General features: G+C 38.1%; 4 protein-coding genes across 6 annotated transcripts; 3 read left to right on the forward strand and 1 right to left on the reverse strand.

The window, feature by feature from the left end:
- Positions 1 to 10,731: 10,731 nt before the first annotated feature.
- On the forward strand, positions 10,732 to 20,463 carry LOC135744055 (tripartite motif-containing protein 16-like). The gene is made up of 6 exons (XM_065262011.2): positions 10,732 to 12,647; positions 12,762 to 12,857; positions 17,931 to 18,164; positions 18,298 to 18,457; positions 18,562 to 18,600; positions 19,103 to 20,463. The coding sequence occupies exons 1-6, from the start codon at positions 12,057 to 12,059 to the stop codon at positions 19,630 to 19,632; spliced, it is 1,650 nt and encodes a 549-aa protein (XP_065118083.1). The 5' UTR covers positions 10,732 to 12,056; the 3' UTR covers positions 19,633 to 20,463.
- Positions 19,595 to 29,358, reverse strand: LOC135744047 (tripartite motif-containing protein 16-like protein). 3 transcript variants are annotated; one of them, XM_073814898.1, is made up of 7 exons: positions 27,635 to 29,358; positions 27,395 to 27,490; positions 27,076 to 27,309; positions 26,813 to 26,966; positions 26,599 to 26,658; positions 23,625 to 23,825; positions 23,348 to 23,515 (listed from the first exon to the last, which is right to left on the reverse strand). In XM_073814898.1, the coding sequence occupies exons 1-7, from the start codon at positions 28,220 to 28,222 to the stop codon at positions 23,490 to 23,492; spliced, it is 1,359 nt and encodes a 452-aa protein (XP_073670999.1). In that variant the 5' UTR covers positions 28,223 to 29,358; the 3' UTR covers positions 23,348 to 23,489. The 3 variants fall into 3 exon arrangements, with proteins under 3 accessions (XP_065118071.1, XP_065118072.1, XP_073670999.1); XM_065261999.2 differs by having other exon boundaries at positions 19,595 to 23,825; XM_065262000.2 differs by lacking the exon at positions 27,395 to 27,490 and having other exon boundaries at positions 19,595 to 23,825.
- A 23,804-nt stretch (positions 29,359 to 53,162) lies between these two features.
- LOC135744057 (E3 ubiquitin-protein ligase TRIM65-like) lies at positions 53,163 to 60,648 on the forward strand. Its single transcript, XM_073815043.1, has 8 exons — positions 53,163 to 54,590; positions 54,776 to 54,871; positions 55,081 to 55,311; positions 57,212 to 57,345; positions 57,494 to 57,679; positions 58,274 to 58,418; positions 58,912 to 59,089; positions 59,582 to 60,648. The coding sequence occupies exons 1-8, from the start codon at positions 54,054 to 54,056 to the stop codon at positions 60,106 to 60,108; spliced, it is 2,034 nt and encodes a 677-aa protein (XP_073671144.1). The 5' UTR covers positions 53,163 to 54,053; the 3' UTR covers positions 60,109 to 60,648.
- A 5,165-nt stretch (positions 60,649 to 65,813) lies between these two features.
- Positions 65,814 to 69,762, forward strand: LOC135744051 (tripartite motif-containing protein 16-like). The gene is made up of 5 exons (XM_065262006.2): positions 65,814 to 67,295; positions 67,407 to 67,502; positions 67,712 to 67,945; positions 68,079 to 68,280; positions 68,816 to 69,762. The coding sequence occupies exons 1-5, from the start codon at positions 66,714 to 66,716 to the stop codon at positions 69,340 to 69,342; spliced, it is 1,641 nt and encodes a 546-aa protein (XP_065118078.1). The 5' UTR covers positions 65,814 to 66,713; the 3' UTR covers positions 69,343 to 69,762.
- The last annotated feature ends 2,327 nt before the right edge of the window (positions 69,763 to 72,089 follow it).

Below are 72,089 nucleotides of genomic sequence, written 5' to 3' on the forward strand. Positions count from 1 at the left end.
AATTTTGCAACAGTTTTTGTGCAACATTTGTTAAAACAACCATGTAAAAATTATGTTTAACTGCATTGTTTAAAATCATACTTTTTAATTTTAAGTGTTTGTAATGTGTGACAAATACTGATACTAAAATTGTCCTGTTCATACCTAATTCCTTCTTATTTTCATAATGTGATATTTAAGGAATTGCATTGAATCCAATGCGAGTCAATTTGACCCACTCCTAGTGCCCTATAAAATCCGTTTTATTTTTTCTCAAATTCCGTTTAATTTTTTCCCAAATTCCGTTTTCTCCATTTTAATGTTTGCAAATTCCGTTTTATCCGTTTTAATTTTTGCCAATTATATTTTTTACCCTTTACTGTTATTTTAGTCATAAAAAGTGTGTGCCTTTAATGTTAATGATTAAAATGTAAATGATTTGGGGAAAAACTGGATAACAGGATAACTGGATAACAGGATTACTTAATGACTATAAAAGATGCATTTACACACGCACATACACACACATACACACGCGCGCGCGGGCGCACACACACACAACTCAATTCAATGCATTGTTTAGTGTTGTTGCAGGAGGCTACAACAAGGTGTCAAAGCAGTGGTGCCTTCAGAAGTGCCTTAAACACATCAATCCAGCGGAACGCGATCCATATTTTATACACAATCGCTTGAAATGCATATAACTTTACAAACATACACAGGATAGTGATCTGACTTAGCACAGCATGAGCACGCAGCTCTTTGCACGTGCGAGCGAAAGAGAGACAGAGAGCGGCGCCATGATGCAGATGATTATATTTAAAATGTGAGGGATAGTTAGTTTGCCTCAGCTCGCTTGAAATGCATAAAACTGAACAAATACATGAGGATTTGTGTTCGCACTTCGGACAGATGCGTGAGCGCGTGCACGTGTGAGAGATGCAGTGAGACAGACGTGGATGAGAGAGTGCATGTATCTTTGCGCTCACTGTGAACAGAGTGTTGACAAAACTTACAAAACAACAGTTCTCCGGTCACATAAAAGTCATGTGAGACCTGCTCGGAACTAAGTGCTTAGCGTCGAATTTCTTAATTTTTTCGCTGACGAAAGCAGAGTCGTGGAGAGCCGCTTCCACATGGTTTCAGTGTTTTGGAGGGGGTCTGAAACGACGGGAGATTTACTTCCCCCGGTCTGAATTTCCCAAGACATACGTTCGTCTCCCACACAAAAACATAATTTTATTCAAAATATGTAAAATTCCGCAAAATTCCGCGTTAATACTAGATTCCGTGTTAATTAGCCAATTCCGCGATCCCGTCCGCGATTCCATGATCGCGGAAATTATTGGGCCCTACACTCCCTCAAAATCGTCACAAAAATCGAACACAATACAAGGGTTAAATATCCAGAGGGAACAAAGCATTGAAATAATGATATGAATATGGTGGTGATTGGGTCTTGTGAACTCAGGGGCTGTACGTCATGGGTGATTGGTTTACTTGTCTAACCCCTCGTTCAGACAGCCAGCAACGTTATCGCTGTGTGTCGCTTGTCTCTTTCAATGAGGCGTTTCTAAATCTGCTTGTCATAAACAAATGAGTACCATCCACGCCAGTAACTGACGAGAGAAGGGTGACGTGAACTCCACTGCTTTGTTCTCATTGGTAGTCGCTCCCGAAAGTCACTCGACATTTGCATAAAGTTAAACTTTTCTTAACTTTCTTGCGTCGCTGGACACGCCCATACGGTCGCCAACGGTCACTGTCGCTCGTGTCGCCGGAAGTCGCCAGGTTTCCATTGAAATGAATGAGATCGCGTCGCTCTGCTACTGCTTGTCGTTGGCTGTCTGAACGAGGGGTAAGGTGGGAGGTGTCTCTCAACACTGAGTGATCTTTGCTTAATTTATTGTTACACTTTTTCATTGAGTTTTGTTGTTATAGGAGTGAGACCATTGCACCACTTGCAATGATATCAAACATAAGAACCTAAACCCTTTGTGCATGTGAAACGTAACATTTTATACACAGTTTATAAGTGACATTTAATTGGAGACAATGAGAAGAGAGGGAAACGAGAAACAGATTTGAGGTATCTTGAGCCCTTTTCACACAGAAATTCCGTAAAATACACGTAAAATGCATCCTGGATTTTCCGGAATAGTTAAGAGTTTTTGTTCGTTCACACTGCCAAGATTACACGGCATCTGATGGTCCCGGAAAGACACGTGACATGTTGAAAGTCCCGCCCTCTCACTACGCAGCGTCTGAAGTTTGCATATTATATATTATTTCTCTCTCCAGAAACAACTCGCGTGCGTTTTTGTTTATAATAAGACTACAAAGGAGTGCGTGAATGCACAGTTCTATGCTGGTGAATGATCTCAGCTTCAGAGTGGATATTTGACAAGCTCCCTGATTTCTGCTTTGATACAGTTTTCAGACATTTCTCATCGTGATTGTTTATATGCATTTAAAACCCGCATTTTGAGGAGCTGAACAATATATCTCGTTGGGATGACATGCGGGTATTTTCGTTTATTATAGCTCAAATGAGCACGTGACGCGATATTCTTTTATGCTGCTGAATGATCTCCGTTTCAACGCAGTAAGTAACAAGCTAACTTACCTTATATCTGCTTCAGTCCAGTTTGCTGACATTTCTCGTAGTGAATGTTGTAAATCCCTCATTTTAAAGAGTTGAACCAACTTCATGTTGCCATGACACGCGCGTCCTCACTACAGCACGTGCGTCATTGTTTATGCGTCTCATATATAATTTCCTGATAACTGCTTCAATCTAGTTTGCAACATTTCTCGTGGTGAATGTTTATATGCATGTTATCTGTCATTGTAAGGAGCTGAACCATAACTTGTGTTGTGATGATGACGCGCGCGTCCTCACTTCGACACGCCCTTTACGGCATTCTTGTTCACACAGAGGGTTACCCGCGTATCTTACTAGGTCCTCTTTCCGGCAACGATCCCAGAAGATTAACGGAACGAGTTTTTGTTCACACAGACGCTTGTCTGGCAATTTTACGGGTATTTTCTGGGACCAGAGGTCTGTGTGAATGGGGTTTTGGTAAGTTGTGACTCTTCTGTCTCCACACAGTGAGGTTGTTGTATTGGAGCTAGATGTGAACTCTTTGAGAAAGATTTCAGATGTTGATTCAACACGACTTAAATGTTTTCATAAAATGGTTCCCTCTGGATTCTGCCATTTGGAGGCTGTTTACAGCTATCTTTGGTTAGGATTTGACATCATCCTTACAGTGCTATCAATATAATGATCATGGCTTTGATTAAAGGAAATTCTTGAACTGAAGATAAATACTGTGATATACAATCAAGGTATGGTGATGAAGGCTCTTCATCCGCTGTTGCTGTGTTGCCCTCTTTTGACAATTTACAAATATCTCACCTATGACACTTTGACCTGGTTTCACACAGAAGGCTTCAGCAAACTCCAGACTAAAATACATGTTTGTGCTGTCTTAACTGAAAACAACTTACACTGACTGATCTTAAAATACTTCAGTGCCATTGTTTTGTTTAACTAAAGCTTAATCTATGTCCGTAAAACCAGGCCATACTTTTTAAACATTATATGAGCCTATGTTTGTTTTAATGCATTCATTTGAAATTTTGTATAATCAATTATCTATTGTTTAAACTTCTATTTACATTTTCTATTTCAAATGCGAATTGTAATATCTCACCACTAGAAGACACTTATACTGGCTTGGATGTTAAATCAATTTAATGACACACATCAGAGGGATTAATCTGTTATTCACTTAAGGAATTATTACACCTAAATATAATTCATAAATCAAGGCAGAGCATTTTCACACTGTTATTCCAAACCTGACAGATCCTTTAATGATTTGAACAGAAATATGTCATACACTTTATTCTACTAAAATTATATTTAACGTGTTCACTTCTAATCATGTTCAAACTTTCCTTTCATGATCATCAAATCTAAAATCACCTCACCCTTCATATAACACCTACCTGGTGCTCAGTGCTAGCTCTCCCTGCATCACCAGTCTCACCACTTTTAGTTTCCAGCTGAACTTCATCTGATCTCTAATACGAAAGTAGTGGAAATGGAGAAGGTATAGAAAAATACTGATGGGAATGTCATGAACAAGCGAAAAACACACAGACAGACTAACTCATCATGTTATATATGCAATATTGAAGTCTCCGGTGGCATATATAGGGTTGCCAACTGTCACTATAAAAGACAGGACCATGGGCTAGCAGCAGTGCGAGTATGGTTTTGTGTGAATATACATTGTATTGTTTTTATGCCTACAACATATGGTAGGTTTATTAATAGTTTGTTAATTTACAGCTTTACTTTTAACACAGTCCTTTAATTGAACCATTATCTTTACTATATGTCTAAAACAAACTTGTGACTCCTGCACTAAGGGTTAAAAAACCTTATCCCCTTCATGTTAATTTATGTGACAAACTAAAAAAACATCTTACATAGATTTTGCTATTTAAAACACGCGTTCAGGCTGTGACTCACGCACGAGAATGTCCAAGCAAAGTTGGAAATGCTTTGGGGCATTTCAGATTGATGCGAAACAGCTACAGTAAATTACCCACTTTATAAAAAGAGAATATGAAATCGTATTATATCACCCCCATGTACACTCGACAGGGTCTGTGATTGGATGACAGGTGTCGGTGATGATCATTATCATGTGCCGTGATCAGTAGCACTGCTGCTTATGCTGCGGGTTCGACTTCGGGCAGCGGTGCTGGAACCGACAGGCGGATGACATCAAAGTACCGTGAGAGCTTTTCGATAGCATTCTCCTCGTATGTTTTCTTGAATCCCTCTCACAGGATTTTGATGTCATCTGCCTCTAGGTTCTTGTGACGCCACATGAAGTTTAACAAACATGTATCAGTCACTGATAAGACCAGCGTATCAGTTTAAAAACGGGACGCGAGTGGTCATGTAACGGGACAAATAGTGCAAAGAGACACCAGTTTTACCAGTTTAACACAAGCGTGCCGCACAAGCCCTGAAAAGTGAAGCCAAAACGTCTCGATCACCCCCCAGTGACTGGTCCCAGTATAGGTCATAAACCCCGCCTCCCCATGTTATTCAATGGGACTTGAGACCAACTAAAAAAATTAATTACACTTCAATTATCTTTTTTCCGAAGCTGGTTTCTGTCATTTACTGTAGTTTTTATCACGCTGATGTAAATTCAAATGTTTGTTTTTAAAATAGGTTTGTGTTTAGTTAGTTATTTAATGATATAAAAACGGTGGTGTCACGTCATGATTGACAGCTGTGATATCGTGTGATATGCGCATTCTACGAGAGCGAGGGCGGGGTTTTGACTTCGCGGCTTCCCTACCTGCTCACTACTGTGCATGACTGGTCCCGAAATCGCTATTGCGCAGACTCAAGACCCAAGATGTCAGCGCCATATCGGGACCCTGGCGGCTTCACTTTTCACCAATGGAAGAGAGCGAACAGGCGTCGTCCATCTTTTTTTACAGTCTATGGTTTAACACACTACAGTCTGAAAACCCGGAGTGGATCCGGAGCGAAGTGATTACAGAATGCTTACAGTCGAGAGAAGAATGCGTGCTTTCGCTCCACTCCAGGCTTTGATCAAATCCCACTTAGCAAGGGGAATACACGTCGTCTTTATGAAAAGTGAATTTAGGAATTTTGTAATTGACGGAGAACTTTAATCCATGGCTAACGTTAGACATAAAATATAATGGTAACACTTTATTTTACGACCCGCAAAGTACCGCGTAATTAAACCGAATTTACAGCGTACCTATTTGTAACAACAGAGTACCTCTACAGTACGTACTTGTAGGTATAAGGGAACAATATTTTAAGTTTGGGGTAATAAGGGGGTAAGAATAAATGGAAAATTATTCTCTAAGTATTTCATAACTACAGGGTACCTATTGTAATATTACGTGGTATGTATGACTTACGTCTATGGGTAATATGGTCTATGTGTAATATGTTTTTTTCATATATGCTACTTACCTGATGAAGTGTATTGTTTAGCCTACAGTTGATGTCTACATACAAGCCACGTCGGCAAATAAAATATAACACACAATAAAAATAATAGCAACTTGTAACTCTTTGATCTGTATGTATACATGAGTTACCAGGTAACTCTTATATTTGCGGGCTGTAAATTAAAGTGGGTCTTATTCCCCACTTGTTCTGTGTATTTACCGGGTAACTCACATATTTGCGGGCTGTAAATTAAAGTGGTGCTTTGTTCACCTCTTGTTATAAATGTTATAGGGTAAATACCATAAACATACAGAATGTTATTTTTATTTTAAAACAATTATTTCAAAACATCTTTAAAACACTATAATTAAGCCAACACTTAATGTTTATTATCACATAACTTTTATTTCAAATAAAGTCATGACAATTATTCGTTGTTTTTGCGGCTTGGCTTCCTCTGTTGGTGTTCTTGTCCACTCGGATGTTGAGTTGATGTCGTCTCACAAATGCTGTTCTGCATTACATATAAAAAACATAAATGAAAGCCTTCAGTAAATGTTTCTTCACTGTGACTTGACAAAAAACTGAGTTTTCTGAGCCAGTTATGAACTTTAGGCTAATTTATGTGCTAGCTAGCTGCTACTGTTAAACTGTCTTGAAAAACATTTTGAAATGCGTGAGTCATGTATTAACAAAACAAGTCACCTTATCCAGCATGCGGATCCTGCTCACATCACTTGCAGCCGTACTCCACAGTGTAGAACGTTTTTAAAACCTCTTAAAGAAATTTCACCTCAGGATCGCGTTCCAGCAAACCTCCTGCAGACGGCCGCGCGCTCTACACCTGCGCAGTAGCCTACGCATGTAGTCATCTTTTGCGGGAGCTGATATCTGCTGTTGTTTCATTCTGGTTTGCTATTGCATAAATTATATTTGGCTAAAATACTTGTGTTTACACATGTTGCAAAGTTTTATTCTACCAATGATAACACCCCATACGGAAATGTAATATATGACATATATGTCCCTATATCAAAACCGATCTTGGCATATATGTTACATATATATGCAATATATTAATATCACATATATAGATTCTCTGGATATATGAATATATAGGTTTAAAACATATATGAAATACTTATATTAAAATGTATATAAATACATATATTAATGTCACATATATAAATACTCTTGATATATGAAGAAATATGTTTTAAACCTATATGAAATACTCATATTAAATTGTATATAAATACATATATGAATATCACATATATAAATACTTTTGATATATGAGATATATGTTTTAAACCTATATGAAATACTCATATTAAAATGTATATAAATACATATAATAATATAACATATATAGATACTCTTGATATATGAAGATATATGTTTTAAACCTATATGGAATACTCATATTAAAATGTATTTAAATACATATATTTAAAATATGTATATGTATGAATTCTTATATGGGTTTGTATTTTACAACCATATAAGATGGATTTTTACATGATACTGTATGCACCAACCATATGATATCAATGTGTTTTATGTCTAGATTTCTAAAACAACATAGCCTATATAGGTCTGTAAATATATTGTTTAAAAATTATTAGGGTCATAACATTATGGGGTGGTTTCCCGGACCAGGATTAGCTTAATCCAAGACTAGGCCTTAGTTTAATTAGGAAATATAACTAGTTTTAACAAACATGCCTTACTAAAAACATTACTTGTGTGCATTTTGAGGTAAAACAAGGGGCACTGATGTATTTTAAGATATGTCAGAGCAAGTTGTTTTCAGTTTGGACAGCTTTTAAAAGTGTTTAAGTCTAGGACTAGTCTAATCCCTGTCCGGGAAACCGCCCCTATAACCCTGCCTAGTTTCAAACTGCATGCATTTGGCACTGCAATGCGGGGTTAATCCCACAAAAACAGGGCTAACCGTGCTTCCGAGCAGTGTTTCATAACCCTGGGTTAATTTCAGGGATAACCCTGCTTCTAAATTACAAGTGTGAAATGCTCCTTAACCTAGGGTTAAAAGTGGGGTTTAGAGAGAACCATGGTTTTAATACAGGAACCATGGTTTTTTGGTTTTAACTGTAGTAAAACCATGGTTAGTGATCGTAGGGGTAGGGTTTAGGAATGCACAGTGTGAAATGTCAGATTATGAATACACAGGGTTTTGTAGTTAAACCATATTAACCACAAATGTATCATTGTCTCACTATAATCAAAATATAATAAACCATGTGAAAAAATACTATTTAGTAAACTGCAGTCTCAGAAGAAAAGCTGTCACTAGGTACAGATATGAATACATGTTGGTTCATGTGGTATAGTACTAATATGTACATTTAATTATACTAATACCACGCACAAATAGGGTGTAAGTTACTTTTTTAAAAACCACCTCAGTGGCATTTGTACTTTTTTCTGAGTGTGTATACATTCCACTGACAATCCCCACTATATGCTTTATACTATAGTATGCTAAACTTTTCAAACTTATTTTTAACCATACTATACTACATTGGCCTACTATTGTACACTATAGTTTTAGTTATAATAGGCTAAATCAACCTGCAGAAAACATGGTTATTATATGGTTATATTCATTAGAGATGAAAGCAGTCTCTTTTCTGTCTTAATATGCGATAAACACTGCAAAAATTCATGTGATTGTGTCAATTTACCAGATCATAAAGTCATAAAGTAGCCTATTACTGGATCAGGATGATTTTAAAACACACTCACATGCACGTATGTACACAAATACACACACAATACTATACTTTTATTATGGAGTTATACTCCATGGGGCGGTTTCCTGGACAGGGATTAGACTAGTCCTAGACTAAAACATTTTTAAGAAACATTTTAACTGAAAACAACTTGCACTGACATATCTTACATCAGGGCCCTTTGTTTTGCCTCAAAATGCATACAGGTAATGTTTTTAGTATGGCATGTTTGTTAAAACTAGTTATATTTCCTAATTAAACTAAGGCCTAGTCCTGGATTAAGATAATCCCTGTCCGGGAAACCGCCCCCCATATTACTCAATGTACAAGCTAGAAATTAAGCTCTGCACAGCACAGGTCTACTAAAGGGTTAATGGTGCCACATGGTGATCAACAGTAAAAATGACAAATTTGACCTCTTTGCAAAAGTAAAAACCACCAACATTCAAAAATGCATGATAACAAGGTGTCATTGCTCTGCAATCAAAAAATGTGGTTATAATGGAAGTCAATGGGGCAAAAACAGCCACTAACAATAAATGAGAAAGAAAACAATAATCAAAATGTTTATACTTTATATTTGACATGCCCAAGACTGCGAAAAAGGTTAAAAAATCCAGTCTACAATCACTTTTTGTATTGAAAATTTGTCATTTAGATTTTCCCCAAATCCACTTATGAACTTGGCAATTAAAGAGTTAAAATCATGTAAAATTTGTAAAAATTTGATAGTTTTGATCAGTACTGACTAACAAATGTATGCAAAAAAAGTGAAAAAATAATCTGATACATTTTTACAGATGTTTAATTTAGTGGATGTATTAAATTTGAACAATGCACAAAGGGTTAAATTTGCACTGTGTACCCCTGCATAAAATAAAAACAGGAGGAATAAAAAACGAACACTGTAAAATACAAGCTAAACAGCGCCTACTTCAGTAACACACAAATAGCTTAAGTTGTTAGCCCCTCCCATCCAACTGCCGGGTGGATCAGTGGATAGTGGAGGCGACTTTCAACGGGAGGACCCGGGTTCGAGGCCCGACTGGACTCATCAGGTACATTACAAATAATAAATTGTGTTTGTGTGTTAAGTTGTGTGAATGGGTTGTATGTCCTACCTGTGGTCTGAAACATGCAAAAAGTAAATAAAAACCACAGTTCAAATTTAATTATTTTATGATATATGATAAGTATATGTATGCAACATATATTAGCCATATATGTGAAGTCATGTATGTCACATATATAAATAATTATATAGATGACATATATGTCTATGTATGTTTTTTGCACACATAGACATATATTTGTATGGGATAGACATATATGTCAATATATGAAATTGTTCCATTTTCGAATAGGTGTCATATATGGTTGTACATATATGTACATATATGTTTCTACTTTATATTACCATATATTTCATATAGGGATATTTCATATATTCACATATATTACATTTCCGTATGGGACCTATTAAAAATAAACAAATAGCGTGCTGCTTTGTGGTCATTATTGTGTAATTTGAAATAAAAGTAAATAAATTGCAAAGCACCACTTCAAATATGTCCGCAAATGTAAGAGTTTCCTGGTAAATAGGGAATAAGTTGCTATTTTTATTGTACTTACCTTAAAAGAAAGATAACCACATTAAATCAGTTGGACTTTTGTTATTAAAAGCAAGTAATATAGGCTACTAAAATAAAAGTGAGGTGCTGTTGTATTTATTTGCCGATGTGACTCGTAGACATCGACTGTATCAACATTCAGTAGTCAAAATGAAAAATTCACAATAAAATAAAATAAAGAAATAAAACATAATTTCCCCATAGACTTGACTAAGTCATACATACCACGTAATATTACAATAGGTACCATGTAGTTATAAAATACTTTGAGTATAAATCATTTATAATTCTTCATATTCTTACCCCCTTATTACCCCAAACTTAAAATATTATTCCCTTATACCTACAAGTACGTACTGTAGAGGTACCCTGTTGTTACAAATAGGTACGCTGTAAATTCGGTTTAATTACCCGGTACTTTGCGGGTCGTAAAATAAAGTGTTACCAAGAAATCATTTAAACTGAGCTGCTGCTGTCTCTTCATATTAACCTCAGACGACCTGATGCCAGCTTCAGACCCCACTGTTTTTCTATGGCTGACCCCACCAGCCGTTGAGGGGGTGGGGCGGGCCGGTGAAAATTGCGCTTTCAAAATAAAAGCACGCGAGTTAAAGATTTCAAAATCAAATATTTTTCAAATCCCCCCGGTTCCTACGCCCTTGCATTTGAGTCAAATGAACCCCAATAGAATTTACCAGAAGTAATTTACCTTATCAATTAAAAGACTCTAATTTATCTATTGTTACATTTCCAGTCTAAAAGGTTGATTTCATCCAGACATAAGGTGGGTTAACCACTATTACCTGTATTAAATTTTAAATGATTACTAACTAATTGTACTAATCCTGTTGGGATAGCTTTAATCAAAGATTTATATTCATTTAATAAGACTGGAAAGATATGTTAAAATATTACTAAAATCATCAAACAAAGATAAAATACAATTGAACTTATTATTAAACCATCTAGAAAAGAAAAGAGATTTGCTCTTTATAGTTATAGTAAAGTTATGTACATAGCACAATTTCCTTGAAAGAAGGCAATGTTGATGAAAGTTAGATGGGGGATAGGTAGTTTACTAGGCAGATAATTACATTTCAATAAGAAAGACAAGACACAAAGTTTGTTAAAATGCTATTTGTAAAAAAACATTGGGACAAAGACATATTTTTAGTTAGTTTACTTTAAATGTATTTACTGTATCTGCAAAATCTAAAAAGTCAAGGCCACCTTGGGATTAGAAAGTAAATGTTTTTATTTTATTTGTGAGGCCTATATCTCCAGATAAAATCCAGAAATATATTATTGATGACTTTTATTGCTTTATCATGAATTAATAAAGAAAAAGTAGGGTATACAAAACGAGAAAGTCCTTACACCTTAGGATCTCTACCGTATAATGAAAGGTTTCTTATAGCACAAAAATGACAAATCTGTCATCATGTCTTTATATTCATACATCAAGGCAGATCATTTTCACTGTTATTCAGACTGTGACTTTCTGTATGAGACTGACATCTAGTGGACTTGTTTATTATATGCCTGACACACCTGTTTGCACACGTGTTATAAACACAACCAGGAAGTTCATGAGTTCAGGGAAACTGAAACTGTTGGGCTGTTCTGTGTGTCGTCTTTCTTTCTGTGAGTACATACAGTAAAATGGCAGAAGCCAGTATTTCAGTGGTTCAGGATCAGTTCATCTGTTCAATCTGTCTGGATCTACTGAAGGATCCAGTGACCATTCCCTGTGGACACAGTTACTGTATGAGCTGTATTACAGACTGCTGGGATCAAGATGATCAGAAGAGAGACTACAGCTGCCCTCAGTGCAGACAGACCTTCACTACAAGACCTGTTTTAGGTAAAAACACCATGCTGGCTGAAGTTGTGGAGAAACTGAAGAAGACAAAATTACAAGCTGCTCGTCCTGATCACTGTTATGCTGAAGCTGGAGATGTGAAGTGTGACGTCTGTACTGAGAGAAAACACAAAGCTGTCAAGTCCTGTCTGGTGTGTCTGAACTCTTACTGTCAAAATCATCTTGAACAACATGAGAAATTCTTCAAAGGGAAAAGACACAACCTGATAGACGCCACTGGACGACTTCAGCAGATGATCTGCCCTCAACATGAGAAACTTTTAGAGATTTACTGTAAAACTGATCAGCTCTGTATATGTTATCTGTGTATGGTGGATGAACACAATGAACATAAGACTGTATCAGCTGCAGCAGAGAGGACTGAGAAACAGGTAAGAGATGAAAACACTGAGTGATGTGTTAATGTGATCAGATCTGAGTTAAACTGGTAAAAAATCACTCTAATGTACATTTTATCTCTTAATTATTATTCCCACATTCAACAGAAAGAACTGAAGGAGACGCAGAGAAAATACCAGCAGAGAATCCAGGAGAGCCAGAAGAAGCTTCAGGAGCTGAGAGATGCTGTGGAGACTCATAAGGTGAGTTTTGATCAGAAGAACAACTGCTGTCTGCTGTTTCAGATCTGTTTCAGACTCTAACAGACTGTGTGATGTACCAGTAAGAGCTGAGTGAATGCTGCTGATTCCTATAGTAGCTGTTCAAGAGATCAGCATTGGGTTTGCTTGTGGAGATACTCATAAAGCAATACAATCCCCAGGTGGTGCTAATAACCAGGACTCAACCTCTCTGTCTTCCTCTCCCAAATTCCAGTTCACTAAAGGTCTATTGAATCTATGTAATGTCATATTCATTCTATGTTGTGATGCTACAAAGGTTTCATCTTCATGTTTGGTGTCGTTTTAAAGGTGATGGTGCGATGGTTAAAAAGGTCTAATTTCTATAATTCTAAGAGAAAGTGTATCAAAATTTAGAATTTAACACATCTGTACTCCTTTGATGGGTATCACCTCATGAGGAGATCTAGATTACAGATGGTTAACAGTCCCATTTGGTGCTCCTCTTCAGGTCACGAGAACCGACCAACCAAATTCTGCTTTGAGATTTTATTATTCTTTGTCTCATTCTGTGTATATAAGGTGGCTTGGCAAGAGAATCTGGGAAGTATTCTTTAGCAAGAATCTTCCCCACACTTTGGGTGTGTGTATTCAAACATTATGGAGGCATTCTGTTCAAAAGCTCCCACACTATGTGTGTCTTAAAACAACATGGAAGAAATCTTTAACAAGAATCTTCCTACACCATTTTGGGTGTATTATATTCATGATGGAAGTACTCTGTAGCGAGAGTGCCTATTGTCAGGTATGACTTTGTAACTTTTGCAACTGTTGATCATTTTAATTAATTGGAATTGAATCATATTCTGTATGATATTCTTTAATTTATGTTTGAAGCTGAAACCTGCCTGGTATAATAAATTGTTACATTTGATTCATCTAAGTTCTTCAGAAATTGTATTGATTTATTTTAATTCTTTCACTAATTGTTATGACCAGTAGATTAGAAGGAGTCTGGTATTACCGCAAGATTATTCTGTCAGAATATGTTCACACTGGTGTTTTGATGTTGAATGGAGCATGGGGCACATTCATCAAGACTTTCAGATTTATGTCTATCACCTGCCTTAGCAAGTTGCATGAGAGTGACTAAAGTAACTATTTTTATGATCGGAGCAAGCATGGAGCGGCCAGACGTAAAAGTATTAGTTTGCCCGGCAATATGTGGGTAATATGATGCCAATATTATTGAAAATGGACAGAGTAAAAGTCACAAATAGATATTACAACTTGTAAACACAAAACGCAATCTACAAATAGATTAAAATTCCACAAACACAGTCCTCGTGATCCGCAAATGTAAAACAAGATCTACGAATCGACTTTGTGATCCACAAATATAAAGCATGATTTACAAAAAGAAATCAGTGACTTGTACTTGAAAACCAGAATTTGAATGAATGTAAAGTGACTTCTTTGCAGATGAATATCATTTTCTATTTGTAGATTGTGTCACATTTGTTTTCAGAATTCTGACACTATTGTTTCGCTTTTGTGACAAAATAATGCCATAATCGTTGAAAATGAAGAGACTTCAATTTGTAAACACGAAACAAATCTGCAAATAGGTTCCAAATCTGCAAACAAACTCCTCATGATCCGCAAATGTAAAACGAGATCTACAAATATATAAAAATCCACGAACAGACTCTTCATGACATACAAATATAAAATGCGATTTACAAATAGATTTAAAATCCGCAAACCAACTCTTTCTGATTCACAAATAGAAATCATCGACTTGTACTTGACAAACAGAATTTAAATGAATGCAAAGCGATTTGTCTGCGCATGAGGGTCATTATTTGTTTGTAGATTGTGTTGCATTTGTTTTCAGAATTTTGGCACAACTGTTTCGCTGTTTTCCATTAAAAAAATCTACAAATGCCCTCCTCACAATTTGCAAACAAACACAGTCTAACTTGTATTTTCCAACCATTGTAAAAAGACATTCTTACACATTCTGTGCAAAGTTCAGCATGCAAGTGTTGAATCTGTGTTTGCAGATCACAGGGCATTCACGAATCCTTCTGCACAAGTCTACAGATCTTTTTGGCACTATCTTTCCACAGAGTTTGTCACTGCGATCCACGCGTGTAGTCAGCCAATCAGGGGTATTGCTTCAAAGTGATGCCCCGCCCCCTCAATAAGCTCTTTTCAAAATAAAAGCTGGGCCCACTGCCATTTACCGTTGCCGGTGTTACAGCGCTGAAAGGCGGCCAGACCGGGTTATCGATATTATATTAATGATATTAAAGCATTTATGTATAGCATGGCAAATATGTAGCATTAACGTGAACTAGAACAACCCCTCGTTTAAGTTATTATCAGTGCCTGACAATTCAGCCGGTTGACTGTATGCAAGTCTATTATTTTTCCATGAAATTGCTTTTGTGAACCACAAATCCGTGTTGGAAATAACATAGCTAGCAAGCGGCGTGCAGCTAATGTAGTGTGTCATTAAGGATTATTTTCCGTATTTAGTTAGGTCCCACCGCGAAATGCCTTCTGCCTTGTATATTATAGTTTAGATAATTATTATTATTATTTGTTTTTATTATCTATGTTTATTTATTATTATGGATTATTGCATTGTACTGTAAATATTTATTTGGTTTCTTTAATTAGATGCCATTTCCCTTCAAAAAATGTTTTTGATGAATTATAGCAGCAATAGGTAGGAACCATTTATCAATTTGCTAGTACCAACAAACCCGGCCCAGGACCATTTCCGACAATAAAATGCGCTGCAAAGTTAACTAAAACAACTGCAAAATTTACCTGTAGCCTACAACGGACTCGAAAGCTACAGAGAAAGCTTTGAGCTGTTAAAAGCAGAACAGATTGTAAATGGTGGTGGTGGATATAATATTAACATGTAATTTGCAGTCCGGATTAGGGTGGAATGGCACAGGCAGACTGCCGGTCTAAAAACCGAGACCGTTTTGACTTCATTCCGTACACGCTGACAGGCAGCTGCTTTTATAAACGGCTTGTGCTTGTTTGTCTTCATGCTCAGTCTGGAAACAGTTAAATGTTTCTAATAACAGCGCGATTTGTAAGTGACTTCCGGTCACGGTATGTATATCAAATGCATATGGTCAAATAGTTCAATTAATGCTGCTGTCAAATAAGGCTCATGTTTTTGTTAATTACGGCAAGTTACATCCAATATTATCGTTGCAAACCGCTTGCTTTATTTTAGCTGCGTCACCTTAGCAGCTCCACTCCATCCAGCTGGCTCGCTGACGCTCGGCAAATGTTCGTTGAAGAGACACTGATGTTTTAAGGATAAAACCGCTTCATGCAGTGTTTTTAACGATTTAATGACCTCGGTGTTAATTTGCCTCCCGGTGGAAACCTCCTGAACTAAAAACACTGAGCACCAGCCGGAGGTAATGCTTAGTTGTGAACACACACTACATTAGCTGCACGCCGCTTGCTAGCTATGTTATTTCCAACACGGATTTGTTGTTCACAAAAGCAATTTCATGGAAAAATAATAGACTTGCATACAGTCAACCGGCTGAATTGTCAGGCACTGATAATAACTTAAACGAGGGGTTGTTCTAGTTCACGTTAATGCTACATATTTGCCATGCTATACATAAATGCTTTAATATCATTAATATAATATCGATAACCCGGTCTGGCCGCCTTTCAGCGCTGTAACACCGGCAATGGTAAATGGCAGTGAGCCCAGCTTTTATTTTGAAAAGAGCTTATTGAGGGGGCGTGGCATCACTTTGAAGCAATACCCCTGATTGGCTGACTACACGCGTGGATCGCAGTGACAAACTCTGCGGAAAGATAGTGCCAAAAAGATCTGTAGACTTGTGCAGAAGGATTCGTGAATGCCCTGTGATCTGCAAACACAGATTCAACACTTGCATGCTGAACTTTGCACAGAATGTGTAAGAATGTCTTTTTACAATGGTTGGAAAATACAAGTTAGACTGTGTTTGTTTGCAAATTGTGAGGAGGGCATTTGTAGATTTTTTAAATGGAAAACAGCAAAACAGTTGTGCCAAAATTCTGAAAACAAATGCAACACAATCTACAAACAAATAATGACCCTCATGCGCAGACAAATCGCTTTGCATTCATTTAAATTCTGTTTGTCAAGTACAAGTCGATGATTTCTATTTGTGAATCAGAAAGAGTTGGTTTGCGGATTTTAAATCTATTTGTAAATCGCATTTTATATTTGTATGTCATGAAGAGTCTGTTCGTGGATTTTTATATATTTGTAGATCTCGTTTTACATTTGCGGATCATGAGGAGTTTGTTTGCAGATTTGGAACCTATTTGCAGATTTGTTTCGTGTTTACAAATTGAAGTCTCTTCATTTTCAACGATTATGGCATTATTTTGTCACAAAAGCGAAACAATAGTGTCAGAATTCTGAAAACAAATGTGACACAATCTACAAATAGAAAATGATATTCATCTGCAAAGAAGTCACTTTACATTCATTCAAATTCTGGTTTTCAAGTACAAGTCACTGATTTCTTTTTGTAAATCATGCTTTATATTTGTGGATCACAAAGTCGATTCGTAGATCTTGTTTTACATTTGCGGATCACGAGGACTGTGTTTGTGGAATTTTAATCTATTTGTAGATTGCGTTTTGTGTTTACAAGTTGTAATATCTATTTGTGACTTTTACTCTGTCCATTTTCAATAATATTGGCATCATTATTACCTCCATACGGCAACCTCTGACTAAGATCAGACTGACAATTTTGTGTCCATGAGATATACACAACGGCCGCCATATATCCTGTGCGATATCGGGTCCCTAATGAACGAATAATTAAGATTATATAACTAAATTCTTACTATATTAGATTTGAGTCAGATTATAATTTAAACACAGAGGTCAAAGAAATAAATTAAATAAATGGAATTATTCTTCTAGAAGGGCTACGGACGGAAAGAACACGTGATCCCTTCACCACGCCATTGGATACCTTCGTTGGGCCAGTGGGTGGGTCCTTACAATTCTAATGCTCCTCTCTCTGTGTGTCCTAACAGCGCTCTGCACAGACAGCAGTGGACGACACTGAGAGGATCTTTACTCAACTGATCCAAACCATTGAGAGAAGACAATCTGAGGTGATACAGCTGATCAGAGATCAGGAAAAGACTGCAGTGAGTAAAGCTGAAGGACTCTTGAAGCGACTGGAGCAGGAGATTGATGATCTGAGGAGGAGAGACGCTGAGCTGGAGCAACTTTCACACACAGATGATCACATCCATTTCCTCCAGGTAACAGAGATCTGAAAAACACAACAGTGATCTTTAGGAAGTGAAGAGCATGTTTTACTGAGATTATATTTTCTATGAAATGTTTCAGTGTCATCAGTTTATGTTTGTGTTGTTTGTCTTTGTGTTTGTGTAGAGTTTTCAGTCTCTCTCTGTTCCTCCTGGATCTTCAGACTCACTCAGCATCACTGTCAGCTCTCTCATCTCTTTTGATGATGTAGGAAAATCTGTGTCTCATCTGAGAGAGAAACTGGAGGATTTCTGTAGAGAAGAGATAGAGAAGATATTTGACAAAGGTAAAGCACTTATTTCTCTCACATCATGTAAAAATAATATTATATTTTGTAGAAATCGAGAGAATATCACTCACTGATTCTGAATGAATATTTTTTCAACATAGTTATTCCTGATCCTGAGACCAGGGAGCAGTTCCTAAAATGTGAGTCTTAACAAATAAACACACTGATGCTGATAAAGACATGAACAGTGATAATCTGTATTTCAGTCATTTTAAACTCCTCTACAGACACTCATGAATCTGAATGTGCAGAATAAACAGAAAATAAACAACTGCGTTGGCCCACAATGAAGCATAACTGTGAGATCAAATAGCAGTTCATAAATCAAATTTCATAAGCCATTAAGTTTTTCTATAAACAAAGATTCTTAACACTTATTGAATTATAACAAAATATATTTTTAAGTGTACACTTACCGAACAGAGGTACTTTCACAAACCTTTTACACCCACACAGGATTATGATGAATATAACAGTAAAACAATCAGATTAGATTCTGTCTATACTGTAAATTATCTCTGTTCACTTCTTAACACATTGACAGTCCTCAAAAACTAAAATAAATAAGACTTGAAGTTTTATTTGAATTTTCGAAATGCATAATTTTACATTTAAATGATGTTTTTGATTTGTCTCCATCAGATTATCATCACTTCACTGCAGATCCAAACACAGCACATAAACCTCTCTGTCTGTCTGAGGGGAACAGAGTGATTACTAAAACTGACACAGTCCAGCCGTATCCTCATCATCCAGACAGATTTGATGGTTGTTTTCAGGTGTTGTGTAGTGAGAGTTTGAGTGGACGCTGTTACTGGGAGGTTGAGTGGAGTGATGATGTGTTTATATCAGTGTCATATAAGAGCATCAGCAGGAAGGGACGGGGTTATGAGTGTGTGTTTGGATATAATGATCAGTCCTGGAGTTTGTGCTGCTGTGGCTCCAGTTGTTCATTCAGGCACAATAACATTGCGACTAAACTCCCTGTAGTGTTCAGATCTTCTAGAATAGGAGTTTATGTGGATCACAGTTCAGGATCTCTGTCCTTCTACAGCGTCTCTGACACAATGACCCTCATCCACAGAGTCAACACCACATTCACTAAACCTCTCTATCCTGGGTTTTATGTTTATCGTGGATCAGTGAAACTGTGTGATCTAACAATAAGATGATACAGAGAGTATAAATAATTTTCATATTTGAAGTCTGCACATGATGAATCAACAACAAAGAAATAATAAGTCTTTTAATTTTCTAATCAGCAATTTAGACACACATTTAATTTGGACATTTAGTTTGACATAAGTTTAATTTAAAATATATAATGCAACGGTGAGTTTATACTAAACATTTCTAACAATATGTTTAAAAACCATCACTGAGGTGTATTCATGTCTGAATTGCACATCACTTACATAAAATATCCAAGTACAATAAAACCTTTAAGACATTTGCATTGTTATTTTCAGGTATTACTGTATTACAGTAACGTGAACCACAATAATGACAGTACAGTTACTATTTTAAAGATGGGTGCAGAAATCATAAAATACCCAAATCCATTCTTACCAGTAGCACATAGAGCACACTGTCAGATAAAATGGTCACTAGCTGGGGCACTACACATAATTAAGTACACCTTTGTAGGATTTTGTGTTTAGTTTTTTTTTTAAGTTGACACAACTTGCATTTTGTTCATTCAACTAAAAAAGTTTTACTCTCTACTACACAAAGGTTTTCATTCACTAAAGAAATGTTTCTTTTTCATCTAAATAAAAATCTTTAGGGTAATGGTTCACATCTATATTTTATACTTGAGCCAATGAAAAATATACAACTTGCCATAAACAATATTTTCTACATCTATGATAACCTGGCAAAAAGTGTGGTTGGGTTGAAGATGTGATGAAGTTAAAGAGATAATGAAGAGATCAATGAAGTGATGATTGACCATTAATGATAAACACCTGCTGTAGATAAACAGAATCACTAAAGGAAGATGAGGAGGAGAAAAAAGACCAGCAGAACCACAAAAACTACAAAAACATTTCTTGGTGGGGCCAATGTCCTTTTAAGGAACTCGTGTCACCGCAACGCCACATTTGCTTCACTTCAGTTAAAACATTGAAATACATTGAGTTAGAGACAAAGAGCTGTGATTTTTCTTAATGAATAGTCAATAAATGCATTGATTTACAATATTTATATATCAGACCAATTTGTGTTGTTAGTATTTTCAGTTCTATCAACAATGTTTTTTTGTCTAATAAAATCCACTAATATGATAAGATTAGTATGGTCAGCTGCTTCAATGTGCCTTGTTAACAGCTGGATAAACACAAATGTAGATGTGTCTGTATGATGCTGTCACATAGTGAATGTTTTTATTTTCTCATTGACATCTGTTTGTACAACAGTGTTGCTATGTCAGTATTAAAAACAACTTTTCGAGGCATTAGAGGATTTGTGTAAAAATGCAGTGATATCAATAAGCTGTTGAGCAAAACAGTTTATACACAATTCACATGGTATTTATTAAAGTCTGGTTTAAGGAGCCACCCAACGATGGTATCCAATGGCGTGGGTGAAGGGAGCTCGTGTTCTTTCGTGTCTTAGCGCTTCTATAAGAATAATTCATTTATTACTGTAAGTTTCAATTAATTTCTTTGACCTCTGTGTTTAAATTATAATCTGACTCCAGTTTAATATAATAGAAATTAATTGCATACCAATTATCTGTAGATCATAATTTAGATATTTGATTATTTATAAATTCTTAGTTTTAACTCTAGTATGATCTTAACCTGACATACTTATTTTGCAGTAATACCAGACTCCTGCTTATCTACTGGAAATAACAATTTCTGATGAATTTAAATGAATCAAATGTAACGATTTATTATACCAGGCAGGTTCCAGCTTCAAACTTCAAGAATATCATACAGAATATGATTCAATTCCAGTTATTTAAAATGATTAATGGTTGCAAAAGTTACAGTGTCATACCTGGCAATAGACAACTCTGGCTACAGCTAAAGCTTTGAAGTCCTGTCTGGTGTGTCGTCTCTTTGCAGAGTGACTGAAAAATAAAGAGTTTGCTGCACCCGCGCCACACACAACCCCAGAGTGTTAAAGGCAGAGATCTGAAACTACTCAAGTTCAAGATAATTTAAGATTGATAGATATCACATCTGAAAGAAAGGGGTTCGCATGTTTTCTGTGTGTATGTTTGTTCTAAGAATCACACATAGGAATTTTGAGAAATGATCATGAGATCAAATTTAGGATCATTTCTATGCAGCATAAAATGTGGCCCCTGCTATGTGACACACAGTTATGTTCAAAATAATAGAAGTGTACTAATAACAATGAATAAAGTGCAAACATTTAAAAAATGTATTTCCATATTATTTTTTAAGACTTTTTTAAGATTTAACTTAACTTTAAACTATTGAATTACTAATATTTAGTTACTTAATCATTGTTGTTTATAACAGCTACACATCTTTGTCAAATGAAGTCAACCAACTTCTGGCACCTAGAAACAGACATTTTAGCCCTGGATCCACACATCTTGTAGTGACACCAAAAACTGCATAACATTCATAATTTAGATGTATCATATTTAATTATACCATAGGGTTTTATTCTGATTGGTTGAGAAATTTTTCATGGGTGTGCTTTTTTTTAAAACACACACCTGACCTGACTAATGTCCTAAAATAAACACCAGATCAATGTCTGTGGTAACTCTGATATAAGAGGAATAATTGACTATGGTCCTTTGAATAATTTTAATTGGTGATATGTCTAGATATGTCTCATAGACTTAGACTGTTTATTCAAAATGACTACATTAAAAAAGATTTACAAAAACAGATTAAATATAAAGAAGAGGCACACCGCTCACACCATGACTCAGACAAATAATGTGTTTATTAAATAAAACACTCAAAATATGATGCATTTCCATTTTAAATATTGTGATCATGCAATCCCTTGTTAAAAAGCATCAAGATGTCCTATAGCTCTTGATTCCTTTCACACATTATTGTCTGTTACCTGAAAAAGTACACACAATAAAATAAGGAAAGTCACTCTGGTCAACTAAACATAACTCACTAAACATATTGGCATGAGCCAATGACTTTTGTGTGTAAGATGTCATACCACTTTGTTAAAACCCCTTCTCAAGAGTCAAATCCAGAGATTAACTTCATATAAATGAACAGATATCTAAAGACAAAGATTTACAGTCAAATAGTTCATCAAAAGTTGAAGTTATAACTGAAACACAGAAACAAAACTTCTGAAGAACTGTGTTGTAATGTAATAATACATTTTATTTATAATGCACTTTTCATCAAAGTGCTACAGGATAAAAACAATAAAAATGTGAAGAAAGAGTTAAAAATACCTCTAAAGAGAACTAAAAGCTTTGTTAAAAAGAAATGTCTTAAGACCTTTTTTAAAACAGTCAGTGGATTGCGGCGCCCTCGGAGTGTCAGGGAGGGCTTCCATAGACAGCAGCACAGAATGTATACAGGACAAATACTGTAATTGTTTGTCTTCCTCATGAACAGTGATTGTATTTATCAGATAATCATACAGAGATAAACATCAGATAAATCCAAACCACATCTAATGCATCTCAATGTGTTTTCATCTACAATCTAAAATTAGACAGACAATCTAGACAGAAAATCTCAAAACGTTAAGAATAAAATATATAATGTATAGGCTATGAATTATCATTTGTCTTTTGATTTGTTTTTAATGATATAAACACGTTTAGACAACACTTGTGTATATATATACTAATGAACATTAATCTTTTCTAATGTTAGAGGACATAATTTTACTGTTGAGTCCCAAATTATTCCAAACCCAGGATAGAGAGGTTTAGTGAATGTGGTGTTGACTCTGTGGATGAGGGTCATTGTGTCAGAGACGCTGTAGAAAGACAAAATTCCTGCACTGTAATCCACATAAACTCCTATTTTACTGGAGACGACACTGAGTTTTGTCTTTATCTCATTGTAAAAGAATGAACAACTAGAGGAAGAACAGAACAAACACCAGGACTGATCATTAAATCCAAATTCACACTCATTACCTCTTCCCTTCCTGCTGATGCTCTTATATGACACTGATATAAACACACCTTCATCACCACTCCACTCAACCTCCCAGTAACAGCGTCCACACAAACTCTCTCTACACAACACCTGAGGCCAATAATCAAATCTGTCTGGATGATGAGGATACGGCTCATCTGTGTAAACGATAGTAGCCGCTCTGTTCTCCTCAGACAGACTGATACATCTACATGCTGTGTTTGGATCCAGAGAGAAGAGACTGAAATCTGAGGAAGATAAATACATAATATTTTAATTTATATTAGTTTATAATATTTGTTTCATGTTATCTATGATCTTTCATTTGTTAATTTGAGTGTAAAGGTCTTTCGGGGCTCGCCAACGGATTAGACTGCATCTAATACGTAACATAATAAGCAGGACCAAGTGTTTATGGGGAAAAGAGATTTAATGAAGTTTCTTATGTAGGATGGTTCTTCAGGGGCGATGTTGTCATGTCATCCTTCTACATTCTTAACCCCAAAGTTCTGCCTGAGAGACAGAACTTTATACATGATAACAAAAGTCAGTTCTTTAGTTTCATCTGTTAGAAGCAGAAAAGATCTGAATGACTCTGACAAGAGGAAAATAGTGATGGATAGACGACTGCATCATCTATGTGCAGTGGTTTGAAGTGATGCAAACAAGTGCAGTGAAGCATCATCAGGGTCATCATGTGTGTCCAAGGTTTATTGATGTACGGGTGAAGTGAGATGAAGTCAGGACAGTGAACATTACACTGACCAATGTTCATGTGGATCTTACTTTGTTGTGTTCCTCACTTTTATAAGTTACTTTGGATGCAAGTTTTTGCTAAATGTAATGTAATGTACTTTGACACGGACCATAAAGATTGATGCAGACCAAACACTCATTCATGTCAATGATGTTTCCTTACATAAAGAACTACAATAATGGTGGACAATACACTCACCTAAAGGATTATTAGGAACACCATACTAATACTGTGTTTCACCCCATTTCACCTTCAGAACTGCCTTAATTCTACATGGCATTGATTCAACAAGGTGCTAAAAGCATTCTTTAGAAATGTTGGCCCATATTGATAGGATGGCATCTTGCAGTTGATGGAGATTTGTGGGATGCACATCCAGGGCACGAAGCTCCCGTTCCACCACATTCCAAAGATGCTCTATTGGGTTGAGATCTGGTGACTGTGGGGGACATTTTAGTACAGTGAACTCATTGTCATGTTCAAGAAACCAATTTGAAATGATTCAAGCTTTGTGACATGGTGCATTATCCTGCTGGAAGTAGCTATCAGAGGATGGGTACATGGTGGTCATAAAGGGATGGACATGTCAGAAACAATGCTCAGGCACGCCGTGGCATTTAAACGATGCCCAATTGGCACTAAGGGGCCTAAAGTGTGACAAGAAAACATCCCCCACACCATTACACCACCACCACCACCAGCCTGCACAGTGATAACAAGGCATGATGGATCCATGTTCTCATTCTGTTTATGTCAAATTCTGACTCTACCATCTAAATGTCTCAACAGAAATCGAGACTCATCCGACCAGACAACATTTTTCAGTCTTCAACTGTCCAATTTTGGTGAGCTCGTGCAAATTGTAGCCTCTTTTTCCTATTTGTAGTGGAGATGAGTGGTACCCGGTGGGGTCTTCTGCTGTTGTAGCCCATCCGCCTCAAGGTTGTGCGTGTTGTGGCTTCACAAATGCTTTGCTGCATACCTCGGTTGTAACGAGTGGTTATTTCAGTCAAAGTTGCTCTTCTATCAGCTTGAATCAGTCGGCCCATTCACCTCTGACCTCTAGCATCAACAAGGCATTTTCGCCCACAGGACTGCCACATACTGGATGTTTTTCCCTTTTCATACCATTCTTTATAAACCCTAGAAATGGTTGTGCATGAAAATCCCAGTAACTGAGCAGATTGTGAAATACTCAGATCGGCCCGTCTGGAACCAACAACCATGCCACGATCAAAATTGCTTAAATCACCTTTCTTTTCCATTCTGACATTCAGTTTGGAGTTCAGGAGATTGTCTTGACCAGGACCACATGCCTAAATTTATTGAAACAACTGCCATGTGATTGGTTGATTAGATAATTGCATTAATGAGAAATTGAACAGGTGTTCCTAATAATCCTTTAGGTGAGTGGTGGCACATTAAATTGTAGTTCTTTACACACATTAATACATGATGTATCAATCTCTAAATAAACTCGTAATATGAATGATTTCATCTCACAAACCTATCGTTTCTCTTCCGAAGATATTTATTATCAGAAACAAATTCAATGCATGAAGAAGATTGTGTTCAACTGAAGAAAGAGTAACATGAGGATCATTTAGATTTTTTGGTGAACTTTTCCTTTATGATTTTGTAATGAAGAGTCTATTTTAAATGATTATTATCAGATAATGCGTTATTATGTTTTATAGTGCTGCACGATTAATCGTATATTTTTCATGATAACGATATGTGCGTCCCACGATTAATTAATGCTAACCGTCACAATAGTAATGTTTAAAGACAAAGCACAAATCACATGGTCTAGAATCAAGCAATGTGTGCTAACTTGTAAGCGTGGCCTGTGTAATGGTAGAAGTAAGTTGGCATCACAAGATTTACAGTCATTCACCTTGAACAAACATAATGGCAGAGCAACAAGAAAAAAAGTGCAGAAATGTTTATGTTAGTTCCCAAAAAGGGTCATACTTCATTGTTTGAGGCAATGGCGGATCATGTAAGTTAGAAAAGGATATGTGCACAATAGGCACCCGTGAGCAGCAAAGGGCTTAAAAAATTTTTATTCCAGTTTTATTCTAATTGGAATATAAATTGATAGCTGTAAAGTGTAATAAAAATACTGAAGTGAATAGAAGTTCTTCACTAAAAGAATAATCATGATTTTTAATCGTGATCAAAAGTTTGAGCAAAATAATCGTGATCATCATTTGTCCTGTTATAGTGCATGTAATGAATGAGAAAATAATAATGAGTCTTACACTGTAGGAAATCCTCTCTGTTCTTGGGTTCATCGGTGGGAATAATTATAATGAATGAAACTAAAGAAAATAAAGAGACATCTTTAGATTAATGATCTCATGTAAAATCATCATCATTTTTAATCTGCTCTGTATTTCTTCTGTTATATTTGATGCTACTGTAAGACTCATTTCTGAGTAAATCCCAGTCTTAGTTATAGAGATGTTTCTTTACCTTTGTCAGATATTTTTTTAATTTCTTCTTTACAGAAATCCTCCATCTTTTCTTTCAGCTTAGTGACCGATTTCCTCACATCATCAAAAGAGAGAAGAGAAGTGACAGTGAAGTTGTCTGAAGATCCAGGAGATGATGAGAGAGACAGAAAACTCTACATGAACACAACACAATGACAAAAACTAATATGAATAACACTCAATACAATCTGATTGAAGTCAAGATATATTGTAATGTATGTTGTAGTGTACAGTGTGAGTTACCTGAAGGAAACTGATGTGATCATCTGTGTGTGAAAGCTGCTCCAGCTCAGCGCCTCTCCTCCTCAGATCATCAATCTCCTGCTCCAGTCGCTTCAAGAGTCCTTCAGCTTCACTCACTGCAGTCTTTTCCTGATCTCTGATCAGCTGTGTCACCTCAGATCGTCTTCTCTCAATGGTTTGGATCAGTTGAGTAAAGATCCTCTCAGTGTCGTCCACTGCTGTCTGTGCAAGCTGCTGTTAGGACACACAGAGAGAAACATTAAACTCAATCTCAAACATTTCTTCCAGTATTTATGTTTCTCTATTGATCAAAACTCACCTTATGAGTCTCCACAGCATCTCTCAGCTCCTGAAGCTTTTTCTGACTCTTCTGGATTCTCTGCTGGAGTTTTTCCTGCTTGTCCTCCAGAAGTCTCTATTCAACAGATTAATAACATATAACTCAACTGTACACTCAAGCTATCATTTCTTCTGCTCTTGAGCGCCCTCATGTGGCCACGCGGCACTAAGCTGATGCTTCACTTCTGCCTTATATCATATATTTTGTATTTGTTCATACCTCTTTCTCAGTTCTCTCTGCTGCAGCTGATACAGTGTCGTGATTTTTGTGTTCATGCATCTCACACAGATAACAAATACATCTCTGATCAGTGCGACAGTAAACCTCAAAGAGTTTGTCATGTTGAGGGCAGATCATCTCCTGAAGTCTTCCTGTCACATCAATCAATTTGTGTCTTTTTCCTGTCCGAAAAGCTTCATGTTGTTCAAAGTGAGTTTGACAGTAAGTTTCAAGACACACCAGACAGGACTTGACAGCTTTGTGTTTTCTCTCAGTACAGACGTCACACTCCACATCTTCAGGTCCAGCTTCATTGACAGCAGATCGATCAGTCTGAAGTCTCCTCAGGTCCTCCACCATATCAGCAAGCATCACATTCTTCCCTAAATCAGGTCTTGTAGTGAAGGTCTGTCTGCATTGAGGGCAGCTGTAGTCTCTCTTCTGATCATCATGATCCCAGCAGTCTGTAATACAGCTCATACAGTAACTGTGTCCACAGGGAATGGTCACTGGAGATCCAGACAGTAGATCCAGACAGATTGAACAGATGAACTGATCCTGAGACACTGAAAGATTCGCTTCTGCCATTTTACTGACTGCACAAATACAGTGACACGTATAACAATGGAAAAACACTAAAGGTTCGGTTTCAATTCTCAATAAATGTTTCTGAGTTTGAGAAACGCAAGCAAAGTAGTTTAGTGCTCGTTTACCAAATGTCCACTAGGTGTCAGTGTTACAAACTGAAAATATATTTTATTGTTCATTTTTTTATCATATTATACCCCATTGGGCAAAAACATTTAAGTATATTTTTAAATATGTTTCAAAATAGACACAAATGGCCAAAAAATATGTACTAATATATTTTGAAATATGTTAGCAAAAATGTATTTTTTTATATTTTGAAATTTATTTAAAAAAGAAATTATTATTTTAAAGCATTTATATTTACGTTGCATTTGGAGAAAATATTTGTATATTACCAACTTGTAAACATAACAGGTTTGAAATATATTTTTAACTGCAAAAACACCTAAAATTTATATTTTTGCCATATGGGTTGTAAAAGTAGATTTTTATTTGTTGCCCCTGAAATACATTTTGAAATATATGTTAATATATGAAGGTTAAATTAAATATATTTTCAAATTCAAAAATATATTTAATTTAGCTTTACTTTCTACAAAATGTATTTAGCATTTATTTGTAATTCAAAGCCTTTAGAAACGGTGTTCTTGTTTGAATATAAAGTTGTGAAATTAATTTATTTTTGTATTTGACAATATTGATTGACATCGAGCTGTTAGACGGAAATGCAACATATCCTCCAGCACAACAGCATCTCACTGTGTAGAAGTTTTTACATGCAGGATTGCGTTACATTCAGTGACCCCACTGTGTACATTTATTGTGCAATGTTTATTATAAATTCACTGGAATTTTAGAAACTAAAAATACTAAATACTACAGCAAGTACTGTATATTAGCTCTAGTACAGTATGAATGTTTTTCTTACAGCACTTTGTTGTATTTTGTTGCTTTATTCAGTAAATTTTTGTATTGATGGTTAAACTGAGTCTCTCATTCAGTCTTGTGTTTATTTTTGGACTCTTGATTTATCAGCAGATTCTGGTGAATGTAACAGCTTGATAAACACAAATGTAGATGTGTCTGTATGATGCTGTCACATAGTGGATGTATTTATTTTCTCATTGACATCTGTTTGTACAACAGTGTTGCTATGTCAGTATATAAAAAACTTTTTGAGGTATTAGGGGATTTGTGTCATGGTTCTGCCATCTTGTCCTTTTTTTTTTTTTCAAGTTTATTAAATCTTTGAAATTCAGAAATTATACAAAAGGGCAAGTGCATATAACATCACATTTTTTACATATCACATACCTTACAAAAAATAAAAATAGAAAAAATAAAATAAAATAAAATAGGGCGTTACAAACATATATTAAACTCATTTAAAAGAGAAACAGTTTTTCTAGCTTTTTTGTTCTTTACAAATTGTATAGATTCTAAATATATCTTAAAGGCTGTTTGAAAATGAACAAAATTGGGTTCAGAGTTACTCCATTTAACCTGGTGAATATAGAATTTGCCTAAGAGCAAAAACAAGTCAATAAGGAACATTTTTCCTTTGGAAACGTCATATTCATTAAAATGCAGCACAACTGAAGATAAATCCGTGTATCGTTCGTTCAATCGATTTTTCAAATTAAAAACAAAAATGATAAAACAAATAACGACCTGTTTTTCGATTTTTTGATTGTGCAATCAGATCAAAATACAAAATATGAATAACGGGATTAAGACACATTTTAATTTTGATTTTTAATTTTATACCTTAGCAGACATATGCCAATGAAATCATTTTAAACAGATCAAGTAGCCTACTATTGTGGTAACAGATTACAGCCATTTTAATAAGGTTGTGCATATAACAGAGCAATCATGCTCTCTTGTAAGTCTTATTCGCTTATTAAGGCCGACTTTTAAACTTTTGTCTGCTATTATTATTTATTCGGATATGGCACGGTGATAAAAAATATGTAGGCTATTGCCTTAAAAAATAAATGCTGCACAAAACTCTTCCACTACATGAAAAAAGATGTGGTTGCATTGCGATTTCACTGTTTGCAGCATATCGTGTAAAATGCCTATAAGGATTCTTGTGGTGCGGGATTAAATTTAAGTGTATAAATACGGCAGAGGTCGGAACTCTGGTCTTCCGTGACGGAACGGGCGGTCTGGGCTGGGTTTCCCGATAAAATTGAACTTAGCACTTAAGAGCAATTTCTACGAGCTACGTAATGAACGTTAGTTATTCTTTCACGTGCATTTCACAAAAATGCACTTAAATTAGATCACACACAGTGGCTGGCTATCTGTTTGTCAAGAGCTGAAATGTCGCCTTTAGCCTATAGAATGACTCTTAATTGTAGCACGCGCTTGTTAAAAGTTTAGCCTAATGATCTTCACCCAATGTGCAAGTAATAATATTGTTAATAATATTGTTTAATATTGTTCAATTATGAATTGCACGTTTACATAATTTATGCCATGTGAAATCATCTTTTCCATATTTAGTTAGCACTCATTCCATTGTGAATTGCCTTTTTAAGTTTATAATATTACTTATTTTTGCTATCATTGCTATATTAATATCTTATTCCTTTCTATGTAATGTTTATTTTACATTTATTTTACCAGAACGGATGTACACACTGTTCTATGAATACTGTACACATTATATTAAGCACAACCTTTGGTCATTATTAACTTCACAATCAAAGAATGAATTATAAGAGCTTAACAATACAATGTCTTTAGTCTCCTTAAGTATTGCCTTCTACATTTAAAATAATAGATGAAAGGCACAACATCATCACAGTAGAGCTGTAGACAACGATTTTTAAGTGCTTCTTAAGTTACGATGCTTTTGGGAAATGCAGCCCGACATCTTTTGACAGCGTTGGCGTATCCGCACTTCTGATCACATGTACACCTGCAAGAATGTTTGAAATAGTTTGGCAGAAAATAGGCTAATATGGTTTTCGTTGCTTAAAATTTTGAGTGATATGCTTTGCCCTATTTAATGTAGGCTATGTTTCTCTGTTACATTTTGCATTTACCTTGAATGTTTTTTTTTAAATATGCCCTGTAAACCTGGCAATGTCTTTGCATCCCGATGATGCCACTAGTGCACCTTAAAAGAGAGCGCATTCAGTCATCGTTGTCGGTTTTTTAATGCGATACGCTAAAACGTGTCTTTATAGGAACATTGTTTATAGGCTAAATGTCGGTTAAATAGTTAGTTCAGTTAAAAGTTCTTTTTTTACACAGCACTAGACACAAACATACGTTTTCCCTTTATTCATATTTTGCTAAAAACTAATGACAGACGTCGTAGGGAAAAAAAAGGTTGGAAAAAAGCATTTAAGCGGTGAGTTAATTTTAAGTGGGTGCGGGACGAAAAAAAAACAATGTCGCGCAGACCTCTATTTTAAACCTTAGGTGTGTATGTGTGTGTCCTGAATAAATAATAATAAAAAAGAAATAACATTAAAAACTCGGACTGTTACCAAAATAGTACTTGTTCTGTTTAAAATTGTTTATTAGATATTAATATAGCAATGATACCAATAAAAAGTAATAATATAAACTTCAAAAGGCAATGCACAATGAGTACTAACTAAATATGGAAAAGATGATTTCACATGGCATAAATTATTAAAACGTGCAATTAGTCATTGAACAATATTAAACAATATTATTAACAATATTACGTGCACATTGGGAGAAGATCATTAGGCTAAACTTTTATACTTTTTGTATAGAATAAGTCTTACAGGAGAGCATGATTGCTCTGTCATATGCACAACCTTATTAAAATGGCTGTAATCTGTTACCGCAATAGTAGGCCTACTTGATCTGTTTAAAATGATTTCATTGGCATATGTCTGCTAAGGTATAAAATTAAAAATCAAAATTAAAATTTGTCCTAATCCCGTTATTCATATTTTGTATTTTGATCTGAATGCACAATCAAAAAATCGAAAAACAAGTCGTTATTCGTTTTATCATTTTTGTTTTTAATTTGAAAAATCGATTGAACGAACGATACACGGATTAAGATAAACTTAAATTTAGATTGCAGTTCAATTTAACACTTAAAAATTGAGACATCTTGTACCAAAAGACGGATGAGCAGGGACATTCATAGAATAAGTGTACAATAGACTCTTTTTCACAACTACAAAAAGAACATTTGTTTTCAATGTCCAAATGAAAACGCTCCAAAGTTTCTTTCACAGGATATACTCTGTGAACAATTTTAAATGATACTTCTTTAGTCTTATTTGAAATACAATAACGATTAAGAACTCTCCAAAAGTTTTCCCACACACAAGAAGGAAACATGTTTAACCAAACAAATTTTGAAGGAGGGGAAGAAATATTAATAAAAAGAGATCTAATTGCTTGGTTACAGCACTTATCATTAATTAGATCAAAATTATCTAAAAATAAATGTTTGGAAACTTTACACACAACAGTGTTACACCAATCACTCTGATTTCGGAATAAAGACAGGGTTTTTACGGATATAGAATTGACAATAATACAGTATTCTTTAACAGAAATAAGGCAATTAAATTTATGACACAGATCATTGATACACAGAATTTGACCATTAGCATCTAACAGTTGAGCAACTAATAATATATTAGAATCAAACCACTGTCTAAAAAACAAAGATTTTCTCTGGTGTGTAATATATTTATTATTCCAAATAAAAAAAGAGTGAGGAGAAAAGTTATGTTTAAAGATTAAACACCATGTCAAAAGAACTTGCCTGTGAAAATTTGATAATTTAAGAGGTATTTTGTTTACATCAAAACTACATCTAAGAAAAAAATTAATACCCCCAAGTTGATCAAATAAATAGTTTGGGAAGATATTCCATATACAACAATTATTTTTAATAAATCTTTTCAACCAATTTATTTTAAAAGTGCAGTACAAAGTTGTGAAATCCACAACATTCAAACCTCCCTGATCCTGAGGATTGCATATTATACTTTTCTTTAAATAATGAGGTTTGTTTTTCCAAATAAAATCGTATAACAATCTGTCAAAATCTTTAGTAAATGTTTTAGGTACAAATAAAGCTTGGGAGATATATGCTGACCTTGATAAACCTTCAGATTTAGACAATAAGACCCGACCATAAATGGACAGATCTCTTTGTAACCAGGAGTTAAATTTTCTTTTGGTACTTGTGAGAATGGGATCAAAATTAAGGGAAGCACGAAGTGATTCATCTTTACAAAGTTTTATACCAAGGTATGTGACTACCTCTTTAACAGGGATTCCTTCAATTTTTTCCATGTTAACACTTTTAAGTGGGAATATCTCACATTTGTTAACATTTAGGTTAAGACCAGATATTTTAGAGAAATTGTTTATGGAACATATTGCTTTACTAACCTCAGCTGCATTTTTTAAAAATAGTGTAGTGTCATCAGCCAACTGACATATTTTTAATTCATTCCCAAAAACGTTAATGCCTTGAAAGAAATTCATATTTACATAAGAAGAAAGAACTTGGGTGACAAGTAGAAAAAGAAAAGGAGAGATAGGGCAGCCCTGTCTGATACCCCTAGAAAGAAAAAATCTATTAGAAGTCCCATGAGACATTTTAACAGAGCTGCTACAGTCTGTGTACAGGGTTGTAATTGCTTTCCTAAAAAAAGTTCCAAATTTAAAATATTCTAAAGTTGCAAATATAAAATTGTGTTCCACTGTATCGAATGCCTTGTTAAAATCAAGAAATAGTATCAAGTTGTCATCATTAAGGAGGTGGCTGTAATCAATGAGATCAAGGATAAGACGAAGATTGTTGCATATATGTCTCCCTTTCATGAAACCTGACTGTGATTGATCAATGAGAGAATCTAACCCTAATTTTAGTCTGTTGGCAAAAATAAGAGAAAATAATTTGGCATCAGTATTTAATAAAGTTATGGGTCTCCACCCATCTAAAGATAAGGTATCCTTATTTGGTTTTGGTATTAAGGTAATTACCCCCTGTCTAAGAGATGGAGGTAAAGTTCCATTCTTTATGGATTCATTAAACATGGCTAAAATAAATGGGCAAAGGGCATCTCCAAAAGTTTTAAAAAATTCATTTGTAAGCCCGTCATTGCCAGGAGATTTGTTATCCTTGAGTTTCTTAATATTATCAAAGATTTCAAAAATACAAAGTTCTTTCTCACAGATTTTGCCAAATTCATCACTAACAAAGTTGATAGAATGCAGTTGCTTTAAAAAGGATTCCATTGAGGACAAATGTATTCCAGATGTACAGTATAAAGATTGATAAAATTCTGAAATATGTTTAGAAACTGTAGATAAATCCTCTGTAATAGTGCCGTTTATGCGTAATTTGTTAATTGACAACCTTTCACCATTTCTTTTTTCTAAGGCATAAAAATATCTAGTATTTTTTTCCCCATATTCAATCCACTTTCTTCTGGATCGTATAAAAGCACCCTTTGCCTTATCCTCATAATATTTATTTAAATCTCCTTGTAATTTAATGAGATTATTAGCTTCTTCCTCTATTAAGTTTGCTTTCTCACAAAGGAGGCCAAATTCCTGGATGATGGTTTGTATTTTGGCTCGTTTATTTTTGGCAATCGTTTTACTCATATTAATAGCTAAACTTCTTATTTTATATTTCATAAGTTCCCAGTGAAAACCAAATTGATTAGTAATTACACCCTGTTTAAAGTATTTTCCAATTATTTGTAAGACTTCACGTTTAAAAACATCATTTAATAATAAAGAATTATTTAACATCCAGTATCCACTTCTGGTTGTGTTCTTTCTATTGATGTTAGTATTAAAGGAAATATGAATAGATCTATGGTCTGTAAAAATTGCAGGATCAATAGTAACGTTGTCTACAAAAGATGTCAACTCCTCCGATATTAACCAAAAATCAATACGAGACTGCAATGACCTATCACTATTTTGCCACGTATATGTGAGCTTATTGGGGTTCATCTTTCGCCAGACATCCGTAAGACCCAAATTATTACATAACCCTGAGATAATGTTATTACTAACCTCATCTTTTACTCCTTTGCAAGGCCATCTATCCAAGTTATCATTAGGGACCACATTAAAATCACCCCCTATTATAATTTTGGCATTCACGTACTTAGTTGACAAGTTTACAATTCGTATTTCTAGTTCATTAAATAACAGCGAGTTTGTAGATTTGCAATTTGTACCATAAATATTAGCTAAAATATACTGCATATTTGAGTCTTCTAGGATAAGTATTAACCATCTCCCATTATTGCACTCAGTATGAACAATTTTTCCCCTGAAATTTCCCTTAAGAATAGCGACCCCTGCTGATCTATTTGTACCATGACTCAACCAAATGTCCTGACCCCATTGACTCTTCCATAAATTATGATCAGATTTTAAACTGTGCGTTTCTTGTAATAAATAAAAATCAGCCCTTTTATCTTTCAAGAACAAAAAAAATTGCCTTTCTTTTGTTTATATTGCGGATGCCCCTAACATTAAGAGAAACAACTGAGAAACACAGGATTAAAATGAACTTGAACAAATACCGTACCTCGGTTTACTAAGTAGAATATTAATTCCCAGTCAACCCTTCTATGCTTTAGAACATGACCGTATTAAATAATTAAACCAATGTATATCCTAAATTTAGGAGAATTGTAGAAATAATAGAAAGAGAGAAAATACCACTGAAACGCAGCAAAAATAACTATCGTAGGCCTGTCTAAATTGTCCAGCATCACCTATAACACAATATAAGTGTCAAGAAAAAACTGACGTTGTTGTTTTCCTTTCTTCCTTTTGAAACATAGAACAAGAAAGAAAACCTTTAACTAAACGTCAGCTGTCAAACCTCAAGAGAACGATTTGCCTTCATTCTTCCTTATTCTCTCCGATAAATGTATGCTCTTTATAAGAGCAAAGTTATCAGTTCTCCATTTTGTCGTCTTTTAGCCGAATCTGGATCCCATCCACATAAGCCTTCGCTCCAACAAAGTATGCCATTTTGCCAGCTTTTCTGGCGCGCTCGACCTCTGGCCACAAACGTTGTCTCGCAGCTCTATCGCCGGGTGTCAAGTCTTCCTTAAACTGCAGTTTGTTAGAACTCAGGTATTGGTTGTTTTTTGCAGCCCTCCAGAGAATATCTTTTTCAGACCGTGAAATAAATCGGATGATCACAGGTCTGGCACGTTGGTTGTCACCGTTCAGCCTCCCCAAACGATGAGCCACATCAATTGTGCTCGTGTTGAATGTTGGAATGACAGCACAACATATCTCCATGACTTTGGACTTAACATCCTCTTTACTACTCTCCGAAAGCCCGTAGAGTCGTAAATTCCATCTATGCAGTGTATTATGGCATGTCAATGAATAAAGCCGTTTGAAAACCGCATGAAGCTCACAGCAAATGTAGTATTTTTGGAAGCTTCAGTTTGGGGGTGGGGTTGAAATCCACTTTTATGCACTGAAGGATCCCATATTGAGGGCTTCTTGGTATTACAGAGACCCCAGCATGTTTCTTAGCAGGTGGGATGTTTATTGTTGCCTTTCCTAATATTTTTCTTAAAAAATTCTTCATATGGTCAAATCATGTACATGAATCTTATAATAATTCAATGATTTCGGTTTAGTTCCACCAAATATAAATTGTTATAGGAAATAGCTTTTTTAAGATAATGCACACTTTTTTGCATCAAATACTGATACACATATAAGTAGTGTGTTTGCAGTTTCATGATGAATTTTTATGAGTTTAATTCATTTTTGCATCAGTGATTCTGTGATCGATCCCATGGTCTTGCTAAAGAATTCCGTGAACGTGCATTTATCCTAGCTTGCTACACCTGGCTTGACATAGCTGCACGTTCTCATCCTGGCTTAGCAATCGTGCAACAGACTTAGCCAGGATGGGCTGATTAAACTAGGTCAAGCTGGGCCTTTTCTGTTATCCTGGCTTTCTTAATTCTACTTTTGTGCAATATCCCCCAGATGAAACATTTAGTGAAACACTTCGAGGCTTCGTTTGGTCATAGTCACGTGACATGGGTGTTTTGAATCACGCTTCGGATCAGTGTTTCGACACATCTGCGCTTCGGGATCTCGCAAAGCTTCGGAACGACTGTTTCGCGTCAGCCATCCCTAGTGTCACCCTGTTTAGTGTTAAGTGTAGTTGTAGTCAAGTCTTGTTTAGTGTTCACTTCCTCTGTTTAGTATCTTGTTTATATTGTTTTGCCCCCTCGTGGGTTTTGTTTTCTGTTTTATTCATTAATAAATATCCTTAGTTAACCCCTTGTCGTCTGCATTTGGGGTTCATCCCTTCACACCCTACCACCATCATAACAGAATGCACAAGCCACAACAGAACCCAGCAGACAACCCGTGTCGTCCCGCCAGGCGGCAGTCGGCTGACCTAGAACTTTGGTGGCAGTCGACTGCCGCCAACATGAAGATGGGCAAGGCCCCATTTCCTCCCCAGCAAGAGAGGTCCATGAGGGGGTATGCCCTGGCGGTGGAAGCGAGGAGGGTTTTGTTGCCAGAGACCCTCCTCAACTCCTATTTCATCGCGGGGCTCAACGCCCCTCCTCCCTTGCCTGAACGGGAGGAGTTGATCCGCCGCCCGTTCCATGAGGTGGTGGACAAGTTGTGTCGGGAGGAGCTTCAGGTACCCACCATGGCATCACCATCTGCCACGCTGCCATCTATCCCGGAGGGATGTATCTTGGGAGTGGTGGCGTCTGACGACCCGAGTCTTCCTCCTTCGGCCCCTGAGAGCTCCTCCCCACCCATGTCGCTACGTGGTAAGCGAGAGCGGAGAGTTTCGTGGGAGTCGCCATCCGAGGGGTCCTCTTCGGAGCCTGCTGCTCCCACCACTGTCCTCACCTCACCTGCCACAGCTTCTGCACCACGCCCAAGAAAGAAGAGGAGGAGAAGGGGGTTGACCTCAGTCGCTACAGCCCCTGCCGTCTGCGCAGCCTCCGCTGCAGCCCCTGCCGTCTGCGCAGCCTCCGCTGCAGCCCCCTGTCACGGTTCCCATCTTGTCTGCGCTGCCGGACGCAGCGCCCCCTGTCACGGTTCCCGTCTTGTCTGCGCTGCCGGACGCAGCGCCCCCTGTCACGGTTCCCGTCTTGTCTGCGCTGCCGGACGCAGCGCCCCCTGTCACTGTCACTGTCCCGGTCTCGTCTGCGCTGCCGGACGCAGCGCCCCCGGTCACTGTCACTGTCTCGTCTCCGCTGCCGGACGCAGCGCCCCCTGTCACTGACACTGTCCCTGTCTCGTCTCCGCCGCCGGGCGCAGCGCCCCCTGTCTCGTCTCCGCTGCCGGGCGCAGCGCCCCCTGTCTCGTCTCCGCTGCCGGACGCAGCGCCCCCTGTCACTGACAATGTCCCTGTCTCGTCTCCGCTGCCGGACGCAGCGCCCCCTGTCACTGACAATGTCCCTGTCTCGTCTCCGCTGCCGGACGCAGCGCTCCCTGTCACGGTCTCTGTCTCGTCTCCGCTGCCGGATGCAGCGCCCCCTGTCTCTCCAGCTCCTTCTGTTGCTTCCTCCCCAGCACTGTCATCCTGTTCGTCTGCCTGGTCCCCTGCCACTGTCTGCATGTCCTCCCTTGACTCTCTCTCCTACCCTGTGAGTCCTGGCTCGCCCCCATCTGCTCCCTTGTCTACCCCTACCACGCCCTGGAACCCTACCTTGCCTCCTTTTGTTCCCCTTACCCAGTCTGCATCCCCAACCAAGCCTGTTCCCTCCAAGATCCCCACCAAGCCTGCCCGGACTCCTCGTCCTAAGTGTAACCACCCTTTCCCTCAGAGCACCACACGCCACGGACAGACATGCATACAGGGCGATAGATGTTGAGGGAAATCTTAGGCCAGGTTTTGCTAGGTTCGTGTGGAGCCAAATGAGAGAGAGATCAATGAACAGACAGACACGGTAAGTATAAAGTAAACTGAAAATGTTTATATACATTTTTGTGTGTTTGAGTCTTTTAAATTTACTTTTCTCTTTTTTCCAGGAAAATGGATGGGAAAACAAAAGAAATACAAGATGGAAAAAATAAAATGAAACAATTAAATCACTGAATTACAACAAATAAAATGAAATAAACAATTATCAAAACTTATCTTCTTGTGATGTCTCTTTGTGTATCTTAATGAATTTTATTCCCTATTATATGCTTTATTCCTATTTGGAACCTAGTTATTGTCTTCTTACTCCTATTTGGAATCTAATTTAACTTTTTCTTATTTAAACTGACTTTTTAAGCTGACTTTATAATTTTCAGATCTCCTTATGGTGTGTTACTCTCTGATTTTATAATGCTTAATTAAATGTATCACTAATATAGCTTAATTATTTATTTATACTTATCCCCTATTAGTAGTCTCAGTTAGTTTGGTTTAAACTCTTTAGCATTCTTCTCTTTTACTTCAAATTCAAGTTAAGTACCCAAATTAACAGTTTAGTTACCAAAAATAAAATAAAATAAAATGATCCCGTTTAGATCTTGAACACAATAACAAAAGCAACACGTTGTCAACCGGATCACAGTGTTACAGTTCAATAAACAACAAAATAACTTTCACTTTTAAATGCAATCAGTTCACAGCTCAATGGTTTAAATGCAATGAGTTCACAGTTCAATTATTTATGTCCATATAAACTTAACAGTCTATGAAATAGTAAGAACAAGTAAACAAACGATCATCCGTGTCCTTTGCGACGCATATATTGAAACAGTTCAGGCCTACCGTGTAATGGAGGAAGCAACAGACACAACGTGGATGTTGGGAAAGTTTCTCGTCAATCCGCGCTGTTTCCCAGCGCAACTGTTCTCCTCTGTTTGTGGAAAGTTGAGCAACAAATCCTCCGTGATCGCGTTGAGCAACGAATCCTCCGCGATCGCGTTGAGCAACGAATCCTCCGCGATGTTTTCGGCGTTTTAGACACGTTCAAGACTCGGTGGTTGGCTCGCCATTGAAATCCATGCGGTGATGAACTCCGTCTGCGTCATCAACGTATTCTCGACAAAACTGCTGATATCTCGGTCTCTCATAAAACAAAACACTCAAGTTCAAATAAAACAAAAGAAATAAATGTTTCACCAATCTTTCCGGTTGGTTCAAGATTATTTTTCTCTATATAATATCAAAAACTTCTCCGCCGATCTCGCTGTGCTCACGCGTCTTCTCGAGCTTTCCTCGCATTCCCTTACGTCATCACGCTGTTCACGCTCATCTCGCCTGATTGGCCAACACTACGCTCCTTGCGTCTCTTAAAGGCACTACTACATATTTTACATACATTTACAAAAGATTACACAAAATAAAACAACCATTAACATGCATTTACAAAAGATTACACAAAATAAAACAACCATTGTATAATAAGTATACATTGTTACACCCATAAACAAAGATTTAAAATGTCTTTAAACTGAACATTTTTAGCACTTATAACCCATTTAATGTAGTAGTAAAGAACTATTATAAAATTGTATTTACCTTTCTTTTAACTTTTTAGTAACCCCAAATGGTTTACTATTTTTTTAATCTTATTTATAGACACAACTATTTACTCGGGGTTACACCCTCCCCTGCTAACTCTATGCACGTCCCTGTGCATGTAACTAACAGGCTGAGTCGTTATAGGTTTAGCAGAGCTATTGACACTATTATCAGTAATGGAATCGGTAACAGCCATGCTAAGACTCTGGAAAAGAGACTGTACTATTGAAACCAAAGGATTACCCAACTCAGGGTAGGTGAACATTTTTGGTTTTTGTCTGATTCTGTTAGACCTTCTGATGAGTTGGTCATCATTCTCAACTTGTTCTCTTTCAGTTTCATTCTCACAGACTTTTTCATTTTCCCTTACAGGTGTTTCCTGATCTACGACAGACCTTGACATTTCAACAGGTAAGTTTACACTGGTATCAGGCTCTACAGACTTTGGATCGTCAACAGGTAAGTTTACACTGGTATCAAGCTCTACAGACTCTGGATCATCAACAGGTACGTTTACACTGGTATCAAACTCTACAGACTCTGGATCATCAACAGGTAAGTTTCTCAAGGTAGGCATACTTCGAATTTCAGGGTGCTCTGACACAGGAAGACACTCAAGGGATGAGCCTGAATGTTCAGCAGGTAAGTCATAGGACGAATTGTTCTGAGATACAGATATTGGAGTATTCTGGGGTCTTTCTCTAGTTTTATAGACCTCAATAAATCTGGTATCTTTTAGAACTGGGGGATCTTGATACAGGAATTCTTCACTGCTATCATCATCAATGTCAATATCTGGCTGCTCTTGTACATCATTACTCGGGTTTCTGCGAGTAGGTGGACGTTTACGAGTTTTGGGTAAATCAACTACCTCCTCAGGTAACTGTAACTCACCACAAGGTAGTAAAAGGTCTCTGTGCAATGTCCTTAAGGGACCATCTGCACCCTCTGGCTTAACAGTATATACAGGAAGATCACCTGCTCTGTTCACAACAACATATGGAAGTGACTCCCATTTGTCAGATAGCTTATGTTTACCTCTTAGGCGTACATTTCTGACTAGAACCCGATCCCCAATGTCCAGAGTAGATTCAGAAACATGCCTGTCATATCGAGATTTGTTTCTCTCTCCAACTTTTGCAGCATTTCTCATTGCCAAGTCATAGGTTTCTTGTAACCGAGATTTTAAGTCATGCACATACTGCGAATGTGTCTTTAATTGCTCCTTGTTCAGAGGAACATCAAAAACCAAGTCTATAGGCAACCGCGGCTGCCTACCAAACATTAATTCATACGGGGAAAATCCTGTCGAATCATGCTTAGTACAATTATAAGCATGAACAAGGGGCTTTACGAAATCATGCCAGTGAACTTTATCACACTCCTTTAGCGTACCAAGCATACTCAAAAGCGTGCGATTAAATCGTTCGACAGGATTTCCCCTGGGGTGATAAGGGGTTGTCCTGATTTTATGAATTCCCATCAGTTCACAGAGCTCTTTAATGGTCTTTGATTCAAAATCAGCCCCCTGATCGCTGTGCAATTTCTCAGGGATCCCGTAGTGGACAATAAAATTCTCCCAGAGAGCTTTAGCCACGGTACGCGACTTCTGGTTGGGAGTGGGTACAGCAACAGCGTACTTGGTAAAGAAATCTGTGATAACTAGTACATCTTTAGTGTTGCTCGAATCTGGCTCAATAGACAAAAAGTCTATGCATAGCAGCTCAAGAGGTCGAGTCACTCTGATGTTAACTAAAGGAGCGGCCTTTTCAGGTAAAGCTTTATGACATACACATCTAGGGCATGTTTTCACCTTACTCTCTACATCTGCAACCATTCTAGGCCAGTAAAACCTCGATCTTGCCAAGTCAAGTGTGCGCTCTATGCCCAAATGTCCCATGTCATTGTGTAGGCTTGTTAAAACCATACCACGTAAAGATTCGGGAAGGACCAGCTGGTACAGTGTATGTTCTCCGTCATGTCTTTTCCGGTAGAGTATACCATTTTGCAGCTCTAACCTTTTCAATTCCCTCAACAGCAAAGGGAGCAAAGGAAGTTCTTGTCTCAAAGAAGGAGGAGCTGTCTCTCCTGATTCTAACTGTCGAATAACCTCGTAAAGAACTGGATCGGCTCTTTGTTTTTCTCTCAGGTCATCCTCACTAAGGGCTGTAATTACAGGAAGACAACTAAAAACCTCATTCTGATCCAGATTGCATGGAATTGCATCAACATGCATTGCAAGGGATTCAACTAGCGCAAAAGAAGAACCACCACAAACAGCTGAACTTTGGTAAACTGCATGTTTATCGCATATGGCCTGAATGACCTCAGCAGAATCCGTTTGAGCATCATCATCAAGCAAGTGATTCAAAGTGAACTGTCGGATTCGCTCTTGCTCTTTTTGAGATGCAAGATCATTTTTCAAACCACCATGAGGACGTCTGGACAGACCGTCAGCGTCCAGATTCTGTTTGCCTGCTCTGTACTGCAGTTTGAAGGAAAACGTTGAAAGAGACGAGAGCCATCTGTAGCTCGTAGAATCAAGCTTCGCCGATGTCAGTACATATGTTAAGGGATTACTGTCGGTAACCACAGTGAACTGGTTACCGTACAAATAGTCACAAAACTTTTCTGTGACTGCCCACTTAAGGGCCAAAAACTCCAGCTTGTGGGCTGGGTAACGCGCTTCACTGCGGGAGAGACCTCGACTGGCATATGCAATTACCTTTAATTCCCCCTCTTGCTCCTGATAAAGGGCTGCTCCCAACCCTACTGTACTCGCATCAGTGTGCAGAATATACGGAAGTTTCGGGTTAGCGAAACCAAGTACCGGAGCAGTCGTAAGAGCCCTGATAATTTCTTCAAATGCCTGTTGACAACTCGCAGACCAACGACTCCCAAAAGGCTCTTTGGGATTGTGATAGTCTTTTTGATCCTTCAATTTACATTTGCGGCGTAACGGCGGATACCCTGATGTCAAATCGTTCAACGGTTTTACAATCATAGCATAATCTTTGATAAACCGCCGATAATACCCAGAGAACCCCAAAAATGAACGTAATTCCCTGAGATTCTTCGGAACTGGCCAAGTTTTTAGTGCAAGAACTTTGTCAGGATCCGTCTCCACACCGTCTCTAGACACAATGTGTCCAAGGTACCTCACAGAGGTTTGGAAAAATTTGCATTTTTCAGGAGAGAGCTTTAACCCATACTCCTTTAATCGATGCAAAACACCCAACAACCTGCGCTCATGTTCCTCCAATGTGTCTGAAAACACGATTAAATCATCAAGGAAAACGACGACCTCTTTTAGATGGATATCGCTCATACACCGCTCCATCAACCGTTGAAAGGTACTGGGAGCATTGGTGACCCCTTGTGGCATGCGGTTAAACTCCCAGAAACCTAACGGGCAGACAAAAGCGGTCTTGTGTTTATCAGACTCCTCAACCTCAATCTGGTAATAACCAGACTTGAGGTCGAGAACAGAAAACCATTGGGAGCCAGAAAGAGCTGAAAAAGTCTCCTCCAGGTTTGGCAGCGCATATGCATCTTTTATTGTCTGTAGGTTAAGTTTGCGGTAGTCAATACAGAGTCGAACTTCCCCATTTTTTTTCCGAACTACTACGATGGGTGAAGAAAATGAGGACTCCGACTCTCGAATGACGCCGGCATCAAGTAACTCCTGCAGGTGCTTACGAACAGCATCAAAATCCTGAGGATGTATAGGGCGGGCCCTTTGCTTAAAGGGTGTGCTGTCATGCAAGTTAATATGATGTTTGACCTTATCAGTTCTGCCAAAGTCAAGATCATGAAGGGCAAAGACCTCTGGCATGGACTGTAACTTTTGTGAAATTCTGTCTTTCCATTCAGTAGGTATTGGCGAATCACCATAATCAACTACAAGGGGTTTTGCGGATTCAGTCTGATTACTACAATCCATAACAGTTTCTTGAGTAATCACACTCTGTAGTGAGTGTAATTCTGCTACAACACTCTTTGGAGGGACAGAAATGTCATGTTCAGTTTCATTTTTCAGGATTACTGGAATTTTCTGTGAGGCCCTAGGGAGTGTGACAAGGCAAGAGGTACACAAAAGGCCTCCCGGCAATGACGACTCAGAAGAAGGCTCCATCAAAACCCATCTATCTGCAAACGGCTCATGTTTGCTAACTGAGCCCTCAATGACAAGTGTCTTTCCCGCAGGAATCACTTCAGGTTTTGTGCAAAGCAGTCGCACTAATCCAATACTGCTATTTGCCTTCTGTTTAGATCTATGTGCAAGAACATTAAGAATGGCTCTGTACCCATAAGGTAAGGCTTGATGAAGTCTCTTAATTTCAGAATCAGAGTTGTTTTCATAGGCTAAATCAAGTGTGTTTGTGCCTATGAGCACGGAACATTGACTCCTATTACTTGTGTCTGTAGTGACAAGAGCAAGTGTGGAAAGTTTTTTCTCAGAACCAAGAAAAGCCTCAGGAAACACTACATCAATTTCTATGTACCCAAGATATGGAACAAGCTGACCATTTGCTGCTTCAACCTCGAGAAGATGTTTGAGGGGCTTAATTTCCAAATGGGATAGATTCTGCTTGTAATACGACTGAGAAACAGTGGTCACTTGCGACCCAGTGTCTAGTAGGCAATTACATTTTTTTCCTGCAATAAATACCTCAGCAGTGCATTTTGCCCCAACTAAGCCCTTAGGCAGGACAAAAGGTTTTGTTCTTGTGTTAATATGGAAGTTGTGACCTCTGCTCTTATACTTTTTGCGACCCCTGGTACATTTCTCAGCCCCCGTTTGTCCCCCAACCAGAGCTGATTCTAGTTTAAAGGGGAAGAGCGGGGTAATCCCATTTGGGTGTCCCAAGCAGACTGTCTCTCTTTCAAAAGTTTTCTTTTAGAAGCTACCATGGCAGGGTTTGCAACATTACCACATGAGGACGCAATATGGCCATCCTCGCCACATTGGAAACAGTACCACGGCTTTGGTCTACACATTTTAGTCAAGGGTGAACTATGGGGAGTCTCACCCAGGTTTGTTTGCACGTATTGTGATTTACTCATCTTTACCGCAGATTTCGCTTTTTCGGCTTTTGTGGGCTTAACAGCAATCATTTGTGTCTGCAGCTCGGCTACTTGATTTTGTAAGCTATGAGCCATACTTTCTAGAGGACCTTTAGTTTGCTCTTTTGCCTTCTTTAGGCTATTAACCTGACCTTGAAGCTCTGTAATTTGCTTTTTCAAGTCTAAAACCATAGCCTGAGTTGTTGATGTTTCTTCTGTGGAAGCACTTAACGAGTAAGAGGATGCACGCTGCTTAGACGCACCAAGATGTTTTCTCATACGCAACTCCTTTGTGCTTTGTTTATCTTCTGCTGTTCGCAACAGCAGTAAAAGTTCTGAGAAAAGAGGAGGATCGTTTTTTCTTTGCTCCAGCCGGAGCTCGGAAATAAGGGCATTGTCGCAGCATCCCCTACAAAACTGTCTCAGCAAGTGCCGGTCAGCCTCATTAGAGGACACCCCACCTCTTTTTATAGCCAACGTCAAGGTTACATGCAGTCGCTGCAAATACTGGGATGGTTTCTCCCCTGTGTCTTGCAGAGTACTCAGAAATTTGGCAAACAACTCGTCGCCATCTTCAACTGCACCAAATGCTGAGTCTAAAAGATCAAGATAAGCCCTGGGTGTTGCGCGTGGGCCCAAAGTTCTGACAACGTCTGCCGCCGGAGGCAGAAGGCTGTCTAGAATTTTTCTGGAACGTGCTAGATCAGAGATGGAAGGATCTTGTAACATTAGCTCAACACTATTGTGCCATGCATCATAATCTACTTCGTTACCCGGGCGAGGAGACTTTCCAGAAAAGAACCTTAACTTAAGAGGGATATGCATGCTAGAAGCAGTGTCCTCACTTTTCACAATGTGCTCGACCACAACACGTTGTACCTCTGGAGGAGTTACATTGGGTACTGACAGTCTTGTTAGTGGAACAAATGCAACGTCACTATTAGCATCAGTTAATGGCACAGGTCTTCCCTGAACTGCACTGACATGAGAAAAATCTGTCTGTATTTCAGGTATGGTAGTTACAGGTAAGTGTTTTTCAGCAATGCTCATTGTGTCATCTCTATCCAGAGAGGAAGGTTCCCTACACTTTGAAAGCTCTTCACTCAAAAGATCAGCAAAAGATCTACCGCTAAGCTTAGCAATGCGTTGCAGTTCCTCAATGTAACCCTTTGTGGCGCTACTAGCAACCGTCGGAACATAGACACTGGACAAAGCCTTAACCTCATATTTGAGACCAGCCTGGTGTGGGTTCTCAAAAATGAAAGGCAACTGAGACTCTAAGCTCTTCACTGCAGCTCCAGTCTCAAACTCAATTATCACATTTTTGTGATATGGAGATGCGGGGCTATCAATGTGAATAAACCTGCCAATACGTCCGTATTTGCAGAGATGTTCACTCAAATCATTATCTCTTTCTGTATTCGTAATACCGTTCACAATGAGCGAGTTTGGGACTTTGACATTCTCATGCTCAATAACCTCCATTTTCTTTAATGAATTACTGTACACTAATGCCTGTCTGTTCTCTGTTCAAGGATATATCTCTACTAATTGACTCCTGGCTGGCTCGCCACTTAAATCCATGCGGTGATGAACTCCGTCTGCGTCATCAACGTATTCTCGACAAAACTGCTGATATCTCGGTCTCTCATAAAACAAAACACTCAAGTTCAAATAAAACAAAAGAAATAAATGTTTCACCAATCTTTCCGGTTGGTTCAAGATTATTTTTCTCTATATAATATCAAAAACTTCTCCGCCGATCTCGCTGTGCTCACGCGTCTTCTCGAGCTTTCCTCGCATTCCCTTACGTCATCACGCTGTTCACGCTCATCTCGCCTGATTGGCCAACACTACGCTCCTTGCGTCTCTTAAAGGCACTACTACATATTTTACATACATTTACAAAAGATTACACAAAATAAAACAACCATTAACATGCATTTACAAAAGATTACACAAAATAAAACAACCATTGTATAATAAGTATACATTGTTACACCCATAAACAAAGATTTAAAATGTCTTTAAACTGAACATTTTTAGCACTTATAACCCATTTAATGTAGTAGTAAAGAACTATTATAAAATTGTATTTACCTTTCTTTTAACTTTTTAGTAACCCCAAATGGTTTACTATTTTTTTAATCTTATTTATAGACACAACTATTTACTCGGGGTTACATAAGCCCTCCACTACCCCTGGACCCGAGACCCCTTGCCCACCCAGCTCCACCCTACCTGGACTTCCTCACATGAACTTTGTTTTGCCTCCGCCCCCCCTCCCTTGTTTGTTGTTTTTATTGTGTCACCCCAATCCTCTTGTAATTTTATCTTGTCTGCCCCTGTGTATATTTGTCATGTTTTCTTGGTGTCTGTCTATCTGTCAGTCTGTCTTGTCCCATGTCTAGTGTTCCCCTGGGGAGCGTCTGGAAGCCGCTCCTTTAGGGGGGGATTCTGTCATGGTTCTGCCATCTTGTCCTTTGTTTAATCTAGTCTTGTGGCAGAACCATGACAGACCCATGTTTTGTGTGGGTTCACGTGGTCTTAGTATTGATTTACTGGACCACGTGTTCCCAGTGTCTTGTCTCTTTTACCCCGCTCCCTGGTCATCCTTCTCATTATTGTTTAATTCCTGTCACCTGTTGCCCTCATTAGTTGTCCTCTATTTAAGATCCTTGTGTTTGTTGTCCTGTGCTTGTGCATTGTTTCCAGATACCTGTGAGTACGCTGTCTCAGTTAGTCTAGTCAAATAGTGTTTATTGTCAAGTTCATTGTGTAGTGTCACCCTGTTTAGTGTTAAGTGTAGTTGTAGTCAAGTCTTGTTTAGTGTTCACTTCCTCTGTTTAGTATCTTGTTTATATTGTTTTGCCCCCTCGTGGGTTTTGTTTTCTGTTTTATTCATTAATAAATATCCTTAGTTAACCCCTTGTCGTCTGCATTTGGGGTTCATCCCTTCACACCCTACCACCATCATAACAATTTGTGTAAAAGTGCAGTGATATATCAATAATGTGTTTAGCAAAACAGTTTATAGACAATTCACATGATATTTATAAAGACTGGTCCCAACTTATTTAACTTTGTCTTTTTGTGTCTTCATAATTTAAACAGTAGAGCTGCTGTAAGGGGAAAACAACCTGTTGGCACAAATGTCTGAAAACCAAACGGCATGGCGAAGGGTCTTTGCGCGTTCTGTCTTTTCCGGTGCTCGCTGATGACGTTTTAACGTTACGTAATTTAGGTAATTTTATCCGACTCCTAAAGATAAAATCTTGTTATTTGTAATATATAAGGAATAATTGACAACGGGCCATTGAATTATAAGAAAATAATGCACACCAAGACACGAAGCGGAGTGCCGTTAATCCTCGGGTGTGCATTATTTTCAAATAATTCAAAGGAACGGTGTCAATTATTCCGCTTATACCACGGTTACCACAAACATTGATCTGGTTCCTATTTTAAGACATTTAACAAGTTAGGTGTGCGGTTATCAAAAATTAATGCATACCCACGGAACATTTCTCAGCCAATCAGGATACAGCATTCAACAGACCCGTGGAATATGAATCAAATAGATAATTGTGGAATTTGGATAAATGTTTGATCATTTTATTCTTACTCAATATTATATTGAATCGTTCAATTGGATCTCAGTTGTCGCTTATGTCACTTCTAACGTGAGTCACGCCCCTCCCTCAGTTTCCACCCCGAGGAGGTCCCAAAATGCCCCAATGACCAAACAGATGAAAGGACAAGATAAAAATAACAAACTTTATTAAATATTAAAAGGGGGAAAGGGAGAGGGATTCTTAAAAGGTAAGTACAGGAACTTGGAATGGCTCTGAGTCGCTTCTGACTCTCACGGGGATCACAGGTAAGTCCTCTTAGCCTGTCTTTTTCTCCTTTGTCCACTCGTGAATTACAGGGAGGTATTCTCAACTTCCGCTCTTTGTATCTTACAGATGGACTGCAGATAGACGCTCCAACCTCTCTTCCTGGGTGTCAAAGCAGAGACAAGTAAGTACACTGAGGAATGGGTAGGTAAATACCTTGACAGGCCACCTTTGGCGTGTAGAGGGGTACGCTGGGTTACGGCGTCTAGAAGGTATACAAGTACGTGCCTGGATTTGGAACTGGAGACGTCTAGGAGGTACACTGGGCTCTTGGCTCTGGGCGTACAGGGGAGTATACAGAGAGGTACACTGGGCACTTGGCTTGAAATGAATGCAACTCACAGACCCGTAGGTAGGCAGACGTCAAGCTTTAGCTCTTTGGGGCTTAGGTGGCTGGAGAGGACGCATGTACACACAGCGAACTTCTAGCCTTCCTCGCTAGGACAGACTTCCAATGCAACACTCGAACGTTGACTTTCCAATACGTCGTAGAACAGTCCCACGTTGACAGAGCCCTTGGCTCAAACCTGCAGACTGGCAACAGACACACGCGCACGCACACACACACACACACACACACACACACACACACACACACACACACACACACACACACACACACACACACACACACACACACACACACACACACACACACACAGAGCCTCTTCAACAATAGACTATTTCGGTGAACATGTAGAGAGAGATACAACACCTCTTGACTTTAAACAGAAAAGCAGATAGAGGAACAGGCCGGGGCTGCTGCACGTTGGGCCTAACACGGCCACCGATGGAATCATACACGGTGGGTAAGATGAAGTAGGACACCACACCGATGTTGTACTGTACGAGTGGGCCAATCGCTTCCCTATCCTCTCTTCCAAACAGCGTGACGAGAGATCTAGACAGGGGCGGCATCTGTAAACACTCAACAGGCGTAGGATCATACCCCACGACAGCACACTTACTTTATTCCACACAACAGCCTGTTAAAGCTCTTCCTCCTTCAAATGCTCCACACAATGTTCACAGCAATATTCTTACTTCGTACAGTTGACACGCCACCACCAGATGGGGAAAAGGATTACAGGTCACCGTCGGGTTGTATAATAGATGTATCAGTCGTCCACCGACACCAACTCACTTCTTTCAATCCAGGGCTCTCCTCTTCGGCCTAGTGAATGATCGCTGACAACATTGACACAGCACAACACTACAATTCTTCAAGTGTATACACGTCAAAAGACTCACCCACAGCACGCCACACACACTCATGGTGAATTAAGGTCTGATCACCACGTTGGGCCGGGAATTGGTCCTGAACAGCAGAAAGGGGTTGGTACGGAGGATGACCAAATGGAGACGTCACATCCACGACTCGTAACCACACTCTTTTCTCTTCGTAGCTAGCTTCGGCTCCCCCACCACTCCTTTCTATGGATGGGGCCGTATACACGCCGAGCGAGCGCTTAGGAGATGCACTAAGACACACAGTTAGCAAACGATGTCACTGGCAAGACAACAACTCCACATACTCACAGCTTGTTGACTCCCAACGTTTCCCTCTCTCTTCCAGAGGAAGAGCGTACACAAGGTTGCTAGTAGAACACTCCTTTGGTCCTTCCCATGTATCACAATGGTTCCTCAATATCCACAATCTCTTCGAAGTAAACAGCACAGGTCAACACAATCACTTCGGTAGAAATTTCCTAAGATTTGTTTTCATTCAGCTCAATCCTTCACTTTGTCTTCGCCCAGTCTGCACTCTCCACAATAATACGCCTTTCCAACACACCAAACACTTCCGTCTCCCCCACAATGTTTGCTGGAATAAACTTCCTCTTCCTGTTTTCCTGATGCTCTATTTATACTCCTTCTCTCCTCAGAACTACCCAATCGCCAACCGCCACGCTTAATAAGCACACCTGATGCCGATATCGCCTGATTATGGTTGCCCGGAGTTGGCCCTGTCCCAAATGGCGCACTTCATGTGGACTTTCGGTCTTGTGGCCTTAAATTGCGCATTCTCGCTTAGTCTACGAGTCCGTAGGGTGTCCCATCTGTCATTTTTACGCTTTGAAGTGTGCTCATCAGCGTCTCCTTTGCCCCCTTGATGCGGTCTTCAGCGAAGCCCGCACTGCAGCAGGCTTCGCGCACTTTGCCAACCCAGAAGTCCTTGCGAAAGGGCAATCAGACCAATCAGGCGACGGAAGGGAGGAGTTCACACTGCCGGGCAACTTCTCTACCTATTTCCGGTGTGATGCTCGAGTCTGTCCCAAAATACAACTCCGGTGCACCCACGTGGACTCGCATCAAGGGTCCCTAAAGTCTGGACTACGTGATGTCATCAAAGTGTGGACTCTGAGGAGGACCACAAGTCCGAAGTGTGCCATTTGGGACAGGGCCGTTACCGGAGCTGGCCGGGTGTTTCGGTAAAATGGTCCGGGCGGAATTATTTCCGCCATTTTTAGTCCCGCCATATTTTCAGTTCTGCTGTTTGCAGTCACTCCGTGACACTTAGAATCCTTACAAAAGCCGCTGCAGGTTCTCGATCACAAACTTGACCATGCAACTAGTTAAGAGTTAAGAGGTTCGTCAGACCCTTATAATTAATGGCAGTCTATACGTCAGGATTTAACCCTTGTAGGTAGAGTTAACTGTTTCATCAGACCAAATAATTGAGGACAGTCGATGCGCCAATGCTTAATCCTATCGATTTAAGAGTAAGTGGTTCATCAGATCAAATAAATAAAATGAAAAGGCAGATGATATGCCTACTTAATCCTGGTCGTAGATTTGTGGTAACAAAGGATCCAACAAATTTACTTAGTCAATAATTAAAGGTTAGTCAGAATGAAGTTAAACATCAAAATATATTAGCCAGGTAAGGAGATCATAATTTAAAGCCAATTAACAATCTAAATCAATTATGAAGCATAAATCAATAAACAGATGTAATCATACGAAAGCATTGCATACCTGTCAAAAGGACGATACTCTGTAACAGTGTAGGAGATCTGGCTACAGATTCCTCATGTAAATAAAAATACATGATGCTGTGCCCAAGACACAACATCATGGGGTTCCTTTCTAAATATAGAAAACCCCCCTGAAACCTTTGCAAACTTTCCTTAAATATCCAGAGGGAACAAAGCATTTTAATAATGATAGGAATTTGGTGGTGATTGGGTCTTGTGAACTCAGCGGCTGTACGTCATGGGTGATTGGTTTACATGTCTGTGGTGGGAGGTGTCTCTCAACATTGAGTGAACTTTGGTTAATTTATTGTTACACTTTATCATTGAACTCTGTTGTTATAGGAGTGAGACTATTGCACCACTTGCACTGAAACGTTTTAAATGATATCAAACATAAGAACTTAAACCCTTATGCATGTGAAACGTAACACTTTATACAGTTTATAAGTGAGATTTGAGTTGCTCTAAGAGAATGAGAAGAGAGGGAAATAAGAAACAGATTTGTGTAATCTTGGTGAGTTGTGACTCTTCTGTCTCCATACAGTGAGGTTGTTGTATTGGAGGTAGATGTGAACTCTTTAGAAAGATTTCAGATGTTGATTCAACAGGACTTGAATGTTTTTAGAAAATGGTTCCCTCTGGATTCTGCCATTTGGAGGCTGTTTACAGCTACCTTTAATTAGGATTTGACATCATCCTTACAGTGCTATCAATATAATGATCATAGGTTTGATTGAAGGAAATTCTTGAACTGAAGATAAATACTGTGGTATACAATGAAGGTATGGTGATAAAGGCTCTTCTATAATTTATGTTGCTGTGTTGCCCCCTTTTGACAATCTACTAACATCCCACCTATGACACTTTGACCTGGTTTCACACAGACAAGGCTTCAGCAAACTCCAGACTAAACGATTTCAGCCATTGTTTTTGTCATACTGCATACCAGGCTCCTGTTTTTTTTCTGAGACACATTTAAACTAAAAGCTTTAATGTCATCATTTAACTAAAGCTCAATCTCTGTGTGTAAAACCAGGCTATGCCTTTTAAACAATATAGTAGCCTATGTTTGTTTTAATGCATTCATTTTAAATGTTGTTTGATCAATTATCTATTGTTTAAACGTGTCTTTACTTTTTTCTATTTCAAATGTTAATTGTATGCGTAAATATCTCACCACTCTGGCTTGAATGCTCAATCAATTATGACACACATCAGAAGGATTTAATCTGTTATTTTCCTAAGGAATTATTAAACCCCAAAAAAATAATTCATAAATAAAGGCAGAGCATTATCACACTGTTATTCAGACTGTGACATTATGTGTGAGACTGCCATTTAGTGAACTTGTTTATTATATGACTGACACGCCTGTTTGCACACGTTTCATAAACTCAACCAGGAAATTCTTGAGTTCAGGGAAACTGAAACTGTTGGGCTGTTGTGTGTTTCGTCTTCTTTCTGTGAGTACATACGGTGAAATGGCAGAAGCCAGTATTTCAGTGGTTCCGGACCGGTTTATCTGTTCAATCTGTCTGGATCTACTGAAGGATCCAGTGACCATTCCCTGTGGACACAGTTACTGTATGAGCTGTATTACAGACTGCTGGGATCAGAAGAGAAACTACAGCTGCCCTCAGTGCAGACAGACTTTTACTACAAGACCTGATTTAGGTAAAAACACCATGCTGGATGAAGTGGTAGAGAAACTGAAGAAGACAAAACTACAACCTGCTGCCACTGGACGACTTCAGCAGATGATCTGCCCTCAACATGAGAAACCTTTAGAGATTTACTGTAAAACTGATCAGCTCTGTATATGTTATCTGTGTATTGTGGGAAAGCACAAGAATCACAACACTATACCAGCTAAAGAAGAGAGGACTAAGAAACAGGTAAGAGATGAAAGCACTGAATGATGTCAATGTAATCAGATCTGCTCTAACTGTATATTGTGATCATGTTATTTCATAATTACATAATTAAAGATCCTTATGATTTTTAACACATAAATTAACATTTATTTGATTTACAGTAATGTACAACTTTTCTGATAAATTATTATTTCCACATCCACCAGAAAGAACTGAAGAAGACACAGAGAAAATACCAGCAGAGAATCCAGGAGAGTCAGAAGAAGCTTCAGGAGCTGAGAGATGCTGTGGAGACTCATAAGGTGAGTTGTGATCAGAAGAACAACTGCTGTCTGCTGTTTCAGATCTGTTTCAGACTCAGTTAGGACTCTCATCCAATCAGTCAGTGAGGAGTTCAGTGCTGGATGACTTTCACTGAAGTCCACTGTGGGTAACAGACTGTGTGATGTACCAGTAAGAGCTGAGTGAATGCTGCTGATTCTAATGCTCCTCTCTCTGTGTGTCCTAACAGCGCTCTGCACAGACAGCAGTGGATGACACTGAGAGGATCCGATCCATTGAGAGAAGACGATCTGAGGTGACACAGCTGATCAGAGATCAGGAAAAGACTGCAGTGAGTGAAGCTGAAGGACTCTTGAAGCGACTGGAGCAGGAGATTGATGATCTGAGGAGGAGAGACGCTGAGCTGGAGCAGCTTTCACACACAGATGATCACATCCATTTCCTCCAGGTAACAGAGATCTGAAAAACACAACAGTGATCTTTAGGAAGTGAAGAGCATGGCCGTTTTTCAATATGCGTTCTTGTCTGTACTTGTATTCTTGTGTACTTGTAAAACGTCATCAGTCACGGCCCAAGTACTGTTCCAAATCAAAGTTCGCATCAAGCCAAGTTCACATAAGATCCCCGGATGTGTTCATGATCCGCCCATTTTATCGAGAATGCATCAGGAGGAGACTTGTGCGGACTTTTGACATCCAAGTTTCCCAGAATGCATTTTGCGTCAACAGCAATGAATTCTAAATATTTGAAATATTACTCTTTCTGTGTCATAAAATTTAGTTTTAAGAGCTGTTTATATAATATAGATGAATAAACTTTAAATATGTGGTCAGTTAGTAAAGATAGCGCCAATATTAACATTTCCTTTTGGATACGTGAGTTCCGGTGAATCAGCAGGTGGTCAGCGGCGCATACACCGATGAGGGCAGCCTCATCTCAGCAAGTCCTTTTGAAATTTGCCGCAATCTCAGTGCAGCTGCTCTGCCCTCCGGTGTCTGATGGTCAAACATAAAATATTCCCTTTGGATATATCTTTCTGCCATTTTTTGTCTCGTCAATTTTTTTCTCTTTATTATTCATAATGAATTGTTATTTGTTATTCTTTTAACTGATGGTAAAGATAAGTTTCATATTTTTATATAATCTTAACACTGTATTAAATTACTGCGCTTTACTTTAACTGTGTGTTTTTCTTGTGTTTATTTCCTGTTGTACAATCGTATATTATAGTTTAGTATTATTAACATAAATGTATTTATAATAAAATAAATAAATTAATGTGTTTTATATCATACTTTATTTTGTAATAAATACATTAAGCTAATCTGCGTATTCATGTGTTGCCTTAACCACATATTAGGGTTTTTGCATTTGATATATTTTGTTAAAAATACATTAAAATAAGAATAGCCAGGACTGCACGTATTGGTTAGACTGAAGGACGACATCAAGTACTCTGCTGTTCCATTTGCGATATAAGCGGACTCGCGTCCTCCCGTCCTCGGGAGTTCGTTCTTCCGAGTCTGAACTTGCAAGTCCGAACTACAAAGGACGCAAGTCCGAACTTGGCATACTTGGTATTGAGAAACGGCTCATGCAGCGGAACCTAAAATGGCAGAAATAGTTACACGCAGGCGGTTCCGGTAACTCCGCGAACCAAAATCAGGGATTATTGAGAACAGGTGTGCAAATGAACGTGGCGATTGGTGATTGGGCAATTCAATGAAGAGGAGGCATATAAATAAGACATCCGGAGAACAGTAAAAAGTAAAGTTTATTCCGGCCAACGCTGTGGGTGAGACGGAGCGATCGGTGTGTTGGAGAGACGTATTGATGCAGATATTGCAGACTGGGTGAAGTCAAAACAGAGTACTGGGCTGAAGAAAACACGGAGTTAAGTGTTTGAAGTATTCCTTTTGAAGTAATTGTGTTGACATGTATTATTACCTTGAAGAGATTGTGTACACGGAGACGTCACCGGAAATGTATTGAGAAGAGGAAGGAACGGAGAAACTCTTGTACCGTCGACCTGGTATACACCAGACCTCTGGAAGAGAGAGAGGAGTATTAAGTGTACTTGCAAGTTCGATCAGTGTGTAAGTGGCCCCACCTGTGAAAAGGATTGATGGGTGAGCCGGAATCAGCGGGAAGAGGAAGGAGTGCGTTTAAAGGTCGTGGTCTTGAGGTTTCCATCTGGTCATCCTCCGCATCAACCCCTTTCAATTATTCAGGACTATTTCCTGGCCCAACGTGGTGATCTGACCCTAATTCACCGTGAGTGTGTGGAGTGCAGTGGGTGAGTCTTTTTGACGTGTGTACACCTGAAGGATTGTAGTGTTGTGCTGTGCCTATGTTGTCAGCGATCACTCCCTAGGCCGAAGAGGAAGCCCTGGATTAGAGGAAGTGAACTGGTGTCGGTGGACGACTGTTATATCTATATACACCCGACTGTGACTCATATTTCCTTCCCCCACATGTGGGTGGTGTGGCAACTGTAAGAAGTAAGAAATTGCTGTGAATATTGTTTGGAGTATTGAAGGAGGGAAAGCTTGAATTGGCTGCTGCGTGGAAAACGCATATGTGCTGTCTCTGTGTGTGATTATACGTCTGTTGAGTGCTTTCAGATGCCTGCCCCTGTCTAGATCTCCGATGTTTGGAAGAGAGGAGAGGGAAGCGATTGGCCCACTCGAACAGTACATCACCTGGGGTGATACCCTAGTTTCACCTACCCACCTTGGTGACACCATCTGTGGCCGTGTTAGGCCCAACGTGCAGCAGCCTCGGCCTGTACCTCCATCTGCCCTTCTTGTTCAAAGCCAAGAGGTGTTGTATCTCTCCCTAAATGTTCACAGAAGTAGTAGACTGTTAAAGGGACTCTGTGTGTTTGTCTGCTGCCAGTCTTCAGGTTTGAGCCAAGGGCTCTGTGTCATCGGGGGACTGTTCTACTATGTGTTGGAAGCCAACGTCAAAGTGTTTCCTTTAGAAGCCTGTCCTAGCGAGGAAGGCTAGAAGTTCGCTGTGTGCACCTACGTCATCTCCAGCCATCCAAGCCGCAAAGAGCTAAAGCCTGACGTCTGCCTACCTACGGGTCTGTGAGTTGCATTCATCCCAGCTAAAAGCTACCCTGTATACTCACCTGTATGCCCAAAGCCAAGAGCCCAATGTACTTCCCTGTATACTCACCTGTACGCCCAAAGCCGAGAGCCCAGTGTACTCCCCTGTATACTCACCTGTACGCCAAGAGCCCAGTGTACTCCCCTGTATACTCACCTGTACGCCCAAAGCCAAGAGCCCAGTGTACCTTCCTGTATACTTACCTTTACGCCCAAGGTCTAAGCCCAGTGTACTTATTTGTATACCTACCTGTTCGTCCACAGTACCAAGCCCAGATACCTCCGTATACTTACCTGTGTACCTTCTAGACGCCTCCAGCTCCCAGCCCAGGGACGCACTCGTATACCTCCTGGACGCCCAAAGCTCCCAGCTCAGTGTACTTACCTGATCACCTTCTGGACGCTCAGGCTTCGAGCCAGTGTGCCTCTTACATGTCAAGGCCGCCAGCTTAAGGTATTCATCCATCCACTTACCAGTCTACTTACCCATATTCATCCTTTGCGTCCAGGAAGGGAGGTTGAAAGGCTCCACCTGCAGTTCGCCTGGGAGACACAAAACGGAAGAAGCTAAGAATATTCCCCTGTAATCACGTGTGGATTAAGAAGAGGAAGTCGGACGACCTACATGTAAATCCCAGTGAGAGTCAAAAGCCACTCGGAATGAAGCTCTCCAGGCCCAGAGAGCTAAAATTTTAGAAATCCCTTTCCCTTCCCCACTTACCTTTTTAAGTTATATAATAAAGATTTTAATTTACTTGCTCTTGTCTGTCTGGTCATTGGGGTGTTTTTGGGACCTCCTCGAGGTGGAAACTGAGGGAGGGGCGAGACTAACAAAATTGGTGGTCCGCTCCGACCTGTGACAAATGTTTTACTGAGATTATATTTTCTATGAAATGTTTCAGTGTCATCAGTTTATGTTTGTGTTGTTTGTGTTTGTGTTTGTGTAGAGTTTTCAGTCTCTCTCTGTTCCTCCTGGATCTTCAGACTCACTCACTTTTGATGATGTAGGAAAATCTGTGTCTCATCTGAGAGAGAAACTGGAGGATTTCTGTAAAGAAGAGATAGAAAAGATATTTGATAAAAGTAAAGCACTTGCACCTGAGACCAGGGAGCAGTTCCTAAAATGTGAGTCACAACAAACCAACACACTGATGCTGATAGTAATATACACAGTAATATGATGCATGTCAGTCATTTTAACTCCTCTATAATTATATATTATTCTGTAAGATATAACTGTAAGATCAAATAGCAGTTTATAAATCAACTTTCTTATTTGATATGGTATTTAAATTTCATAAGCCATTGTTTTTCTATAAACAAATTGTTTAACCCCTAAATTAAATAAAAAAATATATTTTAAACTGTACAACTACAGAACAGAGGGACTTTGACAATGTTCACACATTCACAAACCTTTTACACACACAGGATTATGATGAATATAACAGTAAAACAATCAGATTAGATTCTGTCTATACTGTAAATGATCTCTGTTCACTTCTTAACACATTGACAGTCCTCAAAAACTAAAATAAATAAGAACTGAAGTTTTATTTTAATTATTGAAATTTACAATTTTACATTCAAATAATGTTTTTGATTTGCCTCCATCAGATTATCATCACTTCACTGCAGATCCAAACACAGCACATAAACATCTCTGTCTGTATGAGGGGAACAAAGTGATTACTAAAACTAACACAGTCCAGCCATATCCTCATCATCCAGACAGATTTACTGGTTATCCTCAGGTGTTGTGTAGTGAGAGTGTGAGTGGACGCTGTTACTGGGAGGTTGAGTGGAGAGGTAATGTGGATATATCAGTGTCATATAAGAGCATCAGCAGGAAGGGAGAGGGTGATGAGTGTTTGTTTGGATTTAATGATCAGTCCTGGAGTTTGTGCTGCTGTAACTCCAGATATTTATTCAGGCACAATAAGATTGTCACTAAACTCCCTGTAGTGTCCAGATCTTCTAGAATAGGAGTTTATGTGGATCACAGTTCAGGATCTCTGTCCTTCTACAGCGTCTCTGACACAATGACCCTCATCCACAGAGTCAACACCACATTCACTAAACCTCTCTATCCTGGGTTTTATGTTGATCTTGGATCAGTGAAACTGTGTGATATAACAATATAGATGAACAGAGAGTCTACAATTATATTGTTACATACATTGAACTCAAAAGTGTATAGAAATCTTCACACTGCATCTAGTAATGATTGTAAAGTAAACAGGACTATAAAGTCATCAATGACTATAACAGCACAAACATCATCTCACTGTTTATATGTTTTTCCATGCAGGATTGCGTCACATTCAATGACCCCGCTGTGTAGATTTATTGTGCAAATGTTTATTATAAATTCACTGATATTTTAGAAACTAAAAATAGTAAATACTGCAGTAGTACTTTATGTTAGCTCTAGTGCTGTTTGAATGTTTTTCTTACAGCACTTTGTTGTATTTTGTTGCTTTATTCAGTAAATTTTTGTATTGATGGTTAAACTGAGTCTCTCATTCAGTCTTGTGTTTATTTTTGGACTCTTGATTTATCAGCAGATTCAGGTGAATGTAACCGCTTGATAAACACAAATGTAGATGTGTCTGTATGATGCTGTCACATAGTGGATGTGTTTATTTTCTCATTGACATCTGTTTGTACAACAGTGTTGCTATTGTCAGTATATTAAAAACAACTTTGTTATTGACTTTTTGAGGCATTAGAGGATTTGTGTAAAAGTGCAGTAATATATCAATAATGTGTTTAGCAAAACAGTCTATACACAATTCACTTGGTATTTATTGAAGCCTGGCCACAATTTATTTAACACATTTGTCTTCATAATTTAAACAAGCTGCTGTAAGGGGAAAACCACCTGTTGGCCAAAATATCAGAAAACCAATCGGTATGGCGAAGGGTCCTTGTGCTCGCTTTGCTCCTGTGCTCGCTGATGACGTTTTAACGTTACGTAATTTAAGTAATTTTATCTGACTCCTAAAGATAAAATCTTGTTATTTGTAATATGAATCAAATAGATAATTGTGGAATTTGGATAAATGTTTGATCTTTTTTTTTTTTGACTTATTATTATTTTGACTCGTTCAGTTGAATCGCTTACATCAGTCGCTGCAGGTTCTCAATCACAAACTCAACCATGCAACTAGCATACCTGTCAAGTATCCCGTTTTGGCCGGGAAAGTCCCGTATTTTACCCTTCTTTCCCGCCGTCCTCCCGTATTAGTATTTTCCCGTAAATCTCCCGTATTTTAACGAAATTACAAAAATAATAATGCCCGGGCAGAGTAATAAAAATTATTCCCAATCCCAGATCGCTAAAGATCCCAATAGTGTCTGTCTGCGGAGTGCAAGAGAGGGGCGTGCCGTTAAGCGGCGTAACTTTTAGCAGGGGCGGAAATTTAAGTTGTCCAAGTCACACAGAATCCCGCGAGATGTCCGACTTCCGCTAAACTGACACGGCACATCCGATAGCTAGTAATAGTAAGACGATTGTTTATAGCTCTCTTTCAACTTTAGCGTAATGAAAAATAACGTTACTGCCGTAAATGTTTTAAATTGAGGGCACGGAGGAAGCTTCATAAGACTTTCATTACTTTTTTTAAGTAAATGTGCACCTCAGACAGTTTAATATGTATTAAACCAAGATGAAATTCATTTGCAAACTTGCAAACTTAATTCTTTTTAAGTTTTAAGAGGAATCTACAGAGCTCACGTGGTTTTATAAGAAATGGCTAACAGGTAACATCTGGTGATATTGTGAAGGTTTATAAAAATAACTATTCACAACAGGTAACATTGTAAAGGTGTATACAATAACCATTCACAACAGGTAACATTGTAAAGGTGTATAAAAATAACTATTCACAACAGGTAACATCTGGTGACATTGTAATGGTTTATAAAAATAACTTTTCACAACAGGTAACATCTGGTGACATTGTAAAGGTTTATAAAATAATTATTCACAACAGGTAACATCTGGTGACATTGTAAAGGTTTATAAAAATATCCTTTTAGCAAGATCACCCTGCAATAAATTATAACACAGCATTATGAGAGGCATCAGGAGCTGATCCCAAGTGTATAGCTGGAAGCTGTTGATGTATGTACAGTATTGGTAAAGTGCACATGAATGCATTTTATAATAATAATGCATCCAATGTCAACCCTGTGTAGAGCTGAGAAATGTGGTTGTTTCTCAGCAGCAGTAATGTCCAATGGTGCCAGCTTAACACATTGGTGCAGTTTCCCAGACAGGGCTTAGTCAGGGGTGCCCAAACTCAGTCCTGGAGGGCCGGTGTCGTGCAGAGTTTAGCTCTTACTTGCATCAGAGCACCTGCCAGTAAGTTTCTAGTATGCTTAGTAGGACATTAATTGGCTGCTTCAGGTGTGTTTGATTAGGGTTAGAGCTAAACTTTGCAGGACAGTTTGGAAACCCTTTGTTTAGATCAGGGGTGACCAACCCTGTTCCTGGAGATCTACCCTCCTGCATATTTTAGTTCTAACACAGCTTTAACAAACACACCTGACTATAATTTTAAGGTTGCCCTGAAATGCTTGATCGGCAGGTTCAGGTGTTCAGGTTTGATTGGGGTTGGAGCTGAACTCTGCAGGACAGTAGATCTCAAGACACAGGTTTGGTCACCAATGGTTTAGATTAAACCAGGACTGGGCACTTATATTAGGACATTTTAGTTTTTACAAACAAACCTTACAAAAACAAGACTGGTGTGCATCTTGAAACAAAACAATGGCACTGATATGTTGAGATGTGTCAGTACAAGGTGTTTTCTTAATTACAGTAGCTCAAACATGCATTTTAGCCCGGGAACAGTATAAGCCCTGTCTGGAAAACCGCCACATTGTTTTACCATAACAGATATGGGTTGTTTAAGGTTGAGTTGTGATTTTGAAGTGTAGACAGATGGATCATCCTATTGTATTTCTGCATCACAGTTAAGGTGCATGTGGATGGTATCACCCTCACAAGTTGTCCACTGCATCACTTCACATCAATGCAGCTGTGAAAATAATAACTATAAACATATTTTACATTTGTACTTAAAATAAGCTTACATTATGAGAATATACAATGGCACCCATACTTAAACAGAATAGGGTGAGAGAGATACATTAAAAACGAGACAGTAGTACACACATCCTTTAACTCCAGTGTTATTATGACGTTTAATAGGTCATTAATTAATTAACTGTCATTTGAAATGTCGACAACTTACAGGAATAACTGTAAGATTCTAATGTATTAATATCTAACGTTACTATCGTAAACAGGAAAATATATAGGTGAGCAATGAAACTCATGCAAGATTTGTTGCATTTTGTTAACTACTCGTTACTGATCATAAGTGTAATCATAGAACGGACTTCACAAATCTAACATTAGGCTAACAACACATAGCTAACATTAGCGAGCTTACCTGAAACGGTCGACCTTAATTCAGCCCCTGGCGTGACTTCTTAACATGTGTCGTAGCCGAACCATTTCTCGGGAAAAGGATGTTCGTCAGTCGGCTTCCCGTCCATTAAAATTGGTACGAACAAACATGAGGGCGCTTGGATGAGCAACTTTAATAACGCCTTTAGCCGCCGTATCTCTATGCGGGCAGAAGAGAACACAGAATGACAACATCTCGTCCTGACGTCTCGCGTGGTTCTGTGTAACTTGGACAGCTTAAAGTTACGCCCCCTGCTAAAAGTAACGCCCCTTAACGGCACGCCCCTCTCTTGCGGTCCGCAGACAGACCCATCTCAAAGATCCACCGATTCCGCTAATCCACTTCGTGTTTTCCCGCTCGCTCCACAGCATCTCTGTGTGTCCACTCTCTGCCTGGAGAGCGAAGACGACAGTTTCTGTCTTAAGTTTGTTGCATTAACAGGTTAATTTTTTACATTATATCAGTTGTTAAACCGCAGATTTACTAATTTGGAAGTTTGCTGTCGGTGTTCTAAAAGTGCTAACAACGTAGCAAGCAAACAGCAACAAAATATCCACATTCTTAGTATTATCGTTACAATGTTTGTCTAATGAATTAAATGTTCCCGGTCAGATCTAAGTTAATATAAACATTACATTTGCTGTTGTTGGCACACTTTGTAGACAAAAAAATACAAAAAAACATCAATGCCTTCACAAAATAAAGACAGAGAACGGAAAGGGAGGCTGGTAAAGGCAGTTCAACATTGCAAACATTGATTCAAAGCTCCATCAAGCCAGCAGGTAAATCATATTGAATATCTATTGTCACTTTAATTCTTGTTATTATATTCTCCCATTATAATCAATTATAATCACTTGTCTAAGTTGATGCTAGTAATATAGTAACACATCATTTATTTATAATACTTTATTAAAACCATACTAATAGTACCACCCCCCGTAGTGCCCTTTTTGGTTTGGGCCACTGCCCCATCTAGCATTTTCTAAATAACTGTTCTCATTACAAAGAAAAGTGAATGGTTTATAAATAATTTTGGCATTAAGGTATAATGCAAAAGAAGTTAAAATAAGGCTTTTCAACCTAAGGCCAGTGGGTTTTGTACAGATGTAAATTTGTGTGTATAGTATGTATGAGTGTGACTTCTGAAATGTAGTTTTCACAGAGCTGTGTGTTTCACTAGTTTTCTTGCTAATTAATTAGTTTGTTTAGTTAATTTTAACACAATTATCAGCACTAAGGTTTAAAAAATATTATCCGGCCCTCACCAGTCTTAAAATGTAAGGAATACTGGAGCTTGTTTGGGTTGGTGGGACTGTTCGCGGTGGGCGCCGGAAAATTTCCTTTATTTTTAAATCCAAAACTTGACAGGTATGAACTAGTTAAGAGTTAAAAGGTTCGTCAATTATAATTAATGGCAGTCGATACATCAAGATTTAACCCTGGTAGGTAGAGTTAACTGTTTCATCAGACCAAATAATTAAGGACTTTCGATGCGCCAATGCTTAACCTCTATTGATTTAAGAGTAAGTGATTCATCAGATCAAATAAATAAAATGAAAAGGCAGATGATACGCCTACTTAATTCTGGTCGTAGATTTGCGGTAACAAAGGATACAACAAAGTCAATAATTAAAGGTAAGTCAGAATGAAGTCAAACATCAAATTATATTAGCCATGTAAGGAGATCATAATTCAAAAGCCAATTAACAATCCAACTCAAATACGAAGCATAAATCAATAAACAGATGTAATCATACGAAAGCATTGCATACCTGTCAAAAGGACGATACTCTGAAACAGTGTAGGAGATCTGGCTACAGATTCCGGATGTAAATAAAAATACATGATGCTGTGCCCAAGACACAACGTCATGAGGTTCATTTCTAAATATAGAAGATCTCCTGAACCCTTAGCAAACTTTCCTTAAATATCCAGAGGGAACAAAGCATTTTAATAATGATATGAATTTGGTGGTGATTGGGTCTTGTGAACTCAGGGGCTGTACGTCATGGGTGATTGGTTTACATGTCTATGGTGGGAGGTGTCTCTCAACATTGAGTGAACTTTGCTTAATTTATTGTTACACTTTATCATTGAATTCTGTTGTTATAGGAGTGATACTATTGCACCACTTGTACTGAAACGTTTCAAATGATATCAAACATAAGAACTTAAACCCTTATGCATATGAAACATAACACTCCATACAGTTTATAAGTGAGATTTGAGTTGCTCTAAGAGAATGAGAAGAGAGGGAAATAAGAAACAGATTTGTGTAATCTTAGTGAGTTGTGACTCTTCTGTCTCCACACAGTGGTAGATGTGACTCTTTAGAAAGATTTCAGATGTTGATTCAACAGGACTTTGAGAATGTTTTTAGAAAATGGTTCCCTCTGGATTCAGCCATTTGAAGGCTGTTTACAGCTACCTTTAGTTAGGATTTGACATCATCCTTACAGTGCTATCAATATAATGATCATGGCTTTGATTGAAGGAAATTCTTGAACTGAAGATAAATACTGTGGTATACAATGAAGGTATGGTGATGAAGGCTCTTCTATAATTTATGTTGCTGTCTTGCCCCCTTTTGACAATCTACTAACATCCGACCTATGACACTTTGACCCGGATTCACAAAAACAAGGCTTCAGCAAACTCCAGACTAAAATACATGTTTGTGCTGTCTTAACTGAAAACAACTCACACTGACTGATCTTAAAATATTTCAGTGCCATTGTTTTGTGTCATACTGCTGCACTACTTTTTTTTTGAGACACATTTAAACTAAAAGCTTTAATGTCATCATTTAACTAAAGCTTAATCTCTGTCTGTAAAACCATGTCTTTTTAAATATTATAGGGAACCTATGTTTGTTTTAATGTATTCCTTTTAAAATTTGTATAATCAATTATCTGTTGATTAAAGGTATATTTACTTTTTTCTATTTCATATGTGAATTGTATGTGTAAATATCTCACCACTTGAGGACAAACACTCGTACTGGCTTGGATGCTAATCTGTTATTCTCTTAAAGAATTAATAAACCCCAAAAATGTATTCTTAAATCAAGGCAGAGCATTTTTACACTGTTATTCAGATTGTGACTTTCTGTGTGAGACTGACATCTAGTGGACTTGTTTATTACATGACTGACATTTTGCACACGTTTCATAAACTCAACCAGGAAATTCTTGAGTTCAAGGAAACTGAAACTGTTGGGCTGTTGTTTGTTTCGTCTTCTTTCTGTGAGTACATACAGTAAAATGGCAGAAGCCAGTATTTCAGTGGTTCAGGATCAGTTCATCTGTTCAATCTGTCTGGATCTACTGAAGGATCCAGTGACCATTCCCTGTGGACACAGTTACTGTATGAGCTGTATTACAGACTGCTGGGATCAGAAGAGAGACTACAGCTGCCCTCAGTGCAGACAGACCTTCACTACAAGACCTGTTTTAAATAAAAATGTGGTGATTACCGAGATGGTGGAGATACTGAAGAAGACAAAACTACAAGCTGCTCGTCCTGATCACTGTTATGTTGAAGCTGGAGATGTGGAGTGTGACGTCTGTACTGAGAGAAAACACAAAGCTGTCAAGTCCTGTCTGGTGTGTCTGAACTCTTACTGTCAAAATCATTTTAAACTTCATGAAGAACTTCACTCAGGAAAGAGACACAAAGTGACAGACGCCACTGGACGACTTCAGCAGATGATCTGCCCTCAACATGAGAAACCTTTAGAGATTTACTGTAAAACTGATCAGCTCTGTATATGTTATCTGTGTATGGTGGGGAAGCACAAAAATCACAACACTATACCAGCTAAAGAAGAGAGGACCGAGAAACAGGTAAGAGATGAAAACACTGAGTGATGTGTGAATGTGATCAGATTTTATTGGTAAAAAAATCACCTTTAATGTACATTTTATCTGTTTAATCATTATTCCTGAATCCAACAGAAAGAACTGAAGGAGACACAGAGAAAATACCAGCAGAGAATCCAGGAGAGTCAGAAGAAGCTTCAGGAGCTGAGAGATGCTGTGGAGACTCATAAGGTGAGTTTTGATCAGAAGAACAACTGCTGTCTGCTGTTTCAGATCTGTTTCAGACTCAGTTAGGACTCTCATCCAATCAGTCAGTGAGGAGTTCAGTGCTGGATGACTTTAACTGAAGTCCACTGTGGGTAACAGACTGTGTGATGTACCAGTAAGAGCTGAGTGAATGCTGCTGATTCTAATGCTCCTCTCTCTGTGTGTCCTAACAGCGCTCTGCACAGACAGCAGTGGACGACACTGAGAGGATCTTTACTCAACTGATCCAAACCATTGAGAGAAGACGATCTGAGGTGACACAACTGATCAGAGATCAGGAAAAGACTGCAGTGAGTGAAGCTGAAGGACTCTTGAAGCGACTGGAGCAGGAGATTGATGATCTGAGGAGGAGAGACGCTGAGCTGGAGCAGCTTTCACACACAGATGATCACATCCATTTCCTCCAGGTAACAGAGATCTGAAAAACACAACAGTGATCTTTCGGAAGTGAAGAGCATGTTTTACTGAGATTATATTTTCTATGAAATGTTTCAGTGTCATCAGTTTATGTTTGTGTTGTTTGTCTTTGTGTTTGTGTAGAGTTTTCAGTCTCTCTCTGTTCCTCCTGGATCTTCAGACTCACTCAGCATCACTGTCAGCTCTCTCATCTCTTTTGATGATGTAGGAAAATCTGTGTCTCATCTGAGAGAGAAACTGAAGGATTTCTGTAGAGAAGAGATAGAAAATATATTTGATAAAAGTAAAGCACCTGAACCTGAGACCAGGGAGCAGTTCCTAAAATGTGAGTCTCAACAAACAAATAAACACATTGATGCTGATAAAGACATGAACAGTGATGATCTGCATTTCAGTCATTTTAAACTCCTCTATAATGATACTCATGAATCAAACTGAATGTGCAGAATAAACAGAAAATAAATAACTGTGCTCGCCCACAATGAAACATAACTATGAGATTCAACAGCAGTTTCTTATTTGATGTGGCATTCAAATTTCATAAACCATTACGTTTTTCTATAAACAAAGATTTTTGACACTTAAATTAAATGATAACAAAATATAAGTGTACAACTACAGAACAGAGGGACTTTAACAATGTTCACACATTTACAAACCTTTTACACACACAGGATTATGATGAATATAACAGTAAAACAATCAGATTAGATTCTGTCTATACTGTAAAAGATCTCTGTTCACTTCTTAACACATTGACAGTCCTTAAAAACTAAAATAAATAAGATTTGAAGTTTTATTTTAATTATTGAAATGTATAATTTTACATTTAAATGATGTTTTTAATTTGTCTCCATCAGATTATCATCACTTCACTGCAGATCCAAACACAGCACATAAACGTCTCTGTCTGTCTGAGGGGAACAGAGTGATTACTAACACTGACACAGAGCAGCCGTATCCTCATCATCCAGACAGATTTGATGTTTATTTTCAGGTGTTGTGTAGTGAGAGTTTGAGTGGACGCTGTTACTGGGAGGTTGAGTGGAGTGGAAATGTGCGCATATCAGTGTCATATAAGAGCATCAACAGGAAGGGAGGGGGTAATGAGTGTTTGTTTGGACGTAATGATCAGTCCTGGAGTTTGCGCTGCTGTGGCTCCAGTTGTTTATTCAGGCACAATAACATTGAGACTAAACTCCCAGTAGTGTTCAGATCTTCTAGAATAGGAGTTTATGTGGATCACAGTTCAGGATCTCTGTCCTTCTACAGCGTCTCTGACACAATGACCCTCATCCACAGAGTCAACACCACATTCACTAAACCTCTCTATCCTGGGTTTTATGTTTATCTTGGATCAGTAAAACTGTGTGATCTAACAATATAGATGATACAGAGAGTCTACAAATGATTTTGTCATATTAAAAGTCTGAACATGATGAATCAACAACAAAGAAATAATAAGTCTTTACTTTACTAATCAGCAATTTTAAATAACTGATTGTAATGTTATATTTTAATAATTGTATTTTGTCTTGTCAAACAGAGGTAGCTGTACAGTAGTTATTCACAGTTAATATTATTAATCTACAGCCGTGTATTATTTTATGTGCACAAACCACTATGAAATAAAATGTTATACAAGCCACTAAAATGTATGAGTCTGAATTTAATTTAATTTAATTAATCTTAATTTACTTTAAGACAAACATTTAATACATTTAATTTGAGATTACTTTAATCCAAAATGCACAATGGTGAATATACAACGGTGCATTTATACTAAACATTTCTAACAATATGTTTAAAGACCATCACTAAAGTTAATTAATGTCTGAATTGCACATTACTTAAATAAAATGTCTCGGTACAATAAAACCATTAAAACATTTTGCATTATTTTTATGCATTACTTGTATTACAGTAATGTAAACCACAATAATGACGATACTGTTACTTTATATAAAAAAACTTTCAGATGGGTGCAGAAATCATAAAACACCCAAATCCATCCTTAGACCACACTGTCAGATGAAATGGTCTCTAGCTGGGGCAGTACACGTTCATAAAGTACACCTTTGCACCTAAAGAGTTCATATTAGTACCTTAGAGGTACATATTGGGTATCAAGAGTGCCTGTTGTAACAGGTGTATACGGTACATATCTATACCCAATTAAATCATTTTTTACCATTTTGTTTTCTGACAGTGCAGGCTTTATGACCTGATGAACTTTTATTTGGCTGTGTGGTAACTTCTATCATCTGTTTGTTCATTATGAAATACCACTGGTTCTTTTCTCATATCTATTGTTGCTTCATTGACACCCTGTTTGAAGAAACTTCCATAAAGTTTCAATCTGTGCAGCCTGAGAAACCAACAATGAAACGATTTTAAAAACTTTAAGTCAAGCATCAGTCATGTCAGTAAAATTAAATCTAGCTTAACACTTTTCCTCTCTTCTCTCCTGTGCTACAGAGTTTCATTTGACTTCACAAAGACAACAGAGTTCCCACCCTGAGCAAGAAAACCAAAATCTCCTTCTTTGAGTCGAAATTTTACCCTGACATTGAAAGGAAAACAAGAAATATTAAGAAACAAATCATAATTAGAGACAGTCTGTGTGTTTTAGTTCGGGGAAATAAATGCCCCTTTTATAAATTATTTTACTTTTAGATTCTTATATCTATTATAAATTATGAAGAAATTATAAATAACACAATACACTTTTTGAGACATTTTTTTAAGGAGCTACCTTGCAGTATAATTTAAATACTGTGACATACAATGAAGGAATGGTGATGAAGGCTTTTCAAGCTAAATATAAAATATAATTTATGTTGCCCCCTTTTGACAAACTACATACCTCCCCCCTACTGTATAACACTTTGGCACTGTTTGACATACACAAGGCTTCCGCAAACTCCAGACTACAATGTATGTTTGTGCTGAAAACATAAAATATTTAAATTAAAATATATCTTAAAATATTTCAGTGCCATTGTTTTGTGTCATACTGCACATCAGTAGACTACTGTTTTTTTCTGAGACACATTTAATTTATTTCCTTAAAGCTTACTCCTAACTTAATCTAAAGCCTGCCTGTGCAAAACCAGACCATTGTCATATTAATGTTTATTGGAGCCTATGTTACTTTTTGTCTTAATGCATTAATTTTAATATTTGTAAAGCAATAAGCCCCAAGAAGCAGTGGGCTTCGCATCGTGCCTAACAACGCCCCTTAGCTGTTATAAAATGCACTGTAACATGAGTGCTTCGCGGGGATTATTGCTTTTATAAAACGGTTTCTTCATATGCATAGCAGGATTTCATAAAATAAAACACAAATAGGCTGTAATTATATTAGTACAAATATTACTCTTCCGTCAAACCATGTAGTTCCTGAGAATCAAACGTGTCTGCAATTAGGCTATCTGTAGTCCACTAGAGGACAAGAAATAGCGTTACTTACAAACACTCACACCGGTTTGGCTGATGAATCAATTTACTAAATTTAGTGACACACATCAGAGGAATTTAATCTTTTATTTTCTTAAGGAATTATTTCACACCAAACTGAAAAATCTATCATGTCTTTCTGTGTAAAATTCCAATGAGATGATTTAGGTAGTTGGAAGCTTCTGGAGCTTATATGAACTTAATTAGTGGACTCTTCAATTATGTGAGTTTGGTAGTGTCTATTATCCCCTGATGCTTTGTTCTTGATGCTTTCTGTGCTTTAGCTGTGTATAATGTAAATTATCTTAACCTGACATGCACTGCTGCAGGCTCCACACTTTACCAACCCAGAAGTCCTTGCGAAAGAGCAATCAGACAACGGACAAAACAAAATCAATGCGTTTCAGGAAGAGAGGGATATCTGGAGCTACAAAAATGTAAGGTATGGAAAATTATGTTTTTAACCATAAACCAGGCAAACACATTGTATTATACCAAATACACAAAATAATGTTTTTTTTTTTTTTTCAATAAAATAGTTGCACTTTAAACAGCCATAGCCACAGCTGTTTACCACATCCAATAGGTGCTGGCATTGGTGAGAAAAATGTTGAAAGGAATATTGCTTCAGAAAAAGAGTCTTGCACTTTCCATTTATTCATCAAGGCAGAGCAT

The sequence above is a fragment of the Paramisgurnus dabryanus genome, chromosome 6 (assembly GCF_030506205.2).
Source record: "Paramisgurnus dabryanus chromosome 6, PD_genome_1.1, whole genome shotgun sequence".
NCBI classification, from domain to species: Eukaryota; Metazoa; Chordata; class Actinopteri; order Cypriniformes; family Cobitidae; genus Paramisgurnus; species Paramisgurnus dabryanus.

What these genes read in the sequence shown, in the direction of transcription:
- LOC135744051 (XM_065262006.2), top strand. Translation starts at nt 66,714, where the DNA reads ATGGCAGAAGCCAGTATTTCAGTGGTTCAGGATCAGTTCATCTGTTCA. An exon ending in AAGAGAGGACCGAGAAACAG is followed by an intron (nt 67,296 to 67,406) that starts GTAAGAGATGAA and finishes TGAATCCAACAG; the next exon opens with AAAGAACTGAAGGAGACACA. An exon ending in CAGGGAGCAGTTCCTAAAAT is followed by an intron (nt 68,281 to 68,815) that starts GTGAGTCTCAAC and finishes TGTCTCCATCAG; the next exon opens with ATTATCATCACTTCACTGCA.
- LOC135744047 (XM_065261999.2), bottom strand. Translation starts at nt 28,222, where the DNA reads ATGGCAGAAGCGAATCTTTCAGTGTCTCAGGATCAGTTCATCTGTTCA. An exon ending in CAGAGAGAACTGAGAAAGAG is followed by an intron (nt 27,491 to 27,634) that starts GTATGAACAAAT and finishes TCTGTTGAATAG; the next exon opens with AGACTTCTGGAGGACAAGCA. An exon ending in ATCACATCAGTTTCCTTCAG is followed by an intron (nt 26,967 to 27,075) that starts GTAACTCACACT and finishes GTGTTCATGTAG; the next exon opens with AGTTTTCTGTCTCTCTCATC.
- LOC135744057 (XM_073815043.1), top strand. Translation starts at nt 54,054, where the DNA reads ATGACTGACACGCCTGTTTGCACACGTTTCATAAACTCAACCAGGAAA. An exon ending in ATGCTGTGGAGACTCATAAG is followed by an intron (nt 54,872 to 55,080) that starts GTGAGTTGTGAT and finishes GTGTCCTAACAG; the next exon opens with CGCTCTGCACAGACAGCAGT. An exon ending in GTTCAAAGCCAAGAGGTGTT is followed by an intron (nt 57,680 to 58,273) that starts GTATCTCTCCCT and finishes TGTACCTTCTAG; the next exon opens with ACGCCTCCAGCTCCCAGCCC.
- LOC135744055 (XM_065262011.2), top strand. Translation starts at nt 12,057, where the DNA reads ATGGCAGAAGCCAGTATTTCAGTGGTTCAGGATCAGTTCATCTGTTCA. An exon ending in ATCACATCCATTTCCTCCAG is followed by an intron (nt 18,165 to 18,297) that starts GTAACAGAGATC and finishes GTGTTTGTGTAG; the next exon opens with AGTTTTCAGTCTCTCTCTGT. An exon ending in AGAGAAGATATTTGACAAAG is followed by an intron (nt 18,458 to 18,561) that starts GTAAAGCACTTA and finishes TTTTCAACATAG; the next exon opens with TTATTCCTGATCCTGAGACC.